General features: G+C 38.5%; 3 protein-coding genes across 6 annotated transcripts; 1 reads left to right on the forward strand and 2 right to left on the reverse strand.

Annotated features, from left to right (window-relative positions):
* Nucleotides 1-3,638: 3,638 nt before the first annotated feature.
* Nucleotides 3,639-13,905, forward strand: LOC124865964 (NF-kappa-B inhibitor delta). Of its 2 annotated transcripts, none has more exons than XM_047361501.1 (12): nucleotides 3,639-3,760; nucleotides 6,616-6,752; nucleotides 6,850-6,883; nucleotides 8,366-8,553; nucleotides 8,661-8,836; nucleotides 10,120-10,225; nucleotides 10,323-10,469; nucleotides 10,574-10,625; nucleotides 10,748-10,902; nucleotides 11,139-11,255; nucleotides 11,391-11,555; nucleotides 13,456-13,905. In XM_047361501.1, the coding sequence occupies exons 1-12, from the start codon at nucleotides 3,745-3,747 to the stop codon at nucleotides 13,525-13,527; spliced, it is 1,365 nt and encodes a 454-aa protein (XP_047217457.1). In that variant the 5' UTR covers nucleotides 3,639-3,744; the 3' UTR covers nucleotides 13,528-13,905. The 2 variants fall into 2 exon arrangements, with proteins under 2 accessions (XP_047217457.1, XP_047217458.1); XM_047361502.1 differs by lacking the exon at nucleotides 3,639-3,760 and adding an exon at nucleotides 4,506-5,553.
* Nucleotides 13,906-15,121: 1,216 nt separating this feature from the next.
* Nucleotides 15,122-39,048, reverse strand: LOC124865782 (FXYD domain-containing ion transport regulator 6-like). Of its 3 annotated transcripts, XM_047361201.1 has the most exons (10): nucleotides 38,788-39,048; nucleotides 34,006-34,062; nucleotides 33,869-33,895; nucleotides 31,387-31,410; nucleotides 31,174-31,197; nucleotides 28,164-28,238; nucleotides 24,126-24,162; nucleotides 23,937-23,968; nucleotides 23,825-23,849; nucleotides 23,478-23,746 (listed from the first exon to the last, which is right to left on the reverse strand). In XM_047361201.1, the coding sequence occupies exons 1-9, from the start codon at nucleotides 38,792-38,794 to the stop codon at nucleotides 23,845-23,847; spliced, it is 288 nt and encodes a 95-aa protein (XP_047217157.1). In that variant the 5' UTR covers nucleotides 38,795-39,048; the 3' UTR covers nucleotides 23,478-23,746; nucleotides 23,825-23,844. The 3 variants fall into 3 exon arrangements, with proteins under 3 accessions (XP_047217155.1, XP_047217157.1, XP_047217158.1); XM_047361202.1 differs by lacking the exon at nucleotides 33,869-33,895 and having other exon boundaries at nucleotides 38,788-39,047; XM_047361199.1 differs by lacking the exons at nucleotides 23,937-23,968; nucleotides 24,126-24,162; nucleotides 28,164-28,238; ... (3 more) ...; nucleotides 34,006-34,062; nucleotides 38,788-39,048 and adding exons at nucleotides 15,122-16,139; nucleotides 16,245-16,282; nucleotides 20,501-20,575; nucleotides 21,890-21,925 and having other exon boundaries at nucleotides 22,655-23,746; nucleotides 23,825-23,853.
* Nucleotides 39,049-41,205: 2,157 nt separating this feature from the next.
* On the reverse strand, nucleotides 41,206-60,654 carry LOC124863183 (IgGFc-binding protein). The gene is made up of 22 exons (XM_047357453.1): nucleotides 60,617-60,654; nucleotides 58,863-60,116; nucleotides 57,444-57,790; nucleotides 56,770-57,346; nucleotides 56,069-56,667; nucleotides 55,408-55,975; nucleotides 55,026-55,291; nucleotides 53,161-53,502; nucleotides 52,501-53,074; nucleotides 52,212-52,411; nucleotides 51,841-51,982; nucleotides 49,856-50,184; nucleotides 49,193-49,772; nucleotides 48,499-49,097; nucleotides 47,575-48,142; nucleotides 45,987-46,585; nucleotides 44,218-44,785; nucleotides 43,934-44,133; nucleotides 43,468-43,848; nucleotides 43,063-43,349; nucleotides 41,565-41,614; nucleotides 41,206-41,470 (listed from the first exon to the last, which is right to left on the reverse strand). Exons 2-21 carry the CDS (start codon nucleotides 60,067-60,069, stop codon nucleotides 41,605-41,607), a joined length of 8,943 nt encoding a protein of 2,980 aa, XP_047213409.1. The 5' UTR covers nucleotides 60,070-60,116; nucleotides 60,617-60,654; the 3' UTR covers nucleotides 41,206-41,470; nucleotides 41,565-41,604.
* Nucleotides 60,655-60,948: the final 294 nt, after the last annotated feature.

A 60,948-nucleotide genomic window follows, 5' to 3' on the forward strand; every position in this document is an offset into this window, starting at 1 on the left:
ATATATAAATATATATATATGCTGTATATATTATCTCTTGGCATTCTCTCCATGAGCTTCATGAGGTGGTCACCTGAAATGGTTTTCGAAAGAGTCTTGAAAGAATTTCCCAGAGATTCATTGAGAGACATTAATATTAATACATTAATATTACAGTCATCACAGCAAAGGGCGGCTACTTTAAGAAATCTAAAATATAACACACACTTAAAGTTCTTTTACAATTTTTTGTTTGCTAATAATTCCATATGTGTTCATTCACAGTTTTGATGCCTTCAGTGAGAATCTACATACAATGTAAATAGTTATAAACATAAAGAAAACTATTAAATGAGAAAGTGTGTCTAAAACTTATATGTGTATATAAATATATACATAGATCTATCTATCTATCTATCTATCTATCTATCTATCTATCTATCTATCTATCTATCTATCTATCTATCTATCTATCTATCTATCTATCTATCTATCTATCTATCTATCTATCTATCTATCTATCTATCTATCTATCTATCTATCTATCTATCTATCTATCTATCTATCTATCTATCTATCTATCTATCTATCTATCTATCTATCTATCTATCTATCTATCTATCTATCTATCTATCTATCTATCTATCTATCTATCTATCTATCTATCTATCTATCTATCTATCTATCTATCTATCTATCTATCTATCTATCTATCTATCTATCTATCTATCTATCTATCTATCTATCTATCTATCTATCTATCTATCTATCTATCTATCTATCTATCTATCTATCTATCTATCTATCTATCTATCTATCTATCTATCTATCTATCTATCTATCTATCTATCTATCTATCTATCTATCTATCTATCTATCTATCTATCTATCTATCTATCTATCTATATATATATGTATATATATATATATATATGTATATGTATATATATATGTATATGTATATATATATATATGTATATATATAATTTTACTGAAATAACTGAAATAACTTTTCAATAATATTCTAATTTACAGAATGGGTCTGCTGGTAGATGTGAGTCATCTGTTTAAAAGAAAAGAGATGAGACAAGAGCAACAGGAGGTTGCTCTTGTTGTTTTCTTTGAAGTGGCAGAGTTTCCTTTCACTCATCTGCTCAGCAACTCAGGGAATCTGAAATATATTCAATTTTCAGCCAAACAGCCACATTTAGTGCTAACAATGCTGAAGACTTTTTTTGTTCAGTTGATCAGGATATTAAGAAGATATCCTTTTCTGTCAATGGTATAGCTTCCTGCTATCCTATTTCCAGAAAACGTATCTTAACAAATGATCACTTAAAGATGGTGTCATTTTAAGGCGAAAATGTAAAATGTTCTTTGTCTTAATAGATGGGAAATATATTTTCCCTAACAGACATAAATGTACTTTATGAGATAAATTTTTATGTTAATAAAAACATTACATATTTGCTTCATATTTCTTTTAATTATTTCTTTTCTAAGCATTGTTAAACATAGACTTACTTGGCAGCAGCCTGTGGCCCCTGAGGTATTTGGTGCTGTAAAAGATACATTTTCTCTCTGAAGGAATTCATTTAAGCCCATGTCACTGGGGTTTTTAGTTTAGTGGCTTTTTTTGTAGATATAAGCAAAATGTAATTTTGCTGAAACAAAGATGTCACAAACACAAACTCTCAACCCCAAGCATGTCAAGTGTAACAACAATTTTAACCAAAAAATGTCTTGTCTTCTTCTTTATTAAGAGTGTATTTTAGTGACTGCGTTACATTGTCACATACAGCTTCGTTTCTGTTCCATTTTGAAAGAAAGAAACTAGTGTGCGCTGGGAACCTAAATGTTTAAACTCAAAAGTGTTAAAATTCAATTTTTATACAACCCAACTAAAAGCTATAGATGTTAACAAATATATGATTAGAACATGCTTCTAGTCTTCTGTTCATTGAACAGGTACTTACATGCATGAACACTGATTGGATGTGATCTGATGACTATTTTGGAAAAAAAACATACTTTGTCCTTTTTCAGTCATTTAATTTCTTAACTGAAGAAGAACATTTATTAATCTTCTATACCGCTTATTTCATAGTGGGTCACGGGGGAGCTGGTGCCTATCTCCATCAGTCTACGGGCGAGAGGCGGGGTACACCCTGGACAGGTCGCCAATCTGTCGCAGGGCAACACAGAGACATACAGGACAAACAACCATGCATACACTTAATCACACCTAAGGGCAAGGAAGCCAGAGTATCCGGTGAGAACCCACTCATGCATAGGGAGAACATGCAAACTCCATGTAGACAGATCCCCAGCTGGGAGTCGTACCCAGGACTTTCTTGCTGCAAGGCAACAGTGCTACCAACTGTGCCACCGTGCAGCACCTGAAGGAGAACATTTTAAGTTTTATTATTCTGAAGAATTTTTCCTTATTCTGCTCATGATACATTTCAGAAGTTCTCCTTTTTTATTCTTCCAGAGAAAGATGTCTAATGTCAATGAAACATTTCTTTGTTAGATATGATATAAGCTAATATCAACCAAAGTGCTAAACATCATGTTAAGTTTTTCGAGAAATTACTTTGTACTGATGAGACGAAAGTAGAATGTTTTGTAAGGCGTGGGTCCCACTTTATCGTCTCAAGTGTGACAATCTGGGGCTGCTTTACTGCTCTAGGACATGGATGACTTGTCGTAACAGATGAAACAATGAATTCTGCTCTTGAAGGAGAGTTTTCAGCCATTGGTTTGCGACCTTAAACTCACATGCAGGACAATGATCTGGTAACCTGCTGGTGGGGCGACCGTGGCTCAGTGGGCGGAGTAGTTGCCTTGCAATCCCAAAGTTTGATCCCAGCTTCTTTCTGCCACATGACGACGGGCCTCTGAGCAAGGCATTTACCCTTAATTTGGTAAGTGCCGCATAGCCGCTGTGTAGATGAATGTGCGCATGTTTATGAATGTGCCTGTTGTGTAAAGTACTTTGAGTGGTCAGTATGACTGGAAAGGTGCTATATAAATTAAGTCCATGTGAAAAACACCAGCAAGTCTACATCTGAATGGCTGAAAAAAAATAAAAAAATGGAATGGTCTAGTCAAAGGCCATGTTGTGAGACGCTGTAGTGTGACCTTTAATAGGTAGATCATGTTTGAAAATCCCCTGGCTGAATGAAAACAATTAAGCAAGCCATGGCCAAACTTCCTCTACAGCTATGTAAAATACTTATTGTCTGTCATCACTAAGGCTTGATGGCAATATTCAGCTGGTACACCATTTGTTAGGATTTACAGTTTTACATATGGTTTACCACAATACAAGTACAACACATCAACAACCAATAAATATTTAACATTAGCAAGTATATAATAAGAATCTTGTACTTAACGTGCCTTTAGGTAAAATAAAACAATCCTTATTAAATAATACTTTTGATGTAACAGTATGTAATATTTGTTTGTCCCTGTCCTACATTACTGTAAATCACACAGCTGGTTGTGTGTTCACACGTAAACAGCGCAACTCTCCTCACTCTCCTCGCATGACTGAAGTTGCGGAGGTGAGCTGGGTTTCCCAGGGGCGGGGGCGGCGCGATGCTTACAGGCGGCAGCGACTGTGAGTCAACAAACCATACTCACTTCTTCAGCCTACCTGAACGGATCTGTGTTCTAATCCCGTTTTTGAAAAGCCTGCTAACCGAGTGGACGAACCGACAAAAAAAAAAAGAGACTCAGAGTACAATCGTTTCTGACATGCACTTTGATAAATGTGAGTATTAATCCTGTGATGTACTGTTTACAACAGGTTTATGAGTTTTTATTAGACTTGTTGACGCTCTTCTGCTGTTTACACTTGAAAAATAACTGTTGAGGTAGTTGTAATGGTATTAAACTAATCAAATGTAACTTTATTTTCATATTTCTTTCTAAATTAGATATCAGTCTCATCCAGTTATCATTTATCAAATTTTATCTATTTTTACTTTGTAATTTAGGACGGCAAATCTAATAAGATAGTATTTACATATGCGTCTTATTCATGTTCTTTGTCTCATTTATCTCAACACAAACAGCTTTCTAACATTTTACAGTGAAATGTAATTCAAGATGTCTTGTAAGTCCTATGACATCACTATTTGGGTGAATCCAAGAGTCCAGACTTCATTTTGGGGAACCCCTGATACATCTCCACCCTGCTTGCATGTTTTCATTTCCTCTTTTAATTAATGCCAAAGAGGCAAGTTGTGTGACGTGACAGGAACAGTCTGCTTCGCCTAAGCTTCTTTGTTCATGTTTTTTTTTTTTTTTTTTTGATTTGCTTGGGCGATCATTTTATATGTATCTTGTTGCGTGCGCCTGGGCCCAGAGTAAAAAGCCACAAAAAGAGGAAACTGGTGATGCACTGCCTCTTTCTTGTCTATAAAGATCGAGCCAGAAGAGAAAGGTCGTCGGAATCCCCAGCCCTCCCACGCACATGACTCAATGTCCAGGGGTTTCCACAGGGCTCGATTTGAATTTAGCCCAAAGAAAGTGTAGCCTGCGCGGAAACTTAATTTCGGAGTATTTAGTCTGGGACCTACTATTAAACCCATGGCCTTGTTTCCTGTTTCTCTCACTGCGAAGAGTTGATGAACTTCTACATCTGGTGAAACTGCTTTTATTACGCGATCTATAGCTGTTTTTGTGCCGGCATTGTATCATCAAAGAAAAGGCCAAAGGTTGCATTTTGCTGTAAAGATCAAGTGAGTCAGCATTAAGTAACGTGTAGTAACACCTCCCGAACCTGAAAATGAAACTCTGCGGGATTGATCTGGTCTGACTGATGTCATTTCTGATCAAAGTGACCTTTATCAGGTGTTTTAGGAGCACAAAGTAGGACACAGACAAGAACTCGTTACCCCCAGATTAGATTTGCACCTGGAAGTAAGCATGGCTGTTTTTGAGAAAAGACAAGGAATGGCAAAGTGAAACCAAAATAAAACCCCTTTCCATGTTATTTCTCTGTGCTTGCCTCAAAGAACAGCACTTTGGTGTCACACATGGGCTTGAAACAAATGTGTGCCTCTCAGACAAACTGCAACCAAAACCACAAGGCAAACTACATGTGTTTCTAAGTGACGCGCCTCTGACACACCAGGCAGGAAGATGTGTGGTTTGCGTAACGGAGCGGGACAGGAAGGTGTCACAGAAAATGAGTGCTGGCAATCCCATGCTGAAGGTTTTCTGATGAGTCTCTCTCTCTGCTTTTTCTTTTTTGGTACAGCTGGCCGCAAAAGATCTTTGTTCCTAATGGAGGAGGTTTTTCGAGAGTCTGAGCTTTGTACTTGGGTTCCACAGACGGGCTGGAAATAGAGCCTTTGTTTTATCTTTCACGTGTAGTGGGGAAAGCTTTTGAGGAAACAAACCTGTGTGGTCGCTTGTTGTCGGCTGGAAACAGCAGATATCTATTCTGCGGGGTTGTTTTCTTTTTTTTTTTGTTTTCACACTTTTCCTTTACCTGTTGAGTGGAAATGAGCATCGGAAGGGGAAACGTGAACATCAAATAATAGAATGGGTGTTAAGGTGTGGGACAAGAGGAGAAGGAAGCTCAGAAGCTCCAAGAGTATCATCAAAGTGATTAAAGTTTAAACATGACAATATTTTTAGTGTACATTGAAAATAAAACTAAAAAGATTAAAGAAAGACCTAAAGCTAAAAGGGTATCCAAGATTTCAATTATCTTTGTCACTGTTAATATTTTCAACAGTTTTTGCTGTTTGTGGACAAACTCTCAAAATTGAAAATTCACTATTATGTCCATCAGTAGACGGTTTTGTTGTTTTGGTATTACATTGAGTGGTTATTGTTTTACTAAATTGCTTATTGTGTTCATTCACGAGTTATTCGACACATCTTATCCATGTGCTGTAAATTTTCTTGCATTTTCTTTCCAAATCAATTGCACTATAAATTAATGGTCTCAAGCTTGTTGTAAACATTTCAACTTTAGATTTTTGACTTTCTGATAAAACGAGAAATATGAAAATGTAACCGCATTCATTTTTATGGGAGGAAGTTGTATAAAATAAGTTCAATATTTTAAAAAAACATTATAGTTAAAAATAGCAGAATTGAAAGTAGTCATGTCCTGAAACAGGTTGAAATGTTCATATTTGAATGATTGAAAGAGCAAAAAGACAGAATAAGTAGTTAAGTAGATACATAGTTGTGCTGCAGCTACTTTGAAACATATCATGGACAAAGGGACACTCATATGACAGGGCAGTCTCTGCTGAGCCCATTCCATTATCCCAGGGGTATATAAACCCCGACAATGCATATGCTGTTGGCTCTCAGTGCAGTAGTCGTCTCTGTTTGCGTTTTCAATCAGACAGAGTGAAGACAAAAATTTGTGCCCTCAGTCTGATGAGAACATGCGAATAAAACTAGCACCAGATGTTCTTTTAAGAACTGAATCCTCCCGTGTTTGGGTATTTAGATGTTTCACCAGTGTATCAAATTCATTTTTGTCACTGCTTTACAGTTTTTTTTTCTGTTATAGTAATCAATCAGTAATTTGGTTTTGAACCTGTTCAATCAGATCATGAAAAAGTAATTTCTTTTGGTTTGATTTTTCTTCTTTAGCACCAAAAGAGAAGGCCTGTTGCACCCAGCCCACAGTAAAGAAACTTTTGGAGCAGAAGAGAAGACGCGAGACGTCAGCTGTGCTTCCCCCTTGCTCTGCTTCCAGTACAAGTCCAATTCCTCCGACTACTGTTGCAGTAAGCCAACACACTGATTGACTCAGCTTCTCAGCAATTGCTATTTCATTAGTATTTGTTCATTAATTATTTCCTTTTGTTCTGTTGTGTCTGGCAGGATCTGTCTTCATCAGAACCATTTGCGCTTACAGGTAAGGTTGGAACGTCAGACGCCCAAGGGACAGGCTTATATAGTGATTTAAAATATTGTTAACATCTAATTAAATAAAAATATCTAAACTTTTCACAGTTTTAATGTGAGGTATATTTTGTACAATACAACAGAAAAACAAAGAAATCTGTCATGGGAAAAAAAAGAAAATGCTGCAACTACCTGGTTGCATAATTCTGGACACCCTTAAAGTAAAACTTTGTCAAAGCATCATTTGATTCAATAACAACAGTCTTCTTGGTAGGACTTTATTTGCTCTTCACATTTTGACCTGGGATTATTTGCCCACTTTACCACGTCAAAGTTCTCCAGATGTATCAGATTCTGAGGGCAACTCTTGTTTACAGCTGACTTCAGGAGACCTCATAGATTTGCTGGCAAAATTTCAAAACACATTTTCTATTATTTTGCTGATTTTGATTTATGCTTTGAATGACAGCGAGATTAAATAATATAATCTCTCTTCAGCTTCAGCTTTCTGCCAGAAATCTGAAGATTTTGGGTTCAAACTCAGTGTTGATAATTGCATCACCCTTTACTTAAACTCTCGTTCCATCTGAAGAATAGTAACTCTACAGGATGATGCTGCCACCACAATGTTTCTGGGTATGGCACTCAGTGTAGTTTTGGTCCAAACTTGGCATTAGGAAATTTAGCTCAAAACCTTCACTTTGAATTTATCAGACCATAACACATTCTCCCACAAGGCTTTGGGAAACTGCCTGGTTGGTTTATTTGTAAGTAAAGTTTCTGTCTTGCACCCTTACTACTTAGTCTAGGTATATGTAGAATACAGGAAATGGTTCTCACATGTAGAATACAGCTAGTAGTTGCTAGAAACTCTTGCAGCTACTTCATTGTTGCTGTTGTCCTCTTGGCAGCATTGTTCACTATTTTCCGCCTGGTCTTTAATCAGTTTTGGAGAAATGGCTATTTCTAAGTAATATAACCTTTTTATTGATTTTTTTGTGTGCACTTCTCCTGATTGATTCCTTCTTACATAGAGATCTCTCTGACCCTGTATAAGCTCTCTTCAAATTACTTTAGTTAACACATGCTACCACAATTGTCAGGAAACTCCTACTAGGTCAGCTAAATTTAATTTCCCTAGAATTGATGGTAAGCAGAAACTTAAGGAGACGGAATGCTGAAACTGAATCAAAAGAGGCTTTAACAAAGTATCGGTTCGAGGGTAGGTGCACTTTTTCATGTTTTTCTCTGTGGCAGTTTTTTTTTTGTTCAGTTGAAATGTACACAATATATTGCAAGTTAATATTAAGTTTTATTGTGATCATTTTAACAAACTAAAACCGGACAGGTGTTGGCACTTTTTTAAATCCACTACATGCAGTGATGGTTAAAACGTGAATGGCGCCCTGGATTAACCCCTCCTTCATTTTGGAATTTTATAAAGTGGACAATAAAAGTGACAATAAAATGCTGACTCATGTTTCCATTCTAGGTGGAGCAATTAGCTACCCAGACATGGCAGTGAGCTATCAGCCATGGGCCTCAGCCCTTGAATCTACCCAGAGTTACTACAGCAGTGCTCCAGGACCCAGCTATGATTCAGACTACCTAACAATGCAAACTGAATACAGCACACAACAGCATGTCTCAGTGTTTGCAGACTCAATATCGCCGCCATATGTAAGAAAAATGTTCTCATTGTTGAACATCTTTGAATATCTGGTAGTTCTAAGTTCATCAACCTGCTTTGAGGTTCATAGTAGCTTACATTTGATGATTTTCCACAGGACTGCTCTGTAGCGGTGGCAGAACCCAATATGGCTTCTTCTTGGCCACACATCGGTCAGAGTACACAGCATATTTATGGTTCTTCAATGGATTCTTTAAAGCTGGATGAGGCCAGATTGCTGCTCAGTGGCATGGACTACAGCAGAACCACTTGTCAGGATGAAGACGGTGACACGTAAGGGCTCAGACTTGCCTATTTGTGTGCAGTCATGTTATAAATGTGCTATAGTTGGTAAAGTCAAACAGAAAGCTGGCCTTGGTGATCTAACATCATCCATTCTTAAACTAAATCCCTAATAATCAGCCAAGCCATGTTTTCATTTCTCATAACTTATTTTGTGCTAAATGTTTTTGGGGGCTTATCCGGGATTCCTCATATGCTTCTTGTCCCAGGTGGAGAGACCAGCTTGTAAATAGGAAAAGCTTTAGTTGATGATTTGTCTGTGAACAGCCGGACATTTCCCATATTTCTATTACACAAAAAATATATTTTATATACAAAATAGTCTGATATGGGTGTTTGAGGCATTCCTCAAATTTTCATCAAACTCTTATTTTATCTATCACAATCTCAATTTTATGTTTCACACACAAAAAATAAATTATGATCATTGAAAAAAAGCCCAAAGGGGTTATCTAAGAGCTGTCCATGTTTGACCTTCAGTTGAGCATTTAGAAACTGTTACCGCATTTTTGAGATAAATGAAAACAACCACATAAGGCGCCCTCCAAAACAAGCTTTTCAGCAGCTAATACTTCAGGTTGGTCTGGAGTAAAACAAAGGACAAATATATGCAATAGCACCTCATGCCCATTGTTAAACTTGTTGGACGATGTTTGATTCTGTGGGTATGTTTCTCTGGGAACCCTGTTGGAGTGCATGATATCATCAACTAATTGAAATACCAGGATATTTTGGATTCAAATCTGATAGCCTATGTTTAACAGCATACAACGAATCATCACTGGCTCCTTTACCAGCATAAAGACACTAAACAAATTAACAGAGAAATGATTCCCCGTACTGAAAATAAAACCTGGAGTTTTCTTAGCAGTTTCTAAATAGTTTCAGTTTAAGATAATGCCACTGAAATAAAAGCAAAATTTATCTTGAACCTTTTTTCTATCCGTACAGGGAGTCACAATAAGTTTGGAGGACGCTTGTACGATGATTGAACTCTTGATTTAGGTCTGATTGTAAACAATTCATTTACTATAGCGGAGTTTTGTTTTTGGTTGTGAGCTGAAAGTGAGAACCGCATTTGGAACTTGATAATTTTTAGAATGATTAAGAAAAAAAATAGAATGAGTCATTCAATTGTGCTAAATGATTAATGAGTCAGATAAAATTTAAAAACATGTTAAACACAGAAAACGATAAAATAGAATGGCTGTGGTGATGACCACAATTATGCAATTTCATTTACAAATAATTCATCATTTGGTTTTCTTGAACAGCATCCTGCACATCTACACAGCCAAAGGACTCAGGGAATATGCCATCGCTGCTGCAGAGAGGCTGAGGGAAGTAGGGAGGCTTGATGCTAAGGAACACAAAGGAAAGGTGTGAATTAAATATTTAAAATAAAATATTCCAAGCAACACAAATGACTTCTTTAATTATATGATTTTAATTTGTATTGCTAAATGTGTTTTTGCAGACTGCTTTGTTGGTGGCAGTGACAGCCAACCAGCCAGAGATTGTGCAGGATCTTCTGTCGTTAGGGGCAGACATAAACGCCTGCGACTTTAAAGGTCAAACTGCTCTTCACTTGGCTGCTCACTATGGATTTCCAGCAGTTCTGGAGGTAAAGAAACACCAAAGCTGGAAAAGTTTTTATCATATTAATAAAAAGTCACTCACAGATTAGTTTTTAAGCAATCCTCATGAGTAATTTCTATTTTTCGGCAGGCAATTCTGTCAGGTAGACGAAACGTCAACTTGGAGGCCCGCAATTTTGAGGGTAATTTAACATAAATAAATAAAAAAAAATGAAAATATGCAAATATCACTCTTTGTTAACCCATTAATCCAGTGATGTCTTCACTTCGTATCTTGAAAGCTAAGTCTTTCTTCTTGCATTAGGTATGACTCCCCTACACTGTGCAGCCATTTCTCACAGTGTCACCATGAAAGCGTCTACAGCCGCACCGGAAGATGTTAGTCTTCAGGCCAAAGCTGATGAGAAGCTCTCTTGTGTACAGATGCTGCTCATTGCAGGGGCATCCCTTCTCAGCCAGGTACTGAAAGCTCAGCAGACCGTCAAAGCTAGTCACAATAAATACGTCAACCATGAACATTCAGTGAGAATGTGTAGGGGGAAGTGTTGTGTGTTTTATCTAACCAACATGATGTCATAGTGCGGCCACCCTCCCCCCGTACTCTCTCTTTTGTTTTCTCGGTCTGTTTTGACTCTCAAATGCCATTGCAGGACCCATTGGTTCATAATTATTCCCCGCACTTTCTATTATTCCAGGAAATCAAAAGTAACAAGACAGTGCTGCACTTGGCTGTGAAGGAAGGTAACATTAAACTGGTGGACTACCTGCTGGGGATTCGCCTGCCAAACATGAAAGACTTTGTCAACATGAAAGTGAGTCTCACACTGACCTGAAAGTCAGAACTGTATGCTCGGAATGTCTCTCTGCATGAGTTTACAGTATGTCGTGTATTACAATTACACTGACTGAACTGTCTGAGTCATGCCGTGTTAACATTTTTGTGACAGGCTCACGGTCACACGGCTTTACACATGGCGGCAGGTCTTCATGGTAACCCAAACCAGGAAAAGATCCTGCAGCTGCTGTTGGACAGAGGAGCCGACCCCAGCATGCGCAACCTGGAAAACGACCAGCCAGCTCATTTGCTGCAGAGCGGCCCACAAGGAGAACGGGTATGCTCCCAGTCATCAAATAAATATCTCACCTGCAGCTGATAACTGTCTTAATGTCTTTATTTAACGTAAATCAAGATTAGTTTTTCCTGGATGCTAAGGCTAACTAGCTAGTCAGATTGGAGCCAAAACAAAAGTGCATTCTAGCCACTTAAAACCACACCAATTTAAAACACATGACAGCATTTGTGGGAACGCTATTTTTATGAACCTTTAAATTGAAATTTATTTACAGAATAATAAGGATAGGATGCGGTGCACCACCAATAAACTTCCTATGTGAAACATGCACTGAGAATGGGACATGTAAAGCATGTCCAGCCAGAATCATGGTATGTTAGATTTATCTCCGAATTTGGACTTCGGATCTGGTAATGACACCACTCCTGAGTTTAGCATATTCTAGTTGCAAGCCAGATAACCACTGGGATTTGTGATTTGTTATGATGCTAACTAATATCAGCAGTACAAGGCTATTACATTATATTCCTCTCCATTTTACGAGTTTAAACACTAAAGGAATATGTTCACTAGCAGAGGTTATACAGCACTATGTTTGACACTAGTTTAAACTAATACAATCAGAAGTACTAATAAGTATTTCTTAAATGCAACTTTTACAATATTTTGTATACGTGGCAGCCGTATTAAATTTACTTCTCAGTCGGAAACGTTGCTTCCAAGGATATCCTTGTATTTCCAACACGGAACACAAAAACATAATAAAATAAAATAAAAATCAGACTTCCAAGTAAAAAGAGAACACATTCTGATTCTGAAGGAAAAATTATACCACTTTATAGCATCTCCCTTCTTTAAGGAATTATTAAATCAGTTATCAATGAACCCGTAAACACTTAATAAACAATAAGGGCAAGATGGAGAGCAAAGGTTGCCAGTGACCTACTAAAAAGTGACCTATTATTTAACAATACTATGTTACTGTTCACTTTTTGTCATCTAGGATTTCTATATTAAACATATCTAAATAGGTCACGACATCATAATTGACTGACTGAAATAACCAATAACCAAAATGTTATCAAAAGAAGCCTTTTGGTACTTAAAAAGGTTTAATAGTCATTAACATGAAAAACATGTTTTCATTTCCCTTTTGATTGTTTTTGATGTTTATAATACGGTCAAAAACCTTTAATATGTTTGTTTCCTTAAGACATGAGGGCAATAACTTAACACCAGCCTTGCTATTCTAACATGCCAAAATTATTACAAAAAATATTTTGTAAACGTTATCTTTATATTTATTATTATATTTATTATATATAATTGCTAATTTGATGGGTTTCCAAATGGTCATTAGTCTTACAGTGTGGCAACTTACTCAGAAAGGGTTAATTTTAGAAACTCTAGATGATGAAAAGGTGAACAGTAATATTGGAAAATATTATAAAATCATAGCTTACTGTTTGGTAAAACTTTTGCTCAGTCTCTGGTCCTTAACTCAAGCGCTATAACTGCTTATTTATTAATGGCCTATAAAAAAATAAGATTAATTATTATCCAAATGTAAGGGGCACAGCAATTTATTCGTTTTTACCCTGCCTGACTTTTTAAATAGACATTCAGAGTAAATAACCACCCAACACAAACATGATGATGGATAATAGGTCAATAAAATAACGTTCACATAAAATAATGTGGCATTTTTGAGACTGTAGCTGTTTAAAATGTTAAAAGTCTGCTTTGGTCTTGGTCCCTGTTGGACTAGACATTAGCTTAAACCTCTAAGGCAGTCGTACCTGGATTTATACTAGATGAATACCCAAAGAAAGTTATCATTTAAGCAGAACCTCATTTAGAAAAATCCTGAACTATCCCTATAAACATTACTGTTTTTCTTAAATAATCCAGTCTCACTGAGTTATCCTTTTTTTCACAGCTCAAGTTCATGTTGAAGAGACGAAGCAGTTCTCGATCTGGCAGAACCAGGAATAATTTAGACCACTTGTAATCCCGTTTTGGTGGGATGAAGAATCTTCAAGATGACTCCTTTGTTGAGAAGGGGAAAAAACTTATTTTTGTTTTTTTGGGAGTCTTTGACCTGTTGATGAAAAAAAAAACTGAGTATGCTAGATTTATTATTAGATTAATTATGCTTATCATTTATTGCCCATAAATGAAAAGTGTAACAATTTTTTCAGGACCATTGAGTTAATTTTTAGTCTTTTGGCAAAAACATATCTACAAAGTGAAAAATGCATGCGCTATATACACTCACCGGCCACTTTATTAGGTACACCTTGCTAGTACCGGGTTGGACCCCCTTTTGCCTTCAGAACTGCCTACAATACTCAGGTAGACTGTGACCTTGACATGATGCTCAATTGGTACTAAGGGGCCCAAAGTGTGCCAAGAAAATATCCCCCACACCATTACACCACCACCACCAGCCTGAACCATTGATAGAAGGCAGGATGGATCCATGCTTTCATCTTGTTGACACCAAATTCTGACCCTACCATCAGAATGTCACAGCAGAAATCGAGACTCATCAGAGCAGGCAACGTTTTTCCAATCTTCTATTGTCTAATTTTGGTGAGCCTGTGCAAATTGTAGCCTCAGCTTCCTGTTCTTAGCTGACAGGAGCGGCACCCGGTCTGGTCTTCTGCTGCTGTAGCCCATTCGCCTCAAGGTTCGACGTGTTGTGCGTTCAGAGATGCTCTTCTGCATGCCTTGGTTGTAACAAGTGCTTATTTGAGTTATTGTTGCCTTTCTATCAGCGTGAACCAGTCTGGCCATTCTCCTCTGACTTCTGGCATCAACAAGGCATTTGCACCCACAGAACTGCCGCTCACAGGATATTTTCTGTGTTTCGGACCATTCTCTGTAAACCCTAGAGATAGTAGTGGGTGAAAATTCCAGTAGATCAGCAGTTTCTGAAATAGACCAGCCCATCTGGCACCAACAACCATGCCACGTTCAAAGTCACTTAAATCACCTTTCTTCCCCATTTTGATGGTCGGTTTGAACTGCAGCAGATCGTCTTGACCATGTCTACATGCCTAAATGCATCGAGTTGCTGCCATGTGATTGGACGATTAGAAATTTGTGTTAACGAGCAGTTGGACAGGTGTACCTAATAAAGTGGCTGGTGAGTGTATAATAAAACGTTAAATGGACACAAAGTATTTGGCAGTAAAAACACAAGATAATAGTTTTTCCAAAGCTTAGATTAGTGATGCTTTCCTCGATAGGTTAATCTCCCAAATCAAAGTTGATTTCTGTGAAATCGTGAGTAAAAGCTCTGGGACCATGTCCCTGAAACCCCTCTGACTCTCTGGTTAAAACCCCTCACTGACATCATAATGATGCTCTGAGCAGCGGTTTTGAGATTTACCAGAATGTGTTTTCTTGTTTTTCAACCTAAAACCTATTTAATGGTTTGTTTTCTGTATGCATCATACGTATTTGTCTGTAACACCGGGTGCAATTTTATTTTTCTGTGTGGAAAAAGAAACTTTATGGTGTAAAACTTAAGAAATTATGACAAAGAATGTTTTTTTCCCCAAGCAGACAGCAGACGAGTCACCCACGATGACAAACTGTCTGATTCACTGTACGTTTTATTTCTGAGTGAGTCATGAGTAAAAGTACAACACTGTTTCCATCAGATTGTTTTGATGATTGAGGACAGACTATGAACAGTCCCATTTACATTTAGTGTGACAGATATGAGCACGCTGGAAAATACACCATTCCACTGTAAGAGCTGTGTCAGGTAGTAATTCACAAATGCAGTGAAACTATTTATTTTTCAAGGTCCACCTACCTGTACTGATATAATAATAAAACCTAATCACATAGATGACTGTCATTAACTCTGTCACTTGTGTGTTATCTTTGACATTTCTGAATAGCACAAAGAAAAAGATTATCTCACCACATGATTAACTTCATTCCAAGCAGCTCCTGACTATGATTACTGTAATACTACTTCAATGACGTATAAAGCCCTATAAGCATCAACAATATACAATCTTTGTTTGAAGGCGGACAATTCCAACTACATTTAAAATTTTTCAATGCCTTAATCTGACTTTAGTCGTTACTTTATTTTTAAAAGCTGTTTTGACATCTAAGGCATTACAAAATGATTATGATCGTTATGCTTAGTGTTTCTATTTATTGTGTTGTTAAGCTATGTTCTCTACCTTCTCTTTAAAATGATCATGGAAGACACAACAGGCAATCTTATGCAGTTACAGTGATGCAAACTGGAGAAATGTATGATTTATACTCATGCTGCCAATTTTATTGTTCAACAGAAATAAAATATATTTAAGACAAACCACATTTGCTTCATTTGTTCTATTAAGAGGACTCTCTTTGAAGGGATCCTTTTTATCAGAGCTTTACCAAAATTAATTGGGAGTGTAGGGATCAGGTTAAGATTTGTTGGATGACCCAGCTTAGTTACAATCCAGCTGACAGATGTATACTATAATTGCCAAAAAGGCATTGGAAGAAAACAGCCCATGTGTTTGTGTTTGCCAGTGAAGGTCCTGTGATGTCATTCTTCCTTTTCAAGCCTGTGCTACATTTTCTATACAGCTGGAGGAGGAACTGCAACAGAGAAATAAATAGACAGAATGTCAACGACGGAGCTCTTACTGTTGCCTTTAAGCTCAAAGTGGCTGTAAACAGTTTGGCTCAGCCTAAGTAACTCACCTTCTGTCTTTGGAATCTGCGTACCAGACGAGCTGGAGCTGTTTTCAGAGGCAAAAAAATCGAAATAAGCACATAATTACACACTACATATATATTTTTTGTTTATTTAACCCTTTCATGCAAAGAGGTCACTACAGTGGACGGTAGTTCAAAAAGAAAAAAAAAACACACAAAGATTAACATATTTGGTTGGGTGGGGTGATAGTTCTGTTTTTAAGCAACTTTATTGGACTCTATACACTGCCACCTATTGGTCAACCAGTACAACTTCAAACCAACAGTCAGACAGAACCAGCAGACATCTTGCTAAACACCATAACAGGTAATAAAGTATTAATAACAACCAATAATTACTGGTTAATAATGAATGGTTTATATATTTGTTAAAGCTTTTAAGGACCGATTTCATGTTAGTACAAAATTTCAGCTCTTCATCTTCCTATTAAAGAGGACATAATAATCACTTGCTATATATTGTACTTTAAAATGCCTTAACAGCAGTAACTTTGCAGAAAAAAATCTTTTTTGGGTATTCAATCAACATTTTTTGCAGATTGATGTAACTTACAGTTGGTGTGTTTTTATTTTTGAAGTGCAGTATTTGACAGAAAGACCTGCAGTTAGGGCCAAATTTATTCCCGCCCTCGGCAGATTTAGATTTACTGGAAGAACTATTAATGTGATGGAGCCCAACCAGAGTATGATGGAGAATCCTTGAAGAAACCTAAAGATTAGGGTGATGGCAAGGAGGACCTCCAATTTAAAAAGACTGAGTTCACCATCAAAGATACATGTTCAAAATGTATCTTTGATGATGGAAACATGCAAAGGACTAGTAAGAGTATGGTTTAATTTTTGTAATGCCAATAAAAATTTGTCCATTGATTATAGAGTAGGCTATAAATAATTTTCCAGTTTGAATAATATGAATAAAAACAAATTAAATCTTTCTTTTTTCAAAATTGAGACTTTTTTTTATGTTTATCACCAAAACACTTCCTTTGTGAAATACTGATGGGGTTATGAATAATTGTAAGATTTCCTGTACAGGTATATGGATGATGTTGACAGGGCCTATAAAAGTCTCTTTAAAGAGGCTGAGGAAGAGGAAAGTCTGTCTTCCAAGATAACGCAAGGACAAAATAAAGCAAAATATCAGAGATCTGGTTGATCAAAAATAACCTGCTTCCATGTGGGAGTCTTGTTTTTGTGTCCCTTAGGTGTATGAAAACTATTGAAAAGCGTGCGCATACTGGCTCACATGGGTGGGTGCAAAGGTGGCCGGTTTGTTGTGTGGTTAGTACACAGTATGTTGTTTATTTGTTTTAACATCAACCCATCAAGGGTTTAATAAATTAGCTTTATGTACAATCTGGCATATCTACATTAACAAGCAACAATCCAATTAATAAATGAAAAGTTAATTTCCTTTTCATGTAGTGCAATGAATAAAATGTTTGTTTTTTGAGAAATGTTTGTTGCGTTCTGAAGTTATTTTTCTTTTCATCAAACTGAACAATATTAAAAATGGTTGAATGCAGTATGTTAATGTATTATAACATCAATATCTTTATATATTGTATAGTCTTCCCTCTCTAGGTACTCCGGCTTCTCAACAGTCCAAAAACATTACTTTTAAGTAAAGGTTAATTGGTTGCCATTTATTGCCCTCATGTATGACCTTGTGTGCATGTGTCTGTCCTGTGTGTCTCTGTGTTGTCCTGTGATGGACTGGTGACCTGTCCAGGGTGTAACCCCCCACGTTCTCGCCCAATGACAGCTGGAGATAGGCACCAACCCCCCTGCAAAGATAAGTGGGCATGGACAAAGGATGGATGGATGGATGGATGTATAGTTTTTACTCATTTATAGTATTTATAATTTGAAAATTTTAAAGTCTAGACACAGATTGTACCTTTCAGTGAAAAACAGCACATTTTAAGAAACAAACTGCATTTTTTGTTCATGCCTAAAGATAACTGAAAACACACAGGGAAAAAAATCCAGGGTGAGGTTATCATAGTTCATGCATGAAAGGGTTAAATTACTAACAGTAAAATATACTTGTATTGTATGAAAACTGTGGCAACAACTTTGGCTTGAATTTTTCAAAATATGTGTATCATCAGAATTACCAGATCCGAAACTAGTTGAAGCCACAGGGTTCTGATTTATGGTGCTTAAAAATGTTTGAACGCTTTAGAGTTTGTTTTTGTGTTTGTTGTTTTTGGTACGGGGGGGTGTGTGGGTGGGGGTGTGGGTGGGGTGGGGGGGGGTATAATGACAAACAGAGATCTGTGAGTGGCATAAATATGTGAATTTTTCCTTTTGACCTTAAAAGGAAAATTTTGTGGTCTTGTTCTTCATCAGAAGAATCTTATCCTACAAATACAATTGCTTAAAATCAGAACGTTGGCGGGTTTCCTAACATTATTTATATAGTTCTTGTTTCTTTACAAAAATTCTACGGACTGAGGTCAGAACTCTGACTTTCCAAAACATTACCTCAGTAATTTAGTTTCACCGACTTATGTCCAGTTATTCTTCCTTAGTAGTTCACTGGTTTTATTCAGAACCTATTGCTTAATCAATGAGGGGAAACAGCCCAATGAAGTGAAACATGCCTATCTAAGTGACTTTTTTAAGCATGCTTCACAGCTGGAATTTTTGGCCTGAAATGCAACATTTTCTTCCTCAGAAAAAGTCACTTCTCATTTCATCAAACTAAATCACGCTTACCTCTAAAGTTACCTTGTGGTCTTTTGTGATGTTTATCACATGCAGTGATCTCAGAGTGATCTTTCTTGGTTAGTACAGTAAGTTTTGAGGAGGCTAACTACAGTCCTAAATCTCCTCAATACTTATGCTCTCTGAATGTGGTTTTGCAAAGTCCCAAATCTTTATAAAATGGATCTGAAACCCTGTCATCCAGATGAACTAATTTTATCTTTAGATTAACTACAGCTGCCTATTGTCCCAAACACCTACTGTAATAAACATTGGATCATCTTTTTGAGTAAAATAGAGAAGACATATGATATACAGAATTATATACAGTAAAGATCTGAGCAAATGAATAATAATAAATAACTGTGAACCTTTGATACCACAGAGTGGTATCATAAGATCCTGCCCTGTTTCCACAGTTTGTTATTTTAAACTTTTTTATTTTTGTCTGACTGCAAAGCAAGTTTGAGAAAGTATTTACTGACTTATTAAGATGAACACAGACTGACCTTACTTGAATTGCTGGTTTCCCCATTTTGAGGAGAGGCTAATAGAAATGGGCCTCATCATGTCACATCACCAAGGGAAGCAGGGAGAAATGGCCTACTTGTCAAAACCCCCTAAACGCTCCTAAAAATGTGATGTAATAAGTTTTTGAGTATATAAAAATATAATATAATAGAGCTTTTCCCACTTTATAAATGTACTCAAAATATGTGTTTGTCAGGATTTTTCAAAACGTTTTAATGTGAGATTACCTTATTGTTATTTAAAATAATTACATAAATAAGTACATATTACCTGGGGTGTCTTTTTTAAAACCTATTTCTAGTACATCTTTATAAATCTGATTATATTTTAGGCTTTTGTAGGATTTTTAGGCTCTTAAATACAGAAACCTTAAGAGTTTTCAAACTTTTAAGCACCATGACCACAAACCAATGTGCCAAGTTCTTGAGCTCCTAAAACAGCAGCTCTTGTCTTTGTTGCTGTCTTGCCATTCAAGCAACATGCGATCAACTCCGAGTAGATTTTCCACATTCTATACCAACACACAAGGAGTGTCTTTTTGAATGCATACATTTAACAATTGGCTTACAGACCAAGCACTAGGATGGAAAGAATAGCAAAGCATTTACAAAAACCACTTAAGGGTGTTTATGAACTCATTGATGTGTTGGAAATGTATTTTGGTTGAACAAGGGGAAGGCACTAATAGAGAAGTGGCATCCAGGGGGAGGGAAAGGGTAAAATTGCACAACTACATTCAGTTTTTAAAAATAGTTTTTTATAGGACACATTTTTTTTTTTTTTAGATTACGTAGTGAATTCAAATTCATTCATACGACATGCACAGGCGGATCATTCGTTAAATCTATTTCAATTCTTACTTGGATGAGGATTTTACACATTTTGTGAATTTTTTGCCTGTTTGAGGAATGATAGATAAGTTACAGAAGTATTGATCTTTTATATATTTACTAAAGTCTTCGAATTATTGGCATATTTCAAAAAAAGTCTAAACTTACTCAGGGCTATTAAAATGCCAGAGACAAACATTACAACAGCAAGGATGACCCCTGTAGTCCGCAGTGTCTCATAATCTACAAGGGAATAAATGACAAATGATTTAAAAACAAAGACAATAAAGTTCAAAATGTTCTGCAAAACTGAAAATGGATTCAGGTGTTCTACAGTGTCTTGCAAAAGTATTTATAACCCTTTAAGTTTTCCATGTTAACAGTACAACTACAAACTTTATGTTCATATAAAATCCAAATAAAATATATTAAAGTTGTAAATTTAAAACAGAGGAAAAAGGATACAGTTTTATACCAGTTTACTGCATCACAGCAGCAAGTCTTTTGTGGTAGATCTCTAACAGCGTCGCACATCTTAAGACTGCAATATTATTTTGTCCAATCTTCTTTGCAAATTAGCTCAAGCTCAGTAAGACCGGAATGGAGAGTATCAATGAAAATCTATTTTCAAGGCATGCAGCAGATTCTCAGTTACATCTAGATTAACATTTAGGCCGTGACTTTGACTGGATCAGTCTAGCACATGAATATGCTCTGATCTAAACCATTCTATTGTAGCTCTGGCTGTAAGTTTAGGTTCATTGCCCTGCTGAAAGGTGAACCTCTGCCCTCTTGAATTTCCCCAGGCATTGCTGTGTATTTAGCTCCAACTTTGACCAGCCTTGCTGTCCCTGCTGAAGAAAAGCACCCCTAAAGCATGATGATTTATCCATTGCTAATCAGGTCTCTTCAGAAGGCAACTGGTTTCAATGGATTTTATTTGTGGGTCTCTGGCTAAAGGGGGCAAAGAATATACACATGCTATTTATTTTATTAATTAAATTCAATTATGTAATAAATTTTTATTTCCCTGTCCCTGAAACAGAAAAACATCCCCACAGCATGATGCTGCCACTACCACGTTTAGACATGGGTATGATTTATATCTTACCACATCACTTTCTTCTAGGTCTTTCCTGTGCTACATTAATGCTCTCATTGCCTGCAGTTTAGCTGGATGGCCAATGGTAGGTTTGAACACTCTTTCCATTGAGATTGCATAAACCCTGGGATATTGTCTTATAAGCCAACTCTTCTTTAATCTTTGAAACAACTGTATTCCTTTCCTGTCTGGTGTGTTCATGGGTCTTCATTTTGTTTTTTGTTCCCTAATGTTCTTTAACAAGCCTCTGAAGCTTTCACAAAACTGCTGTATTTATGGTCATTGCAGTGGATTTTGTTTAAAGGTGTCACATTTCATAATTATAACTTACTTTGTGTAGGTCTATCATGTTAAATCAAAATAAAAACACATGAAGTTTGTAGCTATAATGCTAGAAAATGTGACACAGTAGCATGCATATTTTTGCAAGGCGCTGTAATTGGTTAAAATCTTACCATAGTGAAAGTCACTTTGGTCTGGAAACATTGATTCTGTAACAGAAAGATTGTCTTTATTTACAAAGCAAGAATATCAGCAGAGCATTTTGAGGCTGTGTTGAAAGTGAGAGGGGTCTTCTGTTCGGTAAACCCCCCCCCCCCCACACTCCATGTCTGCAGGCTTGGCTTCAACACACTTTAGGAGGTTTTTTCTTGCTCTGCACAGAAAGGCACTCAATGCAGCATCTTCGCTCAGCAGAAAAAAAAAAAAAAAAAGAGTTACAAGCCAGCAGCAGCAGCAGAGAAATGTAGGAAAGGAGGGAGGCAGAGCTTGACAAGATGGAACAATAGAAGTTTTCATTTTCACTGCAATCAAAAATTTCTACTTCTTTTTTTTGAGTGGGCTGCCAGAATTCATAACCTCAAAAGTATTGAAGGCTGGAGACTCTGCCAGTTTATTGGATGCCAATAATGCAGCTTTACTGAATTCTCAGCCCCAAGTAGTTGAGTTGGCATTTTATATTTAACACCACAGCCAAGAAACTGTCCTGTTTTATAGAACTGCCAAAAATTCTCCTTCTGTTCTCTCTGGTAGTTTACTCAAGTATTTCCCTTATTGTGACACTGATCCATGCATCAGCACTTTAACAATCTTCCATTCGTTTAGTAATAATCTAAACATAAAGATACCGATCAAACAAACTAAAATTACATTTTCCCCTTTCGATCCAAAATAACTTTCTGAGTACTAATTATTAAAAGGCATAAGTAAAAGGAACAAACCCTTGGTGGCCATGGTTGCACTGCAATGATGCTGAAGAGCTTTGTCTCCTGGAGATTTAGCAAGTTGCTGGGTTGCAGTTACAGCCTGGATATGGATGGAGAAACTGGGCAGTGCAGCAGGCAGAACAGCTTAGTGGGACTGCATTGTACATGATCAGCAGGGGACCCTCTGGTGGTGACAATGAGACACTGCATACATTTTTCGCAGCTACTGGTGCAATCGATGGGCAATCCCAACAGTGAGAAGCCACACCGACTGCAGATTAAAGGAAATAGTGGGCCAACCCAAAGTAGAAAAAAATGGACAAAGAGACAATGTTCAAAAACCATTGTGGGTAGTAAAGTCTTGTACTATATGTGATTATATTTGTGTGAGCGTTTTTAATTCGTGGAGAAATATCAGATTAAATTGCATTTTGTTTTTGTTTTAAGAAAATTCTAATATTTTAATTTGAATTCTGGCTATTTATGTGCAGAAGCATCGGTTTGCATGCAGTAAATGCAGCAGTTCTCTGTTATGTTGCACTGCAGAGAGTATACAACACATTTTATGCAGTGTTTTACAGCAGCTGTCAGCTTTACTACAGAGCAAAGTACCATTTAACAGCATGAAAACCAAAGAGGGGTTCTTAAAGAGTCTTTCTGGATGCTGCATACAGCAATGAGTCCTCTGCCACTGCTGCTAGTTACTACTGCATGTGTAACTGAACTGTGTGCAGTGTCAGCAGAAACATGAGCACAGCATAACAGATGGCCACACTCGCAGTTCTACAACTACACTGGTATAAATTAAATATTTAGCATGAAATTAATTAAAACCACCTTTTTTTTTTCTCAAACATTTGATTTATTATCTAGCATTTGTTTGAAAATCAGAAATAATACAAATGAGAATCACACCATTGCTACTGTATAAACATGAACCATCATCTAATGATGATAACTGATGATAAAAACATAAAAAAGGAGGGAAAAAAGAAAGAAAAATAGCAGGATTATGACATTTAAAAAGCTCAAGGCTGTCCTCTTGAAAGGATTGTTCTTTGCTGTCTTCTCGGTCTTTGCTGCTACCTAGTGGGGGCAGCTGGCAAACTGCAGAAACAAGTACATAAATTTAGTTCAATTTCCCATTTAATTTAGTGGATTCACTGAGGATTCACAGGCACTTACCAGTGTTTCTAAAGCCTCTGTTAAACTGGAAAAAAATAAAATAAAAATAATTTGAACATTTTTAACTGAATAGTTTATTATATGCAGATACAAAAGAAAATTAAAAACATACCTCTCTGAACAGCTGATTCAACTTCAGGACCCCTGGGCCAATGGAAAATTGGTATATATAGAGATAGAGAGAGCGATAGAAATGGAGAGAGAGAGATGTATAAAATAATATTAACATTGTATATTTGTACATGTCTTATATTCTAATAAGAAAACAAAATATCTGTTGGTTTTATTTTGTGTAACTCACCTCGACTTGTCACTCCTAGAACAGGTACACTTTCGACCTGTTTATACAAAAACGGGGGTAGATTAAATATATTACATGTATAGTGCTGTTATGAAACTTAAATTTTAGCACGATTTAGGGAAAGAACTGGACAGATTCATGGCAAAACAACCCGAGCCTGGGACGCATTCCAGGTTTTTGAATTCCTACTGCGTTCAGATCAGGAAGTAACAGACAAAGTGTATCAAAAGAATCATTAACTTCTACTGGTTGGTTTTTAAAAGCTCTCTTCTGATTCTTTCTAATTTAGGAACACTGTAACAACCCTCAAGCGCTGTGGTGAAAGCATCATGCTGTGGGGCTGCTTCCCTAGCAGGGCTTATAATGTTTTGCACAAAATGGATGGAATAATTAAGACAGAGGAGTACATCAAGATTATTCAGGATTTCAAATCAACACCAGAAAGTTGAGACATGGATACATTTGGATGTTGCAACAAGACAGTAGTCCATAACACACCAGTTTTTGGAGTATCCCTCACCTCAGTTCTACTGAAAATGTCCAGGCTATGCTCAACATTCATGGCCAAGCCAGGAAACCAACTACAGGTCCTTCTCAAAAAATTAGCATATTATGATAAAGTTCATTATTTTCCATAATGTAATGATGAAAATTTAACATTCATATATTTTAGATTCATTGCACACCAACTGAAATATTTCAGGTCTTTTATTGTCTTAATACGGATGATTTTGGCATACAGCTCATGAAAACCCAAAATTCCTATCTCACAAAATTAGCATATTTCATCCGACCAATAAAAGAAAAGTGTTTTTAATACAAAAAACGTCAACCTTCAAATAATCATGTACAGTTATGCACTCAATACTTGGTCGGGAATCCTTTTGCAGAAATGACTGCTTCAATGCGGCGTGGCATGGAGGCAATCAGCCTGTGGCACTGCTGAGGTCTTATGGAGGCCCAGGATGCTTCGATAGCGGCCTTTAGCTCATCCAGAGTGTTGGGTCTTGAGTCTCTCAACGTTCTCTTCACAATATCCCACAGATTCTCTATGGGGTTCAGGTCAGGAGAGTTGGCAGGCCAATTGAGCACAGTGATACCATGGTCAGTAAACCATTTACCAGTGGTTTTGGCACTGTGAGCAGGTGCCAGGTGGTGCTGAAAAATGAAACCTTCATCTCCATAAAGCTTTTCAGCAGATGGAAGCATGAAGTGCTCCAAAATCTCCTGATAGCTAGCTGCATTGACCCTGCCCTTGATAAAACACAGTGGACCAACACCAACAGCTGACACGGCACCCCAGACCATCACTGACTGTGGGTACTTGACACTGGACTTCTGGCATTTTGGCATTTCCTTCTCCCCAGTCTTCCTCCAGACTCTGGCACCTTGATTTCTGAATGACATGCAGAATTTGCTTTCATCCAAAAAAAGTACTTTGGACCACTGAGCAACAGTCCAGTGCTGCTTCTCTGTAGCCCAGGTCAGGCGCTTCTGCCGCTGTTTCTGGTTCAAAAGTGGCTTGACCTGGGGAATGCGGCACCTGTAGCCCATTTCCTGCACACACCTGTGCACGGTGGCTCTGGATGTTTCTACTCCACACTCAGTCCACTGCTTCCGCAGGTCCTCCAAGGTCTGGAATCGGCCCTTCTCCACAATCTTCCTCAGGGTCCGGTCACCTCTTCTCGTTGTGCAGCGTTTTCTGCCACACTTTTTCCTTCCCACAGACTTCCCACTGAGGTGCCTTGATACAGCACTCTGGGAACAGCCTATTCGTTCAGAAATTTCTTTCTGTGTCTTACCCTCTTGCTTGAGGGTGTCAATAGTGGCCTTCTGGACAGCAGTCAGGTCGGCAGTCTTACCCATGATTGGGGTTTTGAGTGATGAACCAGGCTGGGAGTTTTAAAGGCCTCAGGAATCTTTTGCAGGTGTTTAGAGTTAACTCGTTGATTCAGATGATTAGGTTCATAGCTCGTTTAGAGACCCTTTTAATGATATGCTAATTTTGTGAGATAGGAATTTTGGGTTTTCATGAGCTGTATGCCAAAATCATCTGTATTAAGACAATAAAACACCTGAAATATTTCAGTTAGTGTGCAATGAATCTAAAACATATGAATGTTAAATTTTCATCATGACATTATAGAAAATAATGAACTTTATCACAATATGCTAATTTTTTGAGAAGGACCTGTAATTAAATAAACTATACAAATTCTGATAAGAGGAGTTACCAAATATCCAGCCAAAATTATGCCAGAAGCTTGTTAATGACATTTCGGTTTGAAGTGCAACGTTTTAAATGCTTAAACACATTTATCCAGTTATTCATTAGGGTGTATGTACCCAGTCAACGTGAATTACTGTCAGCCTTTGATGTGCCCAGTGTAATGCTGCGTTCCATTAACATCACAAGTTGAAACTAGGAAGTCGGAGTTTACGTCATCTCCGAGTTGTAGCGTTCAGTTTCCTGCTTGTTTTTGTTCGTATTGCTAGCAACTGTAACAGCAGTCTAACAATAAGAATGACAAAAACACTATTCTACGTGGTTTTTCGTGCATTCATACAGCGTTGAAACATGTTTTAAAAACACTGAAAAGTAGTACGTGTACGACTAACTAAATGTTACATGAACAATAAAGAACTGGCAAAAACACTCAAAGTAAGAACCATTTACTACTGCTGGTGCGAGTAGCAACCATCTTGAATACAGAAGTCGGGTATGGTCGTGTTGTCCTGACTTTTTGAATCGTAATTCCAACTTTCAGGGGCGTTCCAGTTGAAATTTTCTAGTCGAGGTTGAAAATTCTGACTTCCGATTACAAATGGAACCCACTGTTAGTCCTGTAAGAAAACACTGCCACTACCCGATGATGCAGATAGCGGCTGCTACATCAAAGGTCTACAAGTAAATCTAAAATGCTAATACAATTTAAACGACAGCAAGTTATGACAGGGAAAAACTTTACTCTGTAAAATCAGAATTCTACGTTTTTTTCAGAAAGTTGGGTTAAGTCTCATGAGTTGAATTTTCACCACAATTTGTGAATAAATGAGTTATAAAAGAGCATTCAGGGGGGTGGGCCCAGGGCACCATTCATGCAAGAACCGCCTCTGGTGCAAGCAAAAAGGGAATGAAGGAATATTTTAAATCATACTCAATTAATTCAGTCGGACAAACAGCTGTCATTTATTCAAAACTTTTAAACGTCAATATTTAGTACTTTAAAAATTCTTTCAGGATTTATGGGTCTTTAAATTTTGTTTATGCTTCTCTTATATTTGGATAATAGTCGTAAGATCAGATGACAGACTTTATTAAAAGCTCTTTAAATCAAAGAGAGATCAAACAGACTTTCATCAATTCAAAAGGATATTATATATTAAATTAAAAAAAAGCTGAAATGCCTTAACAGATTCATTTTAAACAGCCATTTTAAAGAATAAGAATAAAGTACTAGTGTTTACTGATGAAAAGGCATAAGGAGTATATGTATTATTTATTTCAATTAGCTGTTATCTATCTTTCTACTAAAATACCTTTAAATCTTTTAATAATTGTAAAAAAAAAAGAAAAAACAGCAATAGTGGTTTTGATTAAAATTTGAATAGTGGTTTATCACTAAATCATATTTTTTTGAATGTGTCCTATAAGCATCTGTGAATAAATGGTCAATTTTCCTTCTGCCTTCACAAAACTTTCATAACCAAGAACAGTTTGAAACTAACTCTAGTCCCTGTAAACACAGAGGAAGTGTTGCAGAGAGGTTGAGTCACACTAAATTATTTATTGCTTAGTTATGGTTTCACATCTCTAACTGGCAGAAGCAGCAGGATGAGCTGGCAGTAGGAGCAGGAATCCTGAGAGGACGCCATGTCTGAAAGAAAAGGACCAGCTATGACGGCCAAAAGTCTGCAAGTGTACTGACACTTTCCAAGAAGCATGTGTGAATCTCCGAACCCAGATAAGTACTCTACAAGCTTCATAGCATAATTTCAATTTGCTGTTTGACATTTGCTGAGAACTTCAATACTTACTGACGATGAGGAAAATGCCCAGCAGGAACAGAGCGACGGCAAAAACCAGTCCGCCGATTCTCAGAGATTCATAATCTGAAGCAAAACAAAAAAACGAGAAGATGCTGGGGAGATGTATACAAAACTGAAAGGAGTCACGCTGAAGTTTTTATCCATAGGGACTAAAACAAATAAGCATGTAGAGGTATTTTCTGAGGCATCTGCATAGGTAATTTGCTGTCTCATAATGTTTTTGTTGGCACACCAATAATCCATGCAGGCTGCAGACAGCAGATCTGTAAGCACTGTTGGACATTTCAAAGTTAGTGTCGAGCTGTGGCTTTTTAAACAGCTGCAAACGCTTTTCATTTGTTTTGTTCTTGGAAGAAGAAAAGCAGGGACATTTACCAACAGATGCAAAGAAACTAAAGGGAGGCAGCGGTTACTTCTACTTTAGGGATTTCTAAGAGCTTCGTTTAGCTTTGGAAAATCACAATATTTTCTAAAGTCGCTAGATGTAAACTACTTGAGGTCAGGTTACAATAATCAAGAAAAAACAAACCAACATTTCTCTGAACTCAGAAAAAAGTAGCAAGAAAAAAAAAAGTATATGAATGGATTTTTCCATCCAGGGATTTCCAACATGCTTGGTTTGTGACCTTTAAAAGCAAGTGTCATCCATCTCCCATATGTCACAGTGGAACCAAGGGAAAAAGCAAAAGAAAACCATAAATATCTTTTGCATTTATCTTGGGACACTTTTATGGATCTTTAACAGCTGGGATGGGAAACTGTCATGGGATCAAATTTGATGTTCTTAAAAGATCAAGGAGGAGGGACAGAGATCAGAACATGGTCAGATGTTGAGTTGCAACTAAGAAACATAAAAATTTGCAATGACCCCATTGTATCACAAATAATAACAAAAAAGTAGATTAGCCCAGCTAACTGACACATTGCATTGACTGATACAGTATTCTTCCAATTAACAGCAATGCAACATATTAAAACTTTAACTGCTGAAAGTCTTCCTGTTCCTCTAAGTTACATGTACCAAAGTGAACTAATGTATTCATTTTTAACATAAATTTTGTGAGGTGGCTTTCGAGACAATATAAAAATCCTGTCTGTTGATTTCATTATTACAGCAGTGAAGTGGTTAGATTGCAAAAATGACAGAAAATCTCAGTCATTTTAAATTTTTTGGAGGGTAATTTGGCCTTCTTCAAACTGATGATCTAGGATTTCACCTTCACCCTGCGTTTTAGGGACATCACAAATTTGTTTTTATATTTTTTGTGCCATTCACCATAAAACTGTGACTAGATTAAAGAAAAACTTAAATTCACATGCATTTACACTGGCATTTAGTTTAAACCTAACCAAACGTGGATGTTTTATTTTAACAAGCCATTTAGTTTATGTTATCTGAAGATGATGAGACACAAGGATGTGCCCATGTAGCCTCTTTAGCCTGTGCAAGAGGCACTTTTTACCTGGATAGGCTCTTTTTTTAAGCAGAAAATAATTTTATTTTGCAGAGGCAAAAAAATAAACAAAAAATCTTTAATTCAACAAATGTTTCAGTGTTCAGTGCATCAAGTACCTAATATTTCAGGTTAAAATACACAGGCTAGTTTAATATTTAAAATTTATTTGGGGATGTAAGAAAAATCTTTAGGTGCTGGCATGATGGTGTGTTCATATTAAAATAACTTTCAGAACTTTGAATATAAAGTTTCATTTGTGTGCATTAAAATTGTGCTTCCTGTTGATAAAGCTACAGATTAATATTTGCATTGAAGTTGTTCACATTTTGATTTTTGCCATAAGAACATTTATCAGTCTGAATCTGGACTCTACCGGAAAATATATTGGAAATGAGTGACATAAGGTCAAGCTAAAAGTAGGGAAATACTTTATTTTATGAGTGGAAAGAATATTTGCTAATTGATAAAAGCAAATAATAACAAATGTTGTATAAATTGTAAAATAGCACCTAAAAAGTTTGTTTTAGTGTAAAAGTTTAAATATGTCTGCATATGAAATATGACTTTCTGTTGTTGAACTTTCCTAAAGCTAGATGTGGAGAGCTCATCTGAAATGATTTGTTGATTTGTTTTTATTGAATGCAGTGATCTTTAAAACTAAACCTTTGCTCTCTGCATCTGATGAGCTCCTTACACATAAGTAAGTGCAGATAAAGATTTAACTGTTGACTGTTTATAAGCTTAAAGGACTTTCAGTCCAGTCATCAGCTTTAACTCGTTGATGTTTTGGGCTGTCATCAAACTGTTTCTTTGTGCAGCATTTCTCTAGAAATCTCAGAACCAATCCAAATCCAAAACATTAACTTTATTGATGTGTACACAAATCAGTAAATAAAGCAATTTGTCAGAGAGCTACAAATATTCTCTCCTCTCATAAAACAAAGTATGTCCCTATTTTTAGCCTGACCTTATATTACTCATTTTCAATATATTTTCCAGTAGAATCCAAACCCAGACTGATAATTGTTCTTATTGCAAATATTACGCTGTAGCTTTACATAGAAACATCCTTTTGCCTCATTATTTCCAAATAAACTAAATGAAACATCCACGTTTGGTTAGGTGTAAACTAAATGCAAGTGTAAATGCAAGTGAATTTAAGTTTTTCATTTTATGGTGAATGACACAATAAATATATATATATATAAAAAAAGAATGACTCATTTGTGATGTCCCCTAAAACATCATCAATTTGAACACGCCAAAATTACCCCCCCCCCCCCCCAAAAAAATTTAAATGACTGAGATTTTCTGTCACTTTCCGCAATCTAACCACTTTACCACTGCAATAATCAAATCAGCGGACAGGATGTCAAGTGTTTCTTTTCGCTCTGCTGCAGAAGCATGCACCAAGAGGTGAAAGTTTTCCATCGCCTCTGGAAAAGTGAGACCAAAATGCTCACTCATCTCAACTTTCCAGATGTTTCCTGAGCAGAGGGGTCGACCGTTAAAAGGAGCACCTTTGCGTGCTCAGCACTCACCATAATGAAAAGCGCTGTCAAAGTCTGGAAAAAAAAAAAAGACAGAATGACAAAGAGATAATGAAAGAGAGGCAGATGTAACCAGTGACACACTTCAGACTCTGCTTGATAGATGACAGATTTGCAGTTGTTTCAGGACATCAGTCGCTCATACTCTCGCTTAAAATGTCAGTAAATTGTTAAACATTTGACTCTTCTACAATTTGGCCGCACCTTTCTCATCTTCTTCTGCTGAGGCTGTAAAAGAGAAAAGAACATTTCAGTTGGTGGTTTAAGTACCTGTCAGCAAATGACAAAAGTGACAAAAGCTGAGAACGCTTAGCACGGTGCAGAGAGGGCCTTCAAATCCCAAATACAGGGAAAAATTCCTACTCAAGTGAAAACATAAGTACACCATGTAACAATTCACATTTGCTTTCATTTAAAACAATGTTATAATTTGATAAAGTCAATGAAATTTTGAAATTCCTCCATATGCATTGGTGGATCATTTAAATGTAGGAAATAGCAAGGACTGGCAGAGGATCACATGATCGAATGACTGAATAAATGTAACAACAGCAAACAAATTACTATAGTTCAGGGGGTGGCAAACGTATTCATATCAATCAATCTTTTTACAAACTTCTATTGGAATATAATGTGACAGACAATGCAAAGTAGTGCATCATATTGATCTAAATGGAAAAAGGTGCCTTGTTTAAGATTAAATGTAAAAATTCTGGTATGCAACTATTTAAACTTTGTTCACTCTGATACCTGATAAACAAAATCAGGTGCAACTAATAGCCTTGAAAAGTATTCTATTTAGTAAGCAGCCAAGAGGACAATGATTACTTTGGAGGAGCTGGAGAAATTAATTGCTCAGGGGAGAGAATCTGTGGACTGCGAACGTTGGTCACCCACTCCATAAATACGGCCTTTATGAAGGAGGGCTGGACAGTATCAGGAAAATATGTAATATCAATGTGATTGCTGAAAATTGCACCAAAAATATATGGCATTAATCTGGCCTTTCTGATCGTGCAGCCAAAAAAAAAAAAAAAAGGAAACATGTGGAAGACATCGCTTTGATCAGATGAGACCAACAGTTTTTGGTCAACATAATGTTTGTACACAGCACCCCATGCTGAACACACAATCCCAATCATTAAACATGGGGCCAGGAGTGTTATGCTGCTCCTGCTTTTCTTCAGCAGGGCAAAGGAAGCTGGTGAAAGTAGAAAGGAAGACGGTAGGAGCAAAGTAATAGGCAAAGCTGGGTGAAAACCTGCTAGTGCTGGCAAAAAAACTGAAGGGTTGTTGGGATGGAATGGTTTAGTTAAAATGTATTCATGTGTTAGAAATGCCCGGTCAAAGGTCAGACCTAAATCCAGCTGAAAATCTGTTTTCTTTCTTGAAAATTTATGCTCACACTTGGGTCTTTGTCCAGTCTGATTGAGCGAGGCCATGCATGCATGACACGCTTTTCAAAGTTTTATATATACAATAAATAAATAAAACCATATGTTAATTTCCTTCAACCACATAAAAGGTGCTTGTTGATGAAATGTGACAGAAGGAGTGTGAATACCTCTTGGCACTGTATGTGCTTAATGTTTCCTGTTGCTGTTAAAAGAATCTTTGCAAAAGAATCAACTCTTTAAATAAATATCCAACAGAGAGGGGATCAACATGTAGTGACATTTGTAACATTACAATCACATTAGTTTATCTCCAGGTATATTTTGTTTGATTGCCCTTTTGTTTGAGCCAGTCTGTTCTGCCTTTTCTTTTGTCAGACTCCTCATGAAAACAAAATTTGGCTGCAGCACCAACTATGAAATCTTGATAAAAAGCAAAATACAACCCCATTTTTCCCTCGAGTTCGGTGGCATAACAGGAAACATGCAGGATCACTTTCCAACCAACTTTGGTTTGTATTACAAAGCAGACATTGTTTGAGTGTTGACGTTTAGACAAGGGTCATATAAATGTTTAGACCAGCGGACATTTTACATGTTTAGTTAATTTAAAGTTGTTATTTCAAAAATAATTAAGTCATGAGGTATGGTTGTTCTTGGATATATTAAGCAGCTCATCAACAATTAATTTAAATGCACCAAAATTAATTGTTACAGTTCAGTAGATTGCATTGACTTAAATGCATTTTCTACAGACCACTACACTCTGTTTACTGGAGAGTGTGTGGTAGAGTCCTCCTGAAATTACATCTGACCTCATTCTTAGACAAAATAAATTGAAACTGTTGGTCTTTTTATCTATGAGGCAAAAACATGTTATGCTTTTTGACACACTTTAAAAAGGTGACCTGTAGTCAGACACGAGACTGAGTCAGGAAGAAAAAAAAAAAAATCAGTGTAGGCAAATCTGCTTAACATCAAACCCTGCTGGTGGTATGTGGGGCGCCCAGGGAAACAAGTCAGAGACCAGGATTTGTATTAGCATGGGAAAATTTGTCTGCACTCTGTATAATTATTGAAACCGCAGAAACACATTTTTTCTGGGGGAAAACTGGAGGCACAAAACAAAATCTCCAGACAAATAAAAAAAATACACTGAAAAGAGGGCTGAAAAATGATTTACTGCAATTCAAACAAGAGGTGCTGTTCAAAAAAGCCAGGTGACAAAACAACAGAAGGGAGTAATGGCCATGCAGTTTCAGGGAGGGACCACTCTAATGCAGGAAACTTACCGAACACCTCCCTGCCAAATGCTGACCCTGTCATACACACACACACACCAGGAACTTAAAACACAACTACAGCAATGTGCTAAAGGACAATCAAACGTCTCCGGCAGCCAAACAATTACTGAAAAAGGGATTCTCACCAAGTGCAGGAGCCAGCCAAGAACTGAATGCCACCATCAATACAAGATCCATTGTGCCTGTTTAAATGAAAGAAGAGGAACATGTTAGGATTGAAGAGTCAGATGAAGGTCATTTTAGATTATGGTTAGCTGATGTTCTCAAGTAAGCTAAGCTATAAGACATTGCTCATAACTTAGGTTTTCACCAACGGCAAATTTTCGCACATACCTTGAATGTGTCTCTAAGTTTACAGTCACAAACTTCACATCCTACATAATGTGAAGTGAAAGAAAGAGGATCCAGAGGTTTCAAACCTTTTTTCACCCTTCTTTGCAATGATGCCCCTAAATAAAATCCAACTAAAATTGCCTTCAAAAGTCACCCAATAAGTAAGTAGAGTCCACTTGTGTGTAGTATAATCACAGTATAAATACAGCTGTTGAGTGAAGGCCTAAGTGGTTTGTTAGAGAACGTTAATGATCAATCTGCGCCATGAAGACTAGGGAACACAGCGGACAGGTCAGGGGTAAAGTTGTGAATAAAAACCAGGGATAGGTCATAAAACAATATCCCAAACACTGAACCTTGAACTCCAGAGACAGTGTTCAATCAATTATCCAAGAGTGGAAAGACTATGGCACAGCTGCATGATATCAGGACAATATTTAATTGAGATTGTGATGTTACTGAAAGCTGCATGAGAAATGTGTGATGCTACTCTGACATTTGAAAAATTGCAGCAAGAAGAAAGCCATTGTTAGTATAAATTCATAAGAAGTATCGTTAACAGTTTTCCACAAGTCATATATAGAAGGCACAGAGTACTTGTGGAAAAAGGTGCTCTGGTCAGGTGAGCCCAAGCTTGATTTTTCTGGCCTAAGTTTTAGGTCACTATGCGTGACCTAAAACCTACACTGCACAACACCTTGGTCACACCATCCCTACAATGAAACATGGTGGTGTGGGTATCATGCTGTGGGGACAGGGTAGCTTTTCACAGCTGATGGGAAGGTGGATGGTGCTAAATACAGGCGAGTCCTGAAAGAACCTCCTTCCAACAGGAGCATGACCCGGAACATTCAGACAGTTCATCTTCATGTGTTAAAATGTCCCATTCAAACTGTAGAACTACTGACAATTTATGTTAAGACTTGAGAAGTAGATGTTATTTAAGATGCTCTCCATCAAATCTGACTGAGATTCCATTTCTGAATGTGCAACGCTGGCTTGGGGGATGTAACTGCAGCAAAATATGGTTCCATGTATCTTTTTCTTCACAATTTTGCACTGTTTTGTTTTGGCCTATTGCATAAAATCCAAATCACATACACTGTGATTTGTGGTTATAATGTGACTAAGTTGAATGGGTATGAAGCCCTTTAAAAGCCACTGTAATGTCACTTGAGAGAGTTTGACTGGATCTTTTTGACCTTCTGAGGATTGAAGCCCACAGAGGTATCGCATTGCACAACATAAAATCATATCCTTATGAAGACTAAAGTAAACCGAGTTTCAGGTGTAAAACTGATCCATCCAAGGACTTAATTCCTGACAGGGACATAATGCTCCATCTTTGTAGACACAACATAGTGGGATCTATGCCTTCATAATTTGTTTTGCAGGCTCTGAGTAGAATAAGAGTATCTATTTTTGGCCCTGCAACTCAGAACATCTTCTTGGAAGCAGAAGGGTGAAACGAAAAGGGAGGTGTAGAGTTGCACTCGACGTTTGGTCAGTGGATTTCGCTGGGTCATCACCATGAGTGGGGGGTGAGTACACTGGAGCTGTTTTTAAATCTATATATTATCTAGAACATTCCTTTGGGCTTCTCTTACAGCCTTAAGATTGCAGGGAACCAGGCAACCTTTCATGATTGGACACAGGAGCTAAGGAAGGCTCTTTTTGGAGATTACTGCGATTCTGCCCAGTTCTCAGACCTGATAATGCCAGTACAGTACTGAGACGTGGCAACACAAATGCAACACAGGTAGATATAACTTAGCTGTGTGGTTAAAGAAAATCTGAGCCATGAAATTAAACATTTTTCAGTACAGAGATCAAAGCTGTGCCAGTGGTTCCCTCCTTGGCCCGGAGCAGTGCTGAGGATTCATGAACAACCAGTGCGGGGGTGTGAAAATGGTGCTGGAGTCGAAGAGAAAAATGAACACTTAAAGCCCCGGGAACGGGATTAAGTACAAAGGCCTGCCAATCAGGTTTAATCAAACAAACACAGAGCGAGCTATTCGAACAAGAGGCAATCCAATAATCTTGTTTGTTAGCCCTCTGAGTTGTTATATAAAAGCAAATAATGGGGAGACAGTAAAGAATTGCATAAAGCAGCAGTTTAAGTGAATTAAAGTGGATTATTATAAACTGGAATTTACAATTATTTAGCAGATTAAAAAAAAGGAGACTTCAGTTCAGATTGCTGCCTTTAACATATTCTCAAAATGTTTAAAACCTCAGCGAATACCAAGGTTTTCAAGTACCAACACTTATAAAAGGTACAGCTTGTTTTGCATTTTCACAAAGACAAAAAATAAGATATCACTCTTATCCTATATAGCTGCTGTGCGTTAAAATATAGCGAAAGCACATTATTTGCACTTCTACTTGTACAATACCTATAGGCAAAATGTTCCTTTAGTGTTGCATAACACGTAAAGAAGCACACTGCTATTAATTAGCATTGCTAATTGAAGCCAGCTGGTAACAAAGCACTAAGATTACAATATCCCACTGGTTTTCTGGTGTTTTACTAGAACATAATTAATTTCGTTAGGACGTCCTTTCTCAGATCCATGTTCTGACTTTTAAGGTAAATAATCAGCCAAGAGTACTTGTTCTTGGTTTACTGCTGCCTGCTATTTGTAGTTTCTGTGTATGAACTCTAAACAATACATAACTTTATGGTTGATACTAACATTCCATCAATGCAACACAAGTATCACCACTGGTACAGTCCCGCAGCTCGAGAACCTAAGCATTAATCCTGAACTCCAAGAGAAATCAGATGATGATGTGTGTTTTTGCTTAAACTAGTTACTGTCAGCAAGCCTACAGCTGCTGTCAATCAACTGATGGTGATTACACTTACTAGCTGCGCTGTCCGGTCAAGAAAAAGCTAAACAGGGTAGAACAAACGTGACCTACAATTGTTTAGAGATAATCTTTGGACTTCGTCGGGGTTGTGTTCTTTAGAACTTAAATGAAACTATGATGCATCGAGTTAGTCTCAAATGTTAGAGCTTGGAACTGGGAGTGACATCACACCTGAGGATTGCACAGTCTAGTTGCAAGTCAGAAAAACAGTAGGCAATAGTTGCAGCACTAATTGTGCCTTCTCTTTGTACTTGAAAGTTGCATTTTGCGAGTTTCTAGTTAAAACAAGAACATCCCCTCAGGTCAGAATACTGAGTGTAAACGTCTGAGCTTGCAGAGAAACACTGGATCCAGCATGGCTGTGTTCAAAATGTAGTGAAAGCTGTGGGGGTGAATTATGAATAAAGCATATCTCAGTCTATATAGCTCCAATGGCAACATGTTTCTTTTGTGCATAAAATGGAGACAAATATATTGTCATCAGCTTGTTTTGCTAAGCATAATTATCACCAAAACAGGTTGCAAATCTTACAGTCTTTAAGTTGCAACCAGAAAGCTTTCAACTCAGGTGTCACGTCATTCTTGGCTCCAACTTCTGAGACAACTCTGCTATTTGCAAGATAAACCAATAACAATCTATACATCTTTAGAAACTAATTGAAAATATTAGAACATCTATTTTACAGTACTGTCTATGCCACTGGCTTAATGAGATAAAGTAATTCTAAAAAGTACCTAAATATTCTACTGTTTCAAATCTGTTTAGTGACAATTATTCTAACCACTAAACTTTTACTCCATTAATCAGCAATCATTTGTTGTATGTTGAGGTTATTAAAAAGAATAATAAAATGAATCCACTTTTTCTTATTTTAGGTCACACCGTCTCACAGGCTTCAGGATCAACATTATCCTGGGATTTCAGCTTTTTAGTTCTGCAGCTTTCTTACTCTTTGAACAAGCAACATGATTTTGATATCATTTGAAAGTCCTTTTATTGCTCCTTCAGATGCAATCATTTTGACACGTAACTCTTTGAAAATTCTGCCAGTATGCCTCCTACAACACACACAATTTGTTTCACGAATTTAAGCTTTTCCAAACATATTTTCCTCATGTCCCGGCTCTGTGCTTCAGAACAAACATTGGAACCTGAATGCATCACACAAATTGAGACCCTTTTCCTCCCTAATTGCATCAGACAGCTATGACCAGTGGCCCCCATTTTCGTGCTGGCGTCGTCGTTAACGTTCACTACCGCGATACATTACGTGAGAGGAGATTTCCTCCACTGCCTCGAAAATCAACTGGTAAAAACTGGTGTGGTAAAACCTGTGGCGTGGAAGCGTGACAGCAAACTCCATGAACGCGCTGCAAACATGGAAAAATATCAGTTTTAAACCTGAAAAAACACCGGGAATTGCTAACAGATGTGTCAGACGTGAGCATTTGAATTTGTGACCGGTTCATAAGTCTTGTAGTAGTTAGACTGTGTTTTGTGTATACAGAGGGAGGCTTTTACTAGTTAAGGGATGGAAGTTGCGTCCAAGCTTCACAAATAAGGCAAATGTTTTGAAAAGTAAGAATGTCTTTAATTTTCGGCCTATATATCATTTAAAGTTATTTCTTGCAGAATCAATTGGAGAAGCAAGTTAAATAAAAAGCATTGAGTACAAATCTGCACTAAAAAATTCACTTACCGTGCATCAGCCTCTTATAACTGTGAGAACCGCAGTAAATCAAACTTCCCAAGAAAGTTTCCCACTCAGATGTTACTTGAGCCAAGATAATTGAATATATGAAAAAAAAAACAACTAATACAAATAAAAAGGACTAACTTAAAATAAATGGTTCCTGTTGCATTCTAGACGTGTAACTCTGGGGTCTTCTGCACAACTTAGTTAAGATCTGTTCCGTCTTGGTTTTTGTCTCAGGAATGAAGCAGAGAAGGGGGCGGGGTGCCACTGAAGTTACTCCCAAAAATTACCCTGAGCTGCCCTGCACCATAGAACAACACAACCACAGCTACATGCCACCGTGGTCCTGTGTTGCATTTTTATTTCCATTTGCTGCAAAACAAAAGCAAAAATCAATGTCTTGCAGTTATATCAAAATATAATGTTATAGTGAACTGTGATTATACACTCCTCTCCCCATAGGCAAATATAAGAGACCTTAAGCAGAGTAGAACAGTGGGCTTGTTGTGCTGTGGAGTAATTTACTGACTCTCGGGGAGAACCTTGGTGCTGTGAAGCCAAAGCATAAACAGTGAAGTGCTTTCAGTGCTATAACAGTCTGTCAGAGAGGCAGTAAGAAAACAGTCCTCATAAGATTGCTCCTTCTGCAAACATGATGCAGAAAAAAAAAAAAACTGACAGATTCCTTTCCAAGTGAGCAAAAACAAAGTTGAAACCAAACTGGAAGCAAGCCCCTGTCTCATGATAGTTGGTCAGCAGGACATTCTAGAGCTTTGTTTTTGCTTCCAGATGCCCTCCTACAACAAGGACCTTGTGTTTTATCAGGTGACATTGGGATTTCTCTCTCCTGATAGGCCAGCTGCAGCAGAAGATCACAGATGGAACAAGTGGTTTGCAAAGTATTCATCGTCACATTACAACTACTAACCTCGATGTATGTAATGGGATTTTATGTGACAGAGCAACACAGGTGTGCAAACATTTGAAGTGGAAAAATGTATACATGTTTTCTCCAAAAAAAAAGTACAAATAAATAAGTGTGCTATGTATTTCTGTTCTGCAACCCTCCGTCAACACTTTGTAGAAACTCTGCGCTGCAATTACAGGTGCAATTCTTGGGGGATGTCTCTACCAGCAGTGCACCTACCTACACTTCTGCTCATTCTTCTGTGCAAAAAAACTCAAACCCAGTCAGACCCGATGTAGACGTTCATAAATGTCGAGTTTTGGCATAGATTCTCAGTTAGATTTAGGACTGGTCTTTAACACTTGAATATGCTTTGATCAAAACCATTCAACTGTACCTCTGGCTGTATGTTTTAGGTTTTTGTCCTTCTGGAAGTTGAAACGCTGCCTCCATCTTGAGTCTTTTGCAGCGTCTGACAGGTTTTCAGCAACTCTGCAACAACAACTCTGACCAGCTTCTCCATTCATGTTTAAGAAAAGCATCCCCACAGCACAATGCTGCTGTCACCAGGTAAATTTGTGTGTTTAGGGGGATGCTGAGTGTTGGTCCACATATAGTGTTTTGCATGTAAGCAAAACGGTTCAGTCTTGCTCTTATCTTTTGTTTCACTACCTGTTTGCTGTGTCCAGCACAAGGCAGGTGGCAAACTGCAAGTAGGACTTTTTATGGATTCATATCTATCTTCTTGGCACTCTTTCATAAGCCCCAGCTTAGAAAGATTGCGCAACTAATAGATTGTGCAACTAATAGTTGTCCTCCCAACACATTCTTCCACATGAGCTATGGATCCCTGTAGCTCCTCCAAAGCTTCCACCAGCCTCTTAGCTGCTACTCTGATTAACGATCTGCTTGTATGACCTATAAGTTTAGGTAGACAGTACAATTACAAACCAATCATCTGTTGGTAGATTTACAGTTGTACCATACTTTTTCCATTTTCAGGTAAGGGATTAAAAAGTATTCTGTGTGATCTTCAAAGCTTGGGATATTTTTTATAAGCTAACCCTGCTCTGAAGTTTTCCACTTCTTTATCCCTGTTGTGTTCCTTGCTGTGCGTGATGCATGATTTGCTTACTAATATTCTCTTAACAAACATCTGAGGCTTTCCCGGATTTATACTGAGACAAAATTATGCCATATGGGAACTCTATTTACAAATCAGGTGATTTTTAAATGCAATTGGTTGCACCTTTATGTTATTGTAGAAGTAAATCTAAACTGAACTAGCTGAATACAAATGCTGGTCACACTTTTCTGATTTTTATCTTTAGAAATAAATTTAAAACGTGTATTATTTTCTTTCCAGTTCACAACTCTTTAACAATCAGTGTAGGTTTATCAGGTTCAATCCCAACAAAATACATAGAATCCTTTGTTTGTAGCGTGACAAAATGTGAAAAAGTTCATAATATCATATAAAGATCATTTTAAATTATAAATAACTTGAGCACAAATTGTCATCAAGCATATATTTATTTAGTGATCAGGTAGGAGGACACATGTAATAGATTAAGTAAACCAAATCAGGTATAATGTTGCTGTATGTTTGTCTTCCACTAGATGGAGATGTTGGACAAGAGTAAGCCATTTGGTTAAATAACAGCAAAAAGAACAAAAGACGACTATATCGCCAGGAAACAACAAAAACTACAACGATAATCAAGAGGAAGCGGTTAAGTATGGCAATCTCGGCTGCAAACAGAGATTCCTCTCTTCTTCCTGTATATCAGAGGAAAACAAAGGCATGTACGTCACACAGTACAACTGTTTCATTCATTCACATTTTTCCACAGGAAATAGGTTTATAATTTACCTGTGTACTGGTGGCCTCGATCAACGTAGAAGCAGCGCATCTACAGGCCACTGCAGTGGAAAGGAAAATTGCAGTCAGTGGCACTGGAAGAAGGGAATTTATTTCCACTCAAGTATCGCGTAGACTATAAGCAGTTGCTCTGAGAATTGTATTCTCCAGTACAAACATGTAAGAGCAAGCACTACTTTTTAGGGTTGTTTTCTTGTGTTTTTCAAGGTGATGGAAATACTCTGAAGAAGAGGAAGGGGCACCTTTAAAGGTCTGACTTGAGGCTACGACACCGAACTAAAGACAAGTTCTCAAATTAATGCTGCACCCAAATGAGTCTTAAGTGTCCTTGGATGACAAGCAGAGATTGGATTGCAAGCTTGGTAGCTTTTGATGGCCATGCCTGTCAGCCTTACCTTATTTTTAATCAGTAATTACCATAGGGGATTATCCAGCATTTCTTAATTAAATTGAGCCAAATGCAATTAAAAACCACAGTCTCATTCCTTCAAAAGGGGCTCTGTGGAGTCCTTGTTTAGTTCATGCTGTTAAGAGAGTAAGCAGTTGAATAGTCATAGCACCAACCAATCTCTGCTTGATTATTTCACTGGTCAATTTAAGTTGAAAATTTGGACAATAGAGCAGAAAGATTGCATTTTACACCTTAACTAAAGAGGTTAAAGACAATAAAAGAGAAAAGTTATTTCGTTCAAAACACACAAGTCAGCATGAGAAGCACTCATGAGAAGCAAATTTGAAAAGTCTGAGTGTATTTGTTTTGAGCCCTCTCTCGTTAATACTTGGAAGAATTGCTGTTTACTGCATTTGCTGATTGAAGTCTTTTTAAGAATATCTTTACCAGCTTTCACATGTACAAACTAAAGTTTTTGGACATGCTTCTTTGGAAAACAGCTCAATCTGATTAAGGCTGGGACTTTGACAGGTCATTTCTAACACATAAATATACTGTAATCTAAAACATTCCTTGTAGCTTTGGTTGTATGTTTAGATTCATTGTATTGGTATAAAGTAAAAACTCAAGACGGTAGCAGCCTCTAACAGGTTTTCTCTCAGGATTATCTTGGATTTATCTCCATTTCCCCATCAATTCCGCCAAGTTTCCTTGTCCATGATGAAAAATCATACCATACAGCATGATGCTGCCACACCCATGGGTCATCATGTTAGTTTTCCTGTGCACATCTAATCTGACCATCTATTTCTTCCTGTGTGCTTCCCACATGGGTTGTGGTAAAATGCAAATGGTACTTCTCAGAACTTTCCTTTTGCAACTTTTCATAAAGGCCAGATTTTCCTACCTTTGATCTCTGCTGGCTTTTGTTAATGGTATCCAGGGAAAAGTGTCTGAATATAACTCCACATTTTCAAAGATTTATTTGTAGTAGTAGTAGTAGCAAGAGTAAAATACTTTTTGCAAGGCACTGCCCAACAAGACTAGATGTTACAACATCTTTGCCACAAAATGTTGCAGAATCTTCAAAATGCTTACCATCTAGAGAAGTCTTCAGCACTCCAAGAGCCAATCACAGCTGAGAAATCACTTGTAATTTTCCCATCTGCTGTCTTCATGTCATCTTTGGAGTTATTATTGTAGTTGCCACAGGCACCGCAATTTTTACCGGACAGGTTACCATCGACACTGACAGTGACCTTCTGTGAAATAGAAAAGGTGACCCGCACAGCTGAGGTCCTCGCAATAACCACACTCCTGTTTAAGATTTGGACTGATAGCTCATTTGTCACTTTGCTGGGCAGGGACACCTTCCTGCCATTTACCTGGAGAACATAATGAAAAGGAATAAGTGTAGAGTATAAAATCAATTTTGGGAGAAAAAAAACACAAAGAGGATAAAATGGTCTCTGCTTTAAAAGGTTCATGTTTTAAAATCCTCACCCAGGTTACATGCGCACTGTTTACTGCCACAGTGGCGTCCTTAAAGAACACATACAAAGTGTTAACAGCAAAAGGCCCTTTCTTTTCACAGCTCCTCATGTCCGCAACCACACGGAACCACTGCTTGCTGGTCTCGTCACAAAGAGATGCCAACTCAAAAGCCCCTTGTGCTCCTATTGTTCCAGACATGCCATCAAAGGAGCTCAGCTCACCAATTGGACTGACATTGCAGTGGCCCTGTATGACATGACAACCTCTGACCCCATCTCTCACGTCACAGACCTCCCCGCTGGTACAGGACAGCTTTTCACATGTTACCAGCCCAGAGGCCTGACACTCACACTTAGAGCTACAGTCTTTGTCTACCACAGCTTGACCCACCTGAAACACAGTTTGTGGTAGTAAAATTTCTCTGTCACAAGATTTTGCTGATTTTTATAATAATGAAATCTTTCTAAAAGTTTACCGTCACATATTTGCCGTTGTGCACACACCCACAGTTGTCAAGCGGAACACACTGAATGCCATCAGAAACAAAGCCTGCGTCACACTGGCATCCTTCAAAACATCTTTCAGAGCAAGTAACTTGTTGAAGGAAGCTGGCGCACGTCCCCTTGCAGGTGTCAGCACACACCTCATAGTGACTGTGTGGGGGGCAGGAAGGAGCTGCAATAAAACAAGATATGTTTATGAATTATAAAACGTAGATTGCATGGACAGCCAGGTAAAATGGTGCTGTGTGTTTCCTACGGCAGAAGGAGTTGCTCCTCCATGGCTGGATTTGGATCCCTGCACTCTGGCAGGCCAGTGCGTAGGCCTGTAAGCTGTCACACAGCGTGTCCTTGTTGCCATCAGTTGCACAAACATCAAACACACAATTAGACACATATGCTGCTGGATCAATTTTACTGTGGCAGGCTTTAAAGGGCCCGTTCAGCGCACTGATAATACCACAGGAGTCTGGTTTTCCATACAATGCAGCCTTGGCTGATTCACATGTTGGACACTGGCCTCCACAGCCACCACACACGTATCCAGGAAGGTCCACCACCCATGCCTTCCCAAAGTCATCAATGCCATTGGCTTGATTTCCACCAGGAAGTTTAAAATCATCGCTGCCTTTATTGTTGTAGTTGCCACAGAGACCGCACATCCTATCCTGGTATGTTGAAGGAACGACCACCTCAACATAGTATACAGTGTCATAGAGGACTCTGAGCCCAAATGTTGTTCGGATCACTATGTTGCGACCTTCTTGGGTGACCATCAGACGGCCTTCATCCAGTGAGAGAGGAAGGTTGAGCAGTTCATCATTCACCTGCACGCAGAAGTTAGGGTAAACATTGTGATCACTGTTAAGACTTTGTTGAAAAGATTAAGGCCCTGTCCACATAAACACTATATTTTTCAAAAGATAGATTTTCTGCTATGTTTTGCCACCTGAAAAAATGTTTTCTGGGTTAACTCACAACTATTTTGCTTTGTCCTTATTCTGTTTTCATTCAATTTTAAATGAAGGATGAAGACATAAACGTCTTAGCAATGACTATAAAGTGTCAAAGAAACCATGAGCTATAATTGTTTCGGTAGCACCGCTTTAGCCATGCTCAGCGTCTTGTTTCTTTAACTTTCGTGTAGTTAATAATGACATTTTTTATTTATTGCCATAGTTTGATTGTAATTCCAGCGACAGTGCAGATGCAGATTTGGCAAAAAGATTTTTTTGAAATGTTTTCCAAAGTTTAGACTACTAAAAACTTTGTAATGTATCCATCTGGACTGGATATCTGGAGATGATTAAAAATTTCACTAAGTGCATGACCATTATTGTTTTCTGTGCTAAAAAACACAATAAAAGCCATCTTTCAAAAACAATTTTAGAGGTTTTTTTCACACATTTATCTAACATTGTCCTGACTCTGATTCTTTTGAAATTCAAATGTAAGGTTAACATTACCAAAAACATCATGAGCTGCAATTGTTTTTGTGAGACATGTTCGAATTTTTGGCCTTGCACAGCTTTAGCCATGCAATGGCCTGTTTTACCTGGACACCTACCACAGTAAAATGTTGAACAAATTTTAATGGAACATTGTGACTTTGAAAGTTCCTAAAGATCCACTTTAAAATGCACATAAATGTCAGAACATTTAAAAACATGTTGTATATGCATGTCCAAGGTCGTAAGCCAAAATGTGTGTTTCAAGTCTAAATGGCAATTTGTTTTTAGAACAGGATCATCCTCAATTGATCACTATAAAGATGTTTTTTTGTGCCATTCCCTTCTATCTATTGTCTGATACCGATAAGCTTTTATGTGTTATGTTGATAACAATGTCAGACTCCTAGAGTAAATGTTTGTATTTTAAATAAAATTGTAAATTTGCATTCTGACTAACTTCTAATTGGATCTTGTGCCCAGGTAAATCTTTCTATCTAGATATGCTCCTGAGCCAAATGAAGGGCTGATTTTATTTCTGATTTCTGATGTCGTTAATGTTAAATGTTGTCAAACTTACAATGACTTTCCATGGCAGATGCTGCTGAATGTATATCACATAATCATAGACTGTCACTGCAATTGACTTGGTTACAGCCACTTTTCCATTTCCGTACTTCTCGTTGCCTTGGGTGACAGTAAAAGGTGTGAGCTGACCTTTGTCATCGTCGCAAACCTTGGCCAGCACATAGACGCAGGTACCCTGGAAATCAAACCTCCGTCCATCAAAGGAAGTGTAATGAGGGTCACCCGAAGCCACACACTTTGCTTCACCCTCGGGATGGCATCCTTGCACTCCATTTACAAGCTTACAGACTTCTCCTTGACGACATTTCTGCTTTTGGCAAGTTACAGCCCCGTTCTCTCCACAGGTGCATTTTTCCATGCACTTGTCCTCAGGGTAGAACACCTCTCCTTTCTTGTAGTACTGACCATCATAGGAACATCCACACTCTCTCACAGGCACGCAGGCCTCCCCACTTAGCAAATAGCCTTGATCGCACTCACAGGCTTCTGCACAGCGCCTATGGCAGGTGGCAAAAGAGGTTAAGCTAGCACAGGTGGCTGGGCAACCCGTGGCACACAGGGTGTAATGGCTGTTACTAGGGCACTTTAATGCTGCAGGATAGAGTAAAAACAGAATTAAGATCACATACATACTCAAAACAATGCTTACAGTGCATATATCATCATATTTTAGAGCCAGATAATGTCTTAAAGGAATGAAACATACATAAAACACAATCAGCTTTTCCATTAATTTTAAAAGCAGATAAGTAATAGTAAAAGTAACACACTTTTCTGAAATGCAATGAGCCTTTTGCGTCACGGCCACTAATAAAGGGAATGACTACCAAAAAGTTTATCGATCTCTACATATTGTGTTAAATCATGGACCATTCTCCCCAAGAACTTCGTGTTTGTTTGACTACTTAGATGTAACTGTTCTTTTTGTCGGAGAACAATGAAGGAAAGAGTGCCTGACTGCGGCTGCTGTTTATTGTATAACAGTATTTTAACCCATTTTTTATTCATTACATGTGTAGACAAGGCTTAAAATGATTTTATTAGGCCAAACAAACATGTCATAGGGAGAAACCTACAACTGTAAATTGACTGATAGAGTTTGAGTGGCATGACAGACCGTGTCCATGGAATACATTTAGATTATGTTAAGAAAAAGTGAAACTTTTACAACCACTGAGTGGCTCGCTAATATAAAGTAGGCTTTTCTGGTGAGTTGTTGAGACTAAATTGCTGACGCATGCCTATCCACATCAAGGTAACAAAGCTGGTCAGAACTGGAGGAGACAACACGTCTCCTGGCCTCCTCTCCACTAAATAAATAGACGTATCAATCCTTACTTCATGAACTCAAATTCACGTTGGAGATGTTGCTATCACTACTTTTGTAAAGGGTGGTTATTGTGTTCTTCCTGAGTCTGTCTCTCAGGCTATTTCACATATTTCTCAATTTCAGTCATCAAAAATAATATAATAATGGTGAGCTACAAGCCTATACACAAGTGAAAAGGAAACATTGTAAAAATTTATGAAATATGCCCTATATGGAAGCAAAAAAAAAACAACAAAAAAGTCAAACTCACGGCAGAATGTATTTGTTCTCCAGGAGTCGATTGTGATTCCTCTGCTCTGACATTCGGACACGTACACTTCTACAGCATCACAAACTGAGCCTTGATGCCCATGGTACTGACAGACATCATAAACACAGTCCTCCATGTAAGGCGTGGGGTCCACATGACTGTGACACTCTCTGAAAGGCCCTGCCTTGTCAGCAATAATGCCACAGTACTTGGTAGCTTGATAGACTTTACTCTCGGAGTCTGAACAGGCCTGGCACCACGGCCCTTGGCAGGCAGATGAGCAGCCAGGTGAGAGGCCCACCTGCCAGCTCTCCCCCAGCCTGGTCCCATCAGGGGCGGTCTGTCCGTTAGGCATGACCAGTTCATCCTGAGCTTTTCCGTTGTAGTTGCCACACAGACCGCAAACTGTGCCCTGGTAAGTACTGGGCAGAGAGATGGTCACTGTGCTCGTCCAGTCAAAGCTCACGGTGATACCGGCCTTTGTATCCACTACAGCTGTACGGCCACTTTGAAACACAGCCAGCTCATTATTGTAATCCAAAGGCAGCAAAGCAAGCTGGCCATTCAGCTGAAGAGCAGAGAATGGGGGTGGGGGGGTTGTATATTTAATAATTCTGCACACCTCGCTGATCCATTCTAATGTGCAGTTAAATCTTTGTTTAATTAAGCCTGTCTGAATTAAATTTTTAATATGTGATTAAATATATATACAGCAGAGCATGAGGGATGGGGAAATTAGCACAGATACAAAGGAAATTATCATCCACTCATTTGAATCAGATGGGTTTTATTTTCAGTGATGCGACTGCAAGCTGTGTCCTAATTCTCATTCCTCCACAAATGTGCAGAAAAGCAGATTACTCCTAATGCTATTAATACAACATCCAAATGCTTCATTATTCATAACTCTTCATCAATACTCACCAAGACCTTGTAGGGGTAGTCTCTGCTGATGATGAGAGTGGCACCATAAATGGATATCCTGACAGTCTTGGTGTAGGACACGGCCTTGCTTCCTCGGTTGTCATTCTGCACAGTCACATTGAAGGGCACCAGCCCAGCCTGCTGAGAGCACAGTCCAGCCAGCTGATACTCACATGTCCCCTGGAAGTCATACTTGCGGCCATCAAAGGTACGATAATGCGGGTCACCCGAGGCTGTGCACGTGTTGTAGCTGATGGGCCTGCAGGCACGCTCCCCATTAATTATGGTGCATTTCTCTTTGGCAGAGCAGGAGGCTTCACGGCACGTCACCATGCCCAGGGTTGTGTTGCACACACACAGGCGACCGCAAGTCTCGTCGACCCAGAACTGTTGGCCTGGCATGTAGTAGCGGCCTTGATATGAGCATCCGCACGTTTTAACCGGCACACATACACCAGCGCTGAGGACGTAACCCTGGTCACACACACAGGCCTCCACACACACTCCACTGCACACCTGCTTTTCCTCAGGGAACGGGCAAGACGGCTGGCAGGGGCTGGCACACTCTTCGTAGTGGCTGTTGCGTTGACAGTTCATGGCTGGATGTATATAAATGTACCAAAGACAGGAAGAAGAATGAGAAGAATGTTAATATTTAACTGCAATATTCCGCAGAGGAATGATTTAAACTTACGACAGCCAAAGTTTTTCCTCCAGTCCTTGATTATTATTCCGTTCTCTCGACAATGTTGATTGTAGGAGCCCAGCGCCTGGCACAGCATCTTTTTGTCTCCTTTATTTAAACACATGTCATACACACAGCTGTTCATGAAGGCCTGAGGGTCTAATTTTCTATTACATATCTGGAACACAGTATTTGTGGTTGCTGTGAGGGCCCCACAAAAAGTTTGAGTCTGGTAGAGTTTTTTGTCGTGTTCATCACAAGTAGGGCAGTTTTTCTCACACGTATTCCAGCAGGGATAGTCCTTGTCCTGATCAGATGTTTGCCAGCTCCTGCCCCACTCAATGACTGAGGAGACAGCTTGACCGGTAGGATTCTGGAGCTCATCCCCTCCGTTGCCATTAAAGTTTCCGCACAGGCCACAGACGCTTCCGTAGTAGCTGCTGGGAAGCTTGATGACAAGGTGCCAGTTCCAGTCATAGGTGACAACCAAACCAAAATCTGTCTGGAGCTCAGCGGTGCACCCTCTTTGAAATACAGAAACTTCACCGTCACCCAGGTGAACAGGAAGATTAACCAGCTCACCATCCACCTGAAAAGCAAACATCAGAACAATGGTCATATTGCCCACAGGATAATATAGCAGATGAAACATTCAGGAGGCTAAAATCTCACCATGACTTTACCAACTTGGCTCTTTCGAATTGTAACGGTGTACCCATACACAAGCACTTCAACCTCCCTGACATAAGAAACTGCAGTGTTGCCTCGATTGTCGTTCCTCTCATTTATGGAGAATGGAACGAGACCATGTAGGGTCCCGCAGGTCTTGGAAATAACATACTTGCAGGTTCCCTGGAAGTCGAAGTTGTACCCATCAAAAGTGTGGTAGTGGGGGTCACCCCAGGCCCAGCAGGTGCCGGTGAACTTGGGGACACACACAGCATCACCCTTCTCAACACGGCATGCTTCTTGGATACGACAATTAGCATCTTTGCAAGGATCTACGAGAGACAATCACAAGTAAATTCCAGTGGCTTTCAAAATATTGTCGTTCATGAACGACTTGCATTAAGCTCTCATATTAACTTTAAATTTGACCAGCTTTCCTGTAGCTGCAGAAGATAAATATCCCCATAGCATAATGGTGGGGATAATGATCTTGTTTCACCATGGGGATGGTGTATTTTATGATGTACAGTCTTAGCACACAAAACAATTTAAATGTAAACCAAAAAGTTCAGTTTTTGTTCTATCTGACCAGACGGTGCAAAAAATGGGTGTGCACTATATGCGGCGCATAGGAGCAAAGCGATGGTGGGAAAATTATTTCTACTCTGCATTTTCTGTGCTTAAAAGCTGTTTCTGCATGTGTAAATGATATGCTCAATAACAGAGGCACATCACTGATTATGTGCCCCTCTGATGAAAATAAGCTTTTCAAAGTGGTTGAAAGATTAAAGGAACTTGTTTGTGGTTATTTTGTTGTTCACACAGTAATTATTTAACTAGAAGGTGAATCATAAAACAGATAAAATATTGAACTTTGGAGTGATACACTTAAGTTTAAATGTCTTAGTTTAGATATAATACTTCAGTACTTCAGTGCTGTTGTGATGTGTCTGATAAGTTTGATCAGATGCAGCGTCAAATCAGTAACTGATATCCAACAAAGATTCCATTTAAATTTGAAATTTCATGTTTTTAAATGTGGTTTGACTGCAGTATTTTTGAAACCTCCTTAACACACATTAATGTCATTCAGCTGTGAAGACAGAGAGAAAGAAGTGAAGAATAGAGAGAAAGAATCAAGACAGACAGAGGAAGGCGACAGGTTGGTCTAATATTAGGTGGAAGTGTAGGAACAGCCACCTCATACCAAGTGATTCATATTTAAATATTATGTATAATGAAAAATGCATTAGTAAGATGTGTAATTTATTTAAAGCTCTTAAATAATGCTTGTTTGACCATGTGATGTAGCGGAGAAGAACACAGGCAAGGTGTGAAGTATTCCTACTATGCCTCTGACAGTTGCATCTACCAACAGATCCTTTAATAAGCTGAATCTTATCAAAACAAACCTTTGTTTGAGTATGAGCAATGATTGCTTGACCCAGTTAGCAGTGATCTCTATTGAAAACAGTGTGGCATGGTCTATTTCATTTGATGCCATTCTTGACAAATGGGGGAGTGAGGGCGAGTGAGTGGTCTATGTGGGGGCTTTGGTGGGGGAGTGGGATTTGGGGGCACCTGTAATGTGTCTGAATACCCCTCTGAAAGTAGGTAGTTACTCCCCTGTGTTCAGAACACATTCGACCACATGCTTGGGTTAAAGCATGGGTTTTAGCAAACTGCAGACTAGGCTTTCTTTTAATAGTGGCTTGCATCTTGCCACTCTTGCGTAAATACCAGATTTGCGGTGTCCCCGATGTTTTTACACCCATCATTTTCCTTTACTTAACAATTATGTATGTTACATAACGTCTCAATTACATACACTGCAGATTGTTGTTGTAAATATGAAAAACTGTAAAATGTTCCAGAGGTATGAATATATTTGTAATGCACTGTAAAGACAAACTGTATATTTAAAATCAAGTCCCAATCCATTATATTAGTTAACATCAGTAAATATATCTATAGTGTTTGCATCTTGCCTGTGTTGTAGCATGCCCTGATTCCATTCTTGATCATGCATTTAGTGTCTTTAGGACATGAATATTTTTCACAGACAAGACCTGTTGCCGGATTACAGGTGCACTTTGTGTTACAGTCCTCTTCATACAAGGTTTCACCAGGCTGGTGAATGAAAAATAAAGTAATGGGTTTTACTGAATGCAGGGTTAAAATTAAACAAGCTTCAAATTATTTAAAAAAAAACGTTATTGTGCAGACTAAACCTCAGTGAAAATAATTAAAATCAGATGTGCCACAATTTGTGAAGCAAATGGGTCTCTTATATAGGCTAATTCTTATTATTAGAATTATGGTATTATCTAGGCTTAATGAAAGCGATGCAGAACTGTACCTTGTATGTTTTTCCTTTCTCATAGCAGCCACATTCATCTTCTTTGATACATGTCTGTCCGTTGAACAGGAAGCCAGTGTCACATTCACAGCCTTCTGTACAGCCAGTGGGGCACTCAACAATTTCTGTGAGGCCGGGACAGGAAGCAGAACAGGTTTCTGCACACACCTCATAGTGGCTGTTGGAAAAGCATTTCATGGCTAAGGAAGAAAACCACAAAAAGTGGGATACATGTTAGAAAAATAATTTTATACGTAGGTAGCAAAAATATGACAATAACAAAACCTACGACAGAAGGATGGAGTTCTCCAGTTTTTGACATCCACTCCTGCTAAGTGACAGTTATAAGCATAAGCTGCTATGCTGTCACAAAGCACATTTCCTTCTCCATTGGAGGCGCACAAATCAAACACACAGTCATCAAAGTACAGTTGTGGGTCAATTTTACTGTGGCAGGCTGCAAATGGTCCTGTGGGAGCTGCAATGATGCCACAGTAGGTGGGCTTTGAAAATATAGCTTTGAGAGCTGCATCACAGTTTGGACAGTTGTCCCCCTCACAGCCATTTTCACACACCACATTGGGAATGGCGATCTTCCACGATTTTCCAAACATGTTGACATCCTTGGTGACTTGATTGTTTGACATCTGGAAGTCATCGTTTTTGTCCCCGTTGAAGTTGCCGCACAGCCCACAGACTTGGCCACGATAATTACCAGGTACCGTGACTGTCACATGGTAGACCAGGTCATATGTGACAACCAGTTCAAAATTGGTTGCAATAACATAATTTCTTCCCTCCTGATAAACCTTAACTGCTCCATTGTTAAGATTGACAGGAAGGTTGTTAAACTCTCCATTTACCTGAAATGCAAAGAATTTAGCTAAAATTAATATTGTAAAAACAAGTCTAGATGTTGCTCAAAAAAAAAAAAAGAATTACCACTCACCAGCACTCCAAGCATTTTGTTTCTAATGATAATAGTGAAGCCATAGACCTGCACTGCAATCAGCCTGGTGACAGAAACCTTTTTCTTTCCCCTCATTTGGTCCCATTGCACGTTCTCCACCTGAACTGAAAAGGCCTCCAGGTGGGTTCCCTCCACACCACAGCTCTTGGAAAGAGTATATGTGCAGGTGCCTTGGAAATCAAATTTCCGCCCATCAAATGAGAGGTAGTGGGGATCACCAGAAGCTTGGCAAACACCCTTTCCAACAGGGTGACATTTTTGGACTCCGTTCTCTACCTTACACTTCTCATTGGGACCACATTTGAACTTTTTGCACTCAACCTAAGTGAAAGACACACAAGAAACAGTGTTTGCAGATCCAGCAAGACAATTTCCATTAATTATGCCTTAAAAAAGAATTCACACTCTTTGAATGATTTTTACATTGTTACATTAGAGCCCCAAACTTCAATGGATTTTATTGAGATTTATGTGATAGACCAACACAAAGTAGAACGAAGCAAATGATAAATATTCTTTTCACAAATAAACATTTTAAATGTGTAATGTGCAATTGTACCTATTCCCATTTACTCTGATACCCATTAATTAAATACATTTTCAACTAAGTGGCTTTAGAAGTCACTTAATTAGTAAATAAATTCCAATGAAGTCAGTATGAATCCAGCTGTTCTGTGAAGTTCTCAAAGGTTTGTAAGAGAACATTAGAGAACAAACTGCATCATGAAGACCCAGGAACACAGCACACAGGTAGGTTATAAAGTTATGGAGAAGTTGAATTCAGTTTTTTATAGCACCAATTCACCAAAACCCTCATCTCAAGGTGCTTTACAAAACAAACAGATCAATTTCATATACATATATATATATATAATCAAATCAATCCAATTATATAGAGATTCAATTTCAAACATGACCTAGTTAACCTAGTTGACCCTAGTTACAATACAGTTCAGCTAACTTCAGTTTATAAAAGGAATTGGTAAAAATGTAGCTGTCTAATAATCCCCAGTCTGCAGCATTAAGTTGTAGGCATCTATCAAATGGTGAAAGTGGAAACAAACTTCCAGCAGAACCTTGCTCAGTGTGAGCAGCCATCTGCAGAGAGAGAAGCAGCCAAGAGGCCCATTGTAAATCTGGAGTAGCTACAGAGATCCAATGCTTAGGTGAGAGTATCTATTGGTTGTGCACTCCACAAAGCTGTCCTTTATGGAAGATTGGCAAGAATAAAGCAATTGTTGAAAGAGGGCCATGTTGAGGACAAAACAGGGATGTGGAATGAGGTGATCTGGTCAGATGAGAGAAAATTAAACTTTTTTGCTACCACACAAAACATTGTGAGGTGAAAAACTAACACTGCACATCCCCTTTACATTATATAGTTATCAATCACGGTGGTGGACACATAAGACAGAAAAGCTTGTCAGGATAAAGCTAAATAATGCTAAAGAAAATGATAATGCTTAATGCCATTTAGCATCCATAGCAAACCTTAAAAAATTAATTTTCACAGATGCTTTCCACGTGATCTGACTGAACTTGTGCTATTATGAATAGAAGAATGTGCAAAAGTCTCAAGATGGCCAAAGCTGGTAAACACACATCCCCAAAAGTGTTGCAGCTGCAACTGCGGCAAAACATGATTCTCCAAATTATTGATTCAGGGTTTTTACAAGTTTAAAAATCATATATATATATTTTCTTCTCCATAATTATGCAGTAGTTTGTGTTTTTCTATTGCATAAAATCTCAGTAAAATACAACGAAGTTTGTGGTTGTTATAAAAGTTGTAGGGATATGAAAAGTTTTACAAGGGACAGGACATTTACTATGTTATCAGTTACCTCTCCATCCTGTGTGCACTTGCATTCCTCCTGACAGTGCCCACTAGGGTAAAACACCTCACCTAAGCTGTAGTAGCGGTTGCTGTGAATGCACCCACACTGTGAGAAGGGGACACAGAGATTTCCACTGAGGATGTAACCTTCATCACAGACACAACCCTCTGCGCAGAAATTCGTACATCCCTGAGGACGAGCCAGACTGCCACAAGTTGCAGGACAGGCAGTTGTACAGATTTCAAAGTGGCTGTTTATGGGACATTTCACGGCTGCACACAAAGCAAAGGACGGATTGCAATAATTATTTTTTATTTGCTGGTGTCATTACAAAATTACGCACAATTTCTATTTCTATTTCTATTTCTAATGTTCATGTATTTCTTACAACAAAACTGACTGGTCCTCCAGCTGTACACCTTGGCCCCCACTTCTTGACAGGCAGATGTGTACGATGTAATAGCCTGACACAGCACATCCTTCCTGCCTTTATACAGGCACACATCATAAACACAGTCCTCCAAGTAGTCACTTGGATCCACCTTGGCATGACACTCACGGAACGGCCCTTTGGGGTCTCCAATTATCCCACAAAAATCTTTTTTCTCATACTGAACCTTCTCGATAATATCACAGTTGGGACACACCCCTTTGCAGCCTTCAACACAGCCTGGGATCTCTGCCACTCGCCAGCTTGAACCAAAGTCTGTTGGCTTGGCGGGTTTGTTGCCATCCTTTGGGATCAGATCATCTTGGGGTTTGTCGTTGTAGTTGCCACAAAGGCCACACACGGCTCCCTTGTAGTTGCTTGGCAATGTAACAAATGCAGCACTTTCCCAGTTAAAAGAGACTTTTAGGCCAAAATCAGTGGTGACAACAGCATCCCAGCCACTTTTATACACATATATTTTCCCATCATTGAGGTTAATGGGAAGGTTGACTAGCTCGTCATTTACCTAAAGGAGATATAGCTCAGTTGTAATCTTGTACAATGAAAAAAAAATCAAAGAAGAATCAAAATCCATATATAAACTGTATGAGTAACTTACCATAATCAAGCCTTTGTGTGTCTGTGTTATAACAATGCTGGTAGAGTACACCTTGATCTGTACTAACTTAGTATAGGAAACCACCTTGCTGCCCCGGTTATCATTCTGCACCAGCACTTCAAAGGGCACCAACTCTGGATTCTTGGAGCACAGTGCTGCAAGTTGGTACACACATGTGCCCTGAAAATCAAACCTCACCTTATCAAAGGTCACATAATGGGGATCACCAGTGGCATGACAGGTACTGTAGGACACTGCTTGGCAGTTTCTTATGCCATTCACCACTTTGCATTGCTGCCCTGCCCCACAGCCCTTATCCTGACACTCTACACGCCTGCTTCCAGGAATACATTTACACCATCGCTTGCAGCTCTGGTCAGCCCAGAATGCTTCCCCAGCAGGAATGTAACGACCCTCATAGGTGCAACCACACTTAACAGCAGGCACACACTCGTCTCCGCTTAGAACAAATCCATTGTCGCAGGTACAGGTCTCCACACAGGGGCGTTGGCATTTAGAGGGGGCAGTGGGGTCAGAACAAGTGGCTGGACAGGCGTTCCCACAGAGTTCATAGTGACTGTTGGCTGGACATTTGGCAACTATACGGTGAAACAGTAGGATAGACAGTAATAGATCAATTTAAACAATGGATTCACTACATTAAAATACATTTTGTATTTTACATTGCTGAAGGTACTTACAGCATTTTGCCATTTTCCGCCAATCTTGAACCTGGATTCCAGCATCCTGACAGGCTTGGGTATAGGTCTCAAGAGCTTTGCAAAGAAATTGCTGAAGACCACCACCCATACATAAATCATATTTACAATTCTCCAGGTAAGCTTGTGGGTCAATGACTGGATGACAACTGGTAAATGGACCCTTTTCTTTTGTGATAAGCCCACAAAACAAGTCATGCCCATACTTTGTCATCAAATGGCTATTACAGCTGTCACACCCACCTACACAGTCATCTCTGCAGTTAGGATCATCCCCAAACCCGGGTACCTTCCAGCTACTCCCAAAGGCCACAACCCCACTCTCCTGGGTGCCAGTGGGTGTGGTGAAATCATCTGTGGGAATGCCGTTAAAATTACCACAGAGGCCGCAGGTTTTACCAGCAAAACTGTTGGACAGAGTGACCACAAGATTGTGATCCCAGTCATAACGGACCGTGAGGCCAAAATCAGACTCTATAACTGCAGAGCGGCCACATTGAAATAGATTCAGTTTGCTGTTGTTCAAGACAATAGGCAAGGACCACAAACTGTTGTCAATCTGCACAATTAAGAAAAGGAAATACACAAATTATTTTAAAAAACTGTATAGCTAATGCACTTTAATGTAGATTAAAAATATGTTAAGAAACACTTACCCTCACACGACCCCTCTCAGACCGAACTACCGTGATGGTGACATTGTAGACCTTAACCATGACCAAGCCAACATACGAGACTCTGAGACTTCCTCTGTTCTCATTCTGGGCAAGTACTTCAAAGGCTGGGAGGTTACGGTCCTTTCCGCAGTGTTTAGCAATGACATATGTGCAGGTACCCATAAAGTCAAAGAGCCGTCCATCAAAAGTACGGTAGTGAGGATCTCCCATGGCCCAGCAGGTACCGAGCTGTGGTTTCACTGGTTTAGCCACACAGGAGGGAAACCCACCACTCATTTCACAGACCTCATTGGGACTACATGTGATGCTATTGCAGGACAAGGAATCTGTTCTTAAAAAAAAAAGATTTTATTTATCTGAAATGTTTCAGATAAGAGGACTTCTGGGGTCTCATTTATAAAATATTGTGTAGGATCTTTACTCTAATTGTATGTATGCCTATAAGCTGAAAATGGCATATGCCAATGAAAATCCAGACTTATAAAACCATGCACACACACAACTAGCAAGCAAATTCCCCTTTATAAATCACAGCTGCACCACAATATTTGCATACAAGGTTCTGCCTCATGTTCTGCCCTCCACACACCCACATTCAACCATAAATGGTCCATGCAAATCACCTCATGAATGTTAATGTATATTTAAATGACCCAGCTGATTAATGGTATTTTACGGTTACCAATGGCAACTACGGAAAAAAATAGCAAAGAAACACAATTTCATCGAGGCAGAAATGGATGTGTTGGTGAGTGAGGTGGAGAGTCAAAAAAAATATCATGTTTGGTAACCAAAGTAGGGTCACGACAAAAAAGGAAGTGTTGTGAATGCACCATGGTATTTAAATGTTTACAGCAATCAGGGATATTGCCTCACACCTTGTCACAATGTATGTGTAAATCTGTGGTACACATCACCCTGGTGATGATCGGGGAGGGAAAAGTGATGGTGACAAAACTTACATGAGAGGTTGTGCAGTGTTGGATTTTAAGATTTAAGTCGGCCTATAGGCCTTTTTTTATTAATGTGAACGGTCCTTTTGTATACTTAATGGTTCACCAGTGCAAGCATAAATAACACTGCACTTTCGAAGGTGTCTGATGACACTGATCTTTTATTAAAGTTTGAAATAGAGTGAAATTTGTGAAAAATGTCTGAGAGGAATCATGATGCAGTGTTGTTTCAATTTCTCACCTTACCATCTGCGTGGTGAGTTTCCCCTGACAAAACGAGTGCATGCATGGTCCAGAGTTTTTCATGGACTGCACAATCTCAAGTTTTTTTTTTTTTTTTATAGATCATAACCTTTGCATGACATACGCCAGTTTCAGGCCTCGTTTTGTGTGTACGCCAAGTTTATAAATGAGACCCCTGGTCAGCTTATTCTGTGTGTCTTACCTGAATCTTGTCCTTCTTCTATACATTGTCCCACAGAGCCATAGCCATTCATTTGACTGACTCCAATGCTGTAGAGCCCAAAGCTAGAACCAGAGCTGGACACTGTGTGGATACTACTGCCAGGGATGTGTTTGTAGGACATCTCTGCCCAAGAGAAATCTGTCCCAGCCACCTTTTCCCATTGTATGCCTTGTGGTAGATTTCCGTTGTCCAAACGAAGTTTGGCTGTTGCACTGGTTTTTACCACAATCAGGGCTTTGTTGTCAAAATTTTCAAGAGCTTCCAGTGAATAGGAAGAGCAGAAGCGGTCTCTAGGCATAATTGTCATCAAAAATGGATCGTATAATAGGAACCAACTATTTTTGACACCGTTAAAAAGCAGCAGGACCTGGATGCCATGATCGGACTGAATAAAGAGTGATTTAGAGTCTGTCAACTTGATCTCCTTCATCTGGCCTCTGGAGAGTCTAAAGTCATCATTACGTTTACCATTGTTAACAGTAACTTGGGTGGTTTGGGAGGCCTGGAGATAAACAGAGTCATATTGGTTCTGGAAGCTCAGAGCCGGTAAGATGAAGCTGGTTCCCCACCTGCTCACTGGCAGAAGCTGCTCATAGACGTGGTTGCACTTAGTAAAATGAAAGGTGCAAGTGTGTCCTGAGAAAACAGCAACAGGTTGCTGGGAGGAAACTCTGCTACCAGATAGGTCGCCGGTGCTCTGAAGCTGAACGCTCTCATAAGGCTCAAGATCTATTACCAATTTCTCGCCTATTTTGAATACACGACCCTGAAAGTTGATTGATGCTTCAGGTAATATCTCCACCTGGTTTTTGTTTTTTCCGTTTGTCACTGCAAACTCTTTTTTGGAGCCATAGGGGCTTCCAGAAGGAGTGAAGATGAAGTATTCTGTGCCCCACTCAGTGGTTGGATATATCATAGCGGTGTCAGCTGTGTAGAGCTTGTAGTTAAAGGAGGTTACAGACACGTCCGATGAGGCTTCAACCCGAACAGTTTTGAATGACTTTTCACTGTTGTACATCTCAACACTGGTCGGGACACTGATAGTGACCCTTTCCCCAGTTTGAAGGGTTTTTTCCTCTTTGAACTTCAAGGGAAGCACTTGCACGGTCACTTTGGTATTGGCTTGAACAGCTGTGATGTACAGCTGAAAACGAGGACTTTCATAATTTGGTGCATAATTCTCCATAAATGAGAGGGCAAACTCCCTTCCTGCCCAGCCAGCACGAGATGGACCTTAGTGATGACGGAAGAAAATGGATGAAAAAAGGAGGAACATTTTTACATAGAAGTGCATTCAAGTTAAACTTCAAAAAAGAAAAGCTAGACACAACTGGGTTTCAAATGTCTTTTGTGTGTTGAAAATATGTGATAAAAGCAATTGGAAATTAAGGCTATTGGCGCCACAGTGATCAAAAGGATTTACAGAGAGGCAATTATATAAAGAAAATAGTGCAAGGTTTCTTAAATAGCACAAAGAAAGAAAATGTGACACCAAAGAGACAGCTGCTGAAAAGAGCTCTATTTCAACATTTCAGAAGCAAATTTGACTGCTTCTAAGCCGCGCTCAGTAAGCAAACTGTACAAAATATGTTTGGGTACAATAGGTATACAATAAAATAGATGATATAAAACACTTTCGCTATAAAAAGGCTATAATGAGCTGAGTTTGGCTCTTATTTTAGTCAAACTAAATTACACATTTCATTTAAAACAGTAAAACCAGTTGTACTTACAACTCAATAAAGCCCCAACAACACAAAACAGCAAAAGGGTCCCCATGGCTAAAAAAGAGAAAATGTTTTAGTTTCCAAATTATTAAAATGTTATATTATTTAAATCAATCAAATGGAGCAAAGGTCTTGACCTGGAAAGTGCTCACCTGTTCAGTGATTATGTGTGAGCCTCCTTTTTTTTACTGCTCCATCCTTTTATATACTGATGGACAAAAAATACGAAAACATATGAACCAATCAAAACAAAAGTCCTACACTCCAACAGTAAAACAAACACAGGCAAACCTTGGCAATGTCTTTTAGGTCCTGCTGTATGTTGACATGGGTGTGAA

The sequence above is a fragment of the Girardinichthys multiradiatus genome, chromosome 3 (assembly GCF_021462225.1).
Source record: "Girardinichthys multiradiatus isolate DD_20200921_A chromosome 3, DD_fGirMul_XY1, whole genome shotgun sequence".
NCBI lineage: Eukaryota > Metazoa > Chordata > Actinopteri > Cyprinodontiformes > Goodeidae > Girardinichthys > Girardinichthys multiradiatus.

Bases quoted from the DNA above. Each gene is read 5' to 3' on its own strand.
- LOC124865964 (XM_047361501.1), top strand. The intron at 8,554-8,660 runs GTAAGAAAAATG...GATTTTCCACAG, and splicing joins ACTCAATATCGCCGCCATAT to GACTGCTCTGTAGCGGTGGC. The intron at 10,903-11,138 runs GTACTGAAAGCT...CTATTATTCCAG, and splicing joins GGGCATCCCTTCTCAGCCAG to GAAATCAAAAGTAACAAGAC.
- LOC124865782 (XM_047361199.1), bottom strand. The intron at 16,283-20,500 runs GTAAGTTTAGAC...CTCTGAAAACAG, and splicing joins TGGCATTTTAATAGCCCTGA to CTCCAGCTCGTCTGGTACGC. The intron at 16,140-16,244 runs GTGAGTTACTTA...TCTCTGTTGCAG, and splicing joins GCAGATTCCAAAGACAGAAG to TTCCTCCTCCAGCTGTATAG.
- LOC124863183 (XM_047357453.1), bottom strand. From the start codon at position 60,069: ATGGAGAATTATGCACCAAATTATGAAAGTCCTCGTTTTCAGCTGTAC. The intron at 49,098-49,192 runs GTAAGTTTAAAT...ATATACATCCAG, and splicing joins GAGGAAAAACTTTGGCTGTC to CCATGAACTGTCAACGCAAC. The intron at 43,350-43,467 runs GTGAGGATTTTA...TATGTTCTCCAG, and splicing joins ACAGTGCGCATGTAACCTGG to GTAAATGGCAGGAAGGTGTC.